This window comes from Urtica dioica, chromosome 4 (assembly GCF_054948205.1).
Source record: "Urtica dioica subsp. dioica isolate 48M chromosome 4, U.dioica_male_clone48M_v1_H2, whole genome shotgun sequence".
Taxonomy (NCBI): Eukaryota; Viridiplantae; Streptophyta; class Magnoliopsida; order Rosales; family Urticaceae; genus Urtica; species Urtica dioica.
The window spans coordinates 5,963,572-6,025,465 of NC_142759.1; the positions used below are offsets into that span (position 1 = coordinate 5,963,572).

General features: G+C 36.4%; 7 protein-coding genes and 1 long non-coding RNA gene across 10 annotated transcripts in view; all 8 read left to right on the forward strand.

The window, feature by feature from the left end:
• LOC149399701 (endonuclease/exonuclease/phosphatase family protein) overlaps nt 1-577 on the forward strand; it is a 3,449-nt gene extending 2,872 nt beyond the window's left edge. For both annotated transcript variants that reach the window (XM_089613913.1, XM_089613914.1), the window contains exons 8-9: nt 1-29; nt 204-577. The exon at nt 1-29 is cut by the window's left edge and continues 591 nt beyond it. In XM_089613913.1, the coding sequence (XP_089470039.1) occupies nt 1-29; nt 204-275 (101 nt within the window). In that variant the 3' untranslated portion in view covers nt 276-577. The remainder of the gene's footprint in view (nt 30-203) is intronic.
• A 10,165-nt stretch (nt 578-10,742) lies between these two features.
• J11 (Chaperone DnaJ-domain superfamily protein) lies at nt 10,743-11,798 on the forward strand. The gene has a single exon (XM_089610577.1). It carries the CDS (start codon nt 10,813-10,815, stop codon nt 11,314-11,316), a length of 504 nt encoding a protein of 167 aa, XP_089466703.1. The 5' UTR covers nt 10,743-10,812; the 3' UTR covers nt 11,317-11,798.
• An 18,214-nt stretch (nt 11,799-30,012) lies between these two features.
• On the forward strand, nt 30,013-30,510 carry LOC149399703 (uncharacterized). Its single transcript, XR_016296397.1, has 2 exons — nt 30,013-30,152; nt 30,277-30,510. It is a non-coding gene; the product is annotated as an uncharacterized LOC149399703 (long non-coding RNA).
• A 6,908-nt stretch (nt 30,511-37,418) lies between these two features.
• Nucleotides 37,419-39,952, forward strand: LOC149399704 (uncharacterized). Its single transcript, XM_089612811.1, has one exon. It carries the CDS (start codon nt 37,960-37,962, stop codon nt 39,754-39,756), a length of 1,797 nt encoding a protein of 598 aa, XP_089468937.1. The 5' UTR covers nt 37,419-37,959; the 3' UTR covers nt 39,757-39,952.
• A 5,212-nt stretch (nt 39,953-45,164) lies between these two features.
• SEC22 (Synaptobrevin family protein) lies at nt 45,165-47,750 on the forward strand. The gene is made up of 6 exons (XM_089613575.1): nt 45,165-45,304; nt 45,787-46,004; nt 46,536-46,696; nt 46,779-46,925; nt 47,110-47,186; nt 47,329-47,750. Exons 2-6 carry the CDS (start codon nt 45,817-45,819, stop codon nt 47,410-47,412), a joined length of 657 nt encoding a protein of 218 aa, XP_089469701.1. The 5' UTR covers nt 45,165-45,304; nt 45,787-45,816; the 3' UTR covers nt 47,413-47,750.
• A 2,898-nt stretch (nt 47,751-50,648) lies between these two features.
• FNR1 (ferredoxin-NADP[+]-oxidoreductase 1) lies at nt 50,649-53,180 on the forward strand. Its single transcript, XM_089612072.1, has 9 exons — nt 50,649-50,927; nt 51,010-51,238; nt 51,335-51,468; nt 51,560-51,638; nt 51,755-51,846; nt 51,944-52,021; nt 52,149-52,211; nt 52,310-52,544; nt 52,885-53,180. The coding sequence occupies exons 1-9, from the start codon at nt 50,820-50,822 to the stop codon at nt 52,950-52,952; spliced, it is 1,086 nt and encodes a 361-aa protein (XP_089468198.1). The 5' UTR covers nt 50,649-50,819; the 3' UTR covers nt 52,953-53,180.
• An 841-nt stretch (nt 53,181-54,021) lies between these two features.
• On the forward strand, nt 54,022-55,184 carry CSDP1 (cold shock domain protein 1). The gene has a single exon (XM_089612075.1). It carries the CDS (start codon nt 54,161-54,163, stop codon nt 54,902-54,904), a length of 744 nt encoding a protein of 247 aa, XP_089468201.1. The 5' UTR covers nt 54,022-54,160; the 3' UTR covers nt 54,905-55,184.
• A 3,468-nt stretch (nt 55,185-58,652) lies between these two features.
• Nucleotides 58,653-60,437, forward strand: LOC149399708 (Pathogenesis-related thaumatin superfamily protein). Of its 2 annotated transcripts, none has more exons than XM_089612074.1 (3): nt 58,653-58,707; nt 59,225-59,924; nt 60,140-60,437. In XM_089612074.1, the coding sequence occupies exons 1-3, from the start codon at nt 58,698-58,700 to the stop codon at nt 60,276-60,278; spliced, it is 849 nt and encodes a 282-aa protein (XP_089468200.1). In that variant the 5' UTR covers nt 58,653-58,697; the 3' UTR covers nt 60,279-60,437. The 2 variants fall into 2 exon arrangements, with proteins under 2 accessions (XP_089468200.1, XP_089468199.1); XM_089612073.1 differs by lacking the exon at nt 58,653-58,707 and adding an exon at nt 58,794-58,957.
• The last annotated feature ends 1,457 nt before the right edge of the window (nt 60,438-61,894 follow it).

Consider the following 61,894-nt stretch of genomic DNA (forward strand, 5'->3'; position numbering starts at 1 on the left):
GCCGTTTTTATGTCTGTGCACGAGCCGAGGTATATTCTTTTATGCTCGGCAGAAATGAATCCACTATGCGTGAATTTCCAAGCAACTTTAATTAAATGCTATACGTCTTGAAACTCGGGTCTTTTTTTGTGGGAACTTTAGAAGCTGAATCTGAAGCTGAAGCCAACGTAACTAAGAGATTGTTCTTTGTGTTTCTTGTCCAGGGACCTTCATCTAATCTAGAAGCAAACTGTGGTTATTTTAAATGGGCTGTTTCAAAATCACGAGGGACCTGATAATATCGATAATCGATACGATTTTTCCTTCGTTCTGACGATGTGTTATGAGATGACAAGACGGGTTTGTTCAGCAGTAAGCACTGAGACCTACTCCTAAAAGATTGTGGTAATACAACTCCTGTAAACCCTCTAATTATTAAATGCATATAAATACAAATATTTGATCTTAACCATTTAGTCTCGAAGTACTTCTTGAATTAGATTGTATGTCTTCTGTTTTTTCGCCCTTAGACGACACCATCGATTTCATTTCCAGTCAAGTCAAATGAAAAATATTTTGTTTCTGAACTTTTCTCAAACAAGCCTTAACATTTTTTTATACATATTTTCAATTCATGATGATGTTGTTTTTCTTCTGATTCGTTAGGGGATTAAATAACCCAACTACTACACTTAATTGGCTAGGCGCTTATATTACTCTCTAAATCCCATAACTCAACCCTAAACCACAGTTAAATCATTCAAATAATAAGATAAAATAACAAGACTAGTGGTTTTTCCTCCCAAAAGTGTACTTAATGGATATTTGACTGGTATACCATAACCTGAAGTTCCTTGGTTACGAAAAAAACAAATGAAGTTCTTTCTTTGAACTTTTACAGAAGTTTCTATTACCTTTTGCGTATGTGCTTGATTACAGATAAATCATAAACAATTCGGAAGTACATGCAATCTGAAAAAGGTCATATGCTTGTTTTAGTTTTAACTTGTAATAAGGAAAGCTTTGGTTCTTAATTTTTCTCCGAAGGCCCTTTGTGTGTAATTTGAGCCTTAAAATTCATTTGATTGAAAATTCGTGTGGAGTGATATATATAATACTATTTGTAGTGACTTCTATAAGCGTACAAGTATGTGTGTGACCGTGACATAATTTGGCAATTGTCTTCGCATAATTCCAAACTTGAAAAGGTATATGATCAAAATCACTTAAGCTCAATAAGTTATAGCAAGAAGAAAAAAAAAACTACTGGTGAGCTATTTTATAGTTTATTTGGTTACTGGCCAAGTTGTGAAGAAAGAAATCAAAAGATTGAAGCGTGTTTGATTCACTTGTTGAGTGGGGCCCAATATCGTTAGAAGACATTCTTCAGTGTTTTATGGCCTAAAACAGTGAATGAGAGAGAAGCTTTCATTTTCATGAATCATGATAGTTACTTGAATGAATGTATTATTATTTTAAATATGAAATGGGCTAAAATATTTAATGAATGAGACTATGAATGTCGGGGCAAACATAATCTTAATAAGGATATAAACCAAAAAATCAATAATACAATAATATGATTTTCCACTACTGAGATAAAAGTACCATTTCACCACTACGAATGGTCGCTCTTAGATTAGAGTTATTATATTTTATTTTAAAGGGTCACTAATCACTATACTTAATTTTATGAACGTTAAATGAAAGTCTTAAAAAACCCCACTCGTGAGATATAATTAATGTTTGTAAATTTCTAATTACTTCAAAATTTCGTGTTGCGCATCGTTTAGGCTACGAGTCTCAAGCGAAGAAGACTCTAGATAAATTTCCTTCTAAAGGATAAGGCAGAAACGAGTTGCGTATCGTCAAAGTAAATTAAACAAAAAAATAGAAGAAAAAGAAGGAAAAAAAACCCTCTCCATGAAGATTGAAGAGTGAGCAAGTTGAGGGTCAAAGTGAACAAGTTGAGAATTTCCCAATCGATATTCTCAATCTCTACATATCATGTTGAGTCATTACTTATGTCATGTCTTTTTTGGATTAGTGCAATACGCCAAGACTATTGCAAACAAAAAATATCGTTCATTATATTCAAAATCATACATTTCCAATCGTAATAGTTGTCTTTGTCAAACCATCATAGAAACCACTAGATTCTTATCCGAATCTCGCTCTACAATACCGGCCATTCATTTTGATACATAAATTTGATTTAGACACAATCATAGTTGAATTTTATAGATCCTAATTACATTATTGAAAAGTTACATAAGAATTTCCTTTCGAATAAATTTGCATTAAATACATTTTCTTTTCTCCTTCTTAGCTTCTATTTTTACTCCCAATCTCGTTATTCTCTCTTACTTTGTCTCTTTGTTATCTCCAAAAAATTTAAATTACATTAAAGCCTATTTTCAAAGTTTTCTTCAATTTTTGATAGATACCACAATCAACATGTAAATTTCTTTATCTAAGATTAAATCAGTTTTTCATCTACAATGTTTTTCGCTTTCCTATCTATTCTTTGAAAATTAGATTATTTGCGACAACAATGCAATATTTCTTCTGGGCGATTATTTGCGATGATGTCCAATATTTGTAAGATTTTATAATGTTTTTGCAAGTTTGAGAGACTAATAACAATGAAAAGAGATAAACATATTGAGGTCTATAAGATTTTTTTGTTTTGTTTCTTTTAGAATAGAAAGACGTGTATAATTTTCAAATTTAGTCCTGGGTGAGTATTAAAAAATGAATTTGAGACACGATGGCATACAATATCAAATTCCTCAGTATTTAGGTTTTAGATGATTTTTGATAAACATCAAGTAAATAATATTATTGCTATCAATTTCCCAATAACATAGAAAGACTGAATGGTGGCTATTCCATCTTCGTAAATATAAGCAAACAGTGCCACAAAAACGCCCGCATGTTATTTTAAAGTAAGACTCTCAACTTTATGTGCGTCTTTTAAGTAGATGGGAAGAATTTCGTCTAAAGAGATAATTATACTTATCTGGGCAAGTTATCTAACATAATTTTTAAAATCATGTCTGTATATAACTAGGAATATTACAGCTAGAGTATTATATTTGACAATGATATTTTTACTAACATATATATGCATGTGTGTGTATATATATATATATACTAACATATATATATATATATATATATCATAATCATACACACACATATACATATAACATATGCTTGTTTTGAACTTTTATTCTTATTTCTGTTTTATTTCCAATAGACCAGAAGTTTGGACATGTTCAATAGGGAATTCGACGTACATATTACTATTTTATATGATTTTTACACAGTAAAATAAAAAAATTTACAAAATTTGTCATAAAAATATAGATTTTATGATAAATTTGTCACAAAAAATGAGATTATCTGTGACAAATTTAGTACTAGATGTAGTAAAAAAAAAACAAAAATGGAACAATTCTCTATTCAAAATGATTATAATCAATAGTGTAACTAGCCAAATACAATTATGTGTATAGATCATAACTCTAACTTTGTTCTTATTCCTAATTAACTTAACATATATACATATATATATATATAATCTACAAAATATGCATAATATGCCGTAGCTATTTAGTCAATTTCAAACTTGATTTTAAAAAAATAGTCAACGTTTCGTTATTTTTTGTAAATGACCTTTATTTGATAAATTGGTCATTTACCAAAATTAACGTATGATTACCAAAATTAACGTATGAAAATGTTAAAGATAATCATGTAAAATTAATGAGGTCACGTCATAAAATATGACTAGATTTTAAACATGCTAAAAATATTTCCCTACCGTATAAAGTTTAAAATCTTTGAAATATTCTGAATCGTTCAGAAATATTACAGCAAAAATGATTAAAACAATAGATTACAAATCCAACATTTCAAGTAGTCTAATCAGTCGGATTTTTCACGAATCTAATTAGTGTCAAATTGACAGCCATTTTTCATCTTTTAACTGTCTTTTGCATAAACATTTGTGGAGTAAGATATGCATAATAAATAAATATATCTGTCTAGAATATATGTTCATAATATTTGTTTAAAATTTACATGATAGTTATATTATTTTATGATATGTGGGATGTGGCATCGTTTTGATCAATTTTGACAAAGATTTTAGTCACGTATTATTTCTTAAATTTTTGCATTTATTTTATTATTTAGGGCAAGAAAAGAGTTTGATTTCAACGGTACCGTGGCATACAAATGGTATTTAATAGTGCATTTAATTCTCATAAATAAAAGACTAAAGTTTTATTTTCAATTTTATTTATGTGGATTGGCTAAAGATACTGCCTCGATTTCTTCTAGAAACAATGCGCTGTACCATCAAATTCACAAAGAATAAAGGAGAAAAAAACAGAGAGAGTGGACTTAATTGCTCGAAGGAAAATTTGATTCGTGGATTTTGTTATTTGTTGACTTTTAGCGTACATAAACGTGATTGGTGTAATGCCACTGCACACAGTTGAATGTTTGTGTAGTATAATCTATTTTCTGAAGAAATAAAAATTGATCAATTATCGAAGCTCAAGAGAAGACGTGCATATGTCAATCTCAATATCATACAAACCCACGTCTTTTTTGGATGAGATTAAAATGAAACAGTGTGTGTGTTGTGTGTGTACTCTAAGCATCAGAGAGAGAGGAAACAATGATAATAATAAAGGCTACTTATATATATATATATATATATATATATATATATATATATATATATATATATATATATATTTTAATAATAGAATCTGTATTATAAAAAATGGGCCGGTCACAATAATAAAAGCTACTTTTAAATATATATAAGACAATACTTGCAAAAATAATTACCGAATTTCGGAGTCAACAATTTAATAATTTTTTTTAGTAAAAAGGACATATGTCATTTTTTAGCGTGACAATAAATTTAAAAACAATAATTTATTATATCAGTTCTTGATATCATGTAAGAAAAATTCACTACACACACATACTATGTAATTATGAATTGCACTCTGATAATTTTGCTTTAAAACAGTTCATTTTTATCTACATTTAACAGTTGAATTCGCTAAGAAAATTATCTACATAGATAGAACAATGACGATGAGGATATATTTGTCTCAACCCATTCTTTTTCAAGAAAATATATCTATAGGCAATCAAAGGAAAATAACGTCTTGCTTTTATGCGTGTCACTCCGATTAAAATATAAATATTCATAACACTACAGAGATATCATCCATGACCAATTTATTTCAATTTCCAAAAACGTTTCGTCTCTTTTCATGCCTTTAATAATTTGACAACTTTAAAAATCTTATGTTGTGTCTGTGTGTGTGTAACATGTTTATGATTGAAATAGAAATTGGCACTTGTAGAAAGATCAAAGCTCAATTTTATATGCTTTAGGCTTACAAAGTTTAGTAATGTAAAAAGGATCGAATCTAGATATCCAAAAAAAAGTTATGTATATAAAAGAAAGTTTAGCAAGGAACACAAAACTGACTTTCGTACCATGTATATTATATTACAATTGTAATCGTAACATTCTTCAGTGCAACATCATTGCTTATGTTCGCGGTGTATACACAAAATAAATTTATAAAATTAAAGAGCAATATAGCACGGGTAAAATAAATATAAAATTCAAAATTTTCGTAATTTTTTTCATGTTATATCTAATTATAGAAAATAACAAACTGATCGTAACATTTTATCCTTGAATAAAAGTCATAACATCATCGATGCATGAAGACGTGTGTTCGTTTTCAGCAAGGTATAACATGATATATATATATATATATATATATATATATATATATATATATATATGATATAGCTAGATAAAATTTCACGATCTGAAGTTCCGGAAAATACCGTAAATATGTTCAAACTATACGGTAAGATATTAATAAGCATGACCATTAAACTTGTGTGACCAACGACTATAATTTATACTAAATTAGACACATGAGTATAAAATTGGATTTGTTTTTATTTTTTTTAAGTAAAGATCACCAAAATGGGATCTTCTTCTATTTGAGATCAAATATGTTTGTATGTGTCGTTTATGTCTATTAAACGATAAGCACGATATGTTGTTTTTTTTTTTATTTCTTTCATTGTATTTTCATTTATTTCTTTAATATCTCATGGCTATATAAAGCTTTATTCTTGTACTTTTCTCATAAGATTGGAATAAACATTTTCACTCTCAATCATTCAAGATGAAAGCTAGTTTTTCCCCAATTCTCAAATCCAATTTCTATCTATCCTAACCTAGAAATGTAATATGGTATCAGAGCGAATTTCCGCATTCGATTTTCTAGGTTAGAGAAACACACTTCGTCATCCCCGATTCCTCGATGATCGGAATAGATCTCCGACGACAAGCTCGGTGGAAATTCACGATGATCGTCACATTATTGAGCGCCTCTTCTTCTCGATTTCAAGTTCTTCTCATCATCGCTTCATCGACGGAAAAGCTTCATTGACGGAGACGCATCGGACATTCGGAGCGATTTTTATCAAGATTCATCTTCGGTGATTTCAAGCCGTGTCATTCATCAAGAATCTTCTTCCGGCGAGTCCCGCCGTGTCGACATTCAAGAATTTCTCCGGCGAGTCCTGCCGTGTCAAGGCTTCAAGATCTTCTTCCGGCGATTTTCCGCCGCGTCAAGGCTTCAAGATCACTGCTGTGTAAAGCCGTCAACAGCCCCTCCGACCTCTCCGGCGAAGCCACGACAATCCGTCGCCAATATCAAGATGAGAGCTGCAACAGAGATTGGATCTTTGAAAGCGTTGCAACGTCCTCTTCTTCTTCGCGATACAAAAAAAAAATGAAGAACAAATGGCTATGGCTCGTTGATCTCGACAGTGGATCTCCGTACACATTCCCGGTGGAGCCCATCGCTTTCCACAGCATCGGAGGTCACATGTTTTCGCACATCGCTTCGTTCGTGGACAACTCTTTTCACCAAATCCGGCAAATCTCTTCTTCGCCGGGGAGTTTCGCCGTCGAAGGGACTTTCAGCCACATCGCGAAGCTCACCGGCGCTCTGGCGCTCCTCTTGTCCGGTCACATGGAGATCACGGGAAACGCAGACTGCTCGAAAATCAGAACGTCCACGCCTTTTCAATTCGTCGGCAAGAACTTCAAAAAATTTCGCCGAATAGGCTTCCAATTATCGGGCGAGTCCGGTGTTCCAGTGCTCTTTGGGAAGCTATCGAGTTTTTTTACGAGATTTGTGTGCACAGAGTCCGGAAATTTACGGCCACATTCTGTTCTTCTTAGCGCACTCAAAGTGTTCGACAAAATGCCTTTGAGAATTTTTTTTCTCAAAACGAGATCGGTTCTTCACAAAGTCGATTCATTTCTTCATTCATACGATCGAGGTCTTCACCGAGTTGTCTTCTCCGATATCAAGTTCAATCCAAGAAGAACTTTCGGGAAAGTTCATCTTGCGGGGGTGTATTAGAGATCAAATATGTTTGTATGTGTCGTTTATGTCTATTAAACGATAAGCACGATATGTTGTTTTTCTTTTATTTCTTTCATTGTATTTTCCTTTATTTCCTTAATGTCTCATGGCTATATAAAGCCTTATTCTTGTACTTTTCTCATAAGATTGGAATAAACATTTTCACTCTCAATCATTCAGGATGAGAGTTAGTTTTTCCCCAATTCTCAAATCCAATTTCTATCTATCCTAACCTAGAAATGTAATATCTTCTTTCACTGTTTACATCATATTTTATATGGTTGTGTCGTATGTATGTGTTTTTGTCCTTAGTATCAACATTTGGATCAGCATTTCTTCAATTTAACTCTTCCAAAGTTTAGGTAAGGATGTATAAAACTCAACCATGGTTAAGTTGCTTCATTTAAAAAAAAAATCATTAATACATTATATATTACACAATCAATCACATAATTAGCATTAAAACACAAGTTACCATAAATAATCTTCAAGCTTCCATATATAAGTTTATTTATGTTTTGTTCGGTTTAAACTCAGGCTGATCTCTCAAAAGACCTCACTTCACCGGGCTACCAAAAAAAAAAAAAGTCTAACCGAAATACTTCACTTGTTTATAATAAGAAAACCAAATTTCGGGTACTATCCTAAAAAGGCTTCAAATATTTTTAGATTAGCGTAATGGTGTTTATGTTTTTAATACTTGACAATTTATACTTCTCTTACACAATTGGTCAATGGATCTTGAAATAAAATAATTTTATGTGACTCTTATTGAATAGAGTCAAACCAAGTCGAGAGTGCTCAAGCTCGTTTTATTAAATAAACACAAAGTTTGAGCTCGAGGTTTTTTGAAGTAATGAAAATTGAAGTGAATCAATACTTAAGCTCGTCTGTTTAAAAATTCAAATTCGACTCGAGTGATCATTTTAAATATGTTTATCTATTAAAAGAATCTTTACACACGAATTTAACGAGAGCGCAATTCGGATCGTCGATCTTGTTGTTCAAAATTGGGACATACACATGGCACATTAAAAGCGGACAATTTTTTTTTTAAGATAAAACCTCAATATCTCACGATCCGTTGATTCACTCAAGCATATGATATTATAGTCATATCTTGTGAGCAAATATAGCTTATAGAGAAATAATGTAACTACGATGCTAAAATCTAGCATATTTACTCTAACTATTAAGATTTTCTTTATGATGTTTTTAAATTGATTATGAGGAACTCAAAACATGCGCCTCATTGATCTATGTTTGATTGAAAGATCTCCCAAGTTCAAAAAATTATACGATACATGTCTAAGTGATGTACATGCCTATCTCTAGTTAAAAACATTCAATCAATAGTTGATTTAGTCAATAATTGATAACTAACTTTATTTAACACACATTGGGAAGCCCATAATCTAATTAGAAGGGGATGGCGTAGGAACGTCTTCTTAACAAGGGAAAAAATTTCGATGGTGGGGGAAGTGTGGTTCCCGGACGTCAATGATCCTTACGTAGAGTCAAATCATCTTGCGTTGGCGCGACCGCGGGTCAGAAACCTCTTCAAACCAAGGGAGACAGTGTGGGATCATGAGGTGGTTTCAGACCCGTTTAAGCTGAGAGACCAGTGGTTGATTCTATCGCCCACTGCTAGAAAGCGTAAACTGTGATGATTGGTACCGGGGGCCAGAGATTAGTGGACGATACAGTGTGAAATGCGCCTACAAGCTGCTCCAATCGACGCAAGAGAGGTGGAAGGACGAAGGCCTCTCGTAGTTTTGGAATGGGCTGTGGTGATGTAAGGTGCCTCCAAAAGTACTAAACCTGGTGTGGAGAGCTGGAGTAGGATGTCTCCCGACGAGTTTGGCGCTGAGAGTGAAACAAGTCGACGTGGATCCACTGTGCCCAACCTGTGGCAATGAGATCGAGATGACACACCACATTCTGGTGAGCTTCGAGTTTGCTCAAGCTTGCTAGCGATGAACTGGGTGGGTAAACAGAGTTGTAACAATTAAAATTTCCTAACTTGGGCGGATGGGGTTTTTGCCGATGGAGATGAGGCGGGTCGGTCGGTGATGTTATGCTGAGCAATCTAGAAGAGGTGTAACGACCAGGTGTGGAATGGGAAAGCGTGGACGGTGGATGAGACTATTACGTTCGCGGCGAGCCAACTGGCGTTGTGGACCGAGATTTAGGAGCGGCGTAACTTGGGCCTTCTTGTAGTTCGTGGAGGCGAAGAGGTTCATAAGTGGCGTCGCCCGCCTGAGCACACGGTGAATGTTAATGTTGATGTCACCGTGTTTGTAGAGCACGGACGTGAACTGGTATGGTGGCCAGGAACGCGAGAGGTGAGGTTATGGGAATTCACCCAAAACAAGGGTTGAGAGCTACAGACCCATTAATTGCGATGGGTTTCTGGGAAGCCCTGAACTGGATCAAGGAGAAGGGGTGGCGATTGGTGGAGCTGGAAACTGATTGCCTTCAAGTGGTTAATGCTATGTGAAGCGAAGGTCTTATGGTTTCACCATTTGGCTTATTTATTGTTGAGCGTAGAGCGTTATTGTCGAGTCTGTGTTGTGTGTCTTTTGTTTTTGTGATATGATCAGCGAACCAAGCCGCACACATTTTTGCTCGTTATAGGCTCTCATCAAGCTGTATTTCCTTTGGTGATTTACCTATTGAGTTTGTTAGGCTAATTAATGCCGATGCTAATTGGGTAGTAAAGATTAGTCTTTTTCATTTAAAAAAAAACCTTTATTTAACACACACACTCCAAAAAAATTGTATATATTGAATAATAACTTTTGAACATCTGAAAAATTAGTTTGGATGGAACTATCTCATTTTGTGATTTATTATTATTATTATTATTATTTTTGCGAAAACATGAGTTCAATTTCTAATTTTATAGGAAATATATATTTTATTGATGTTTAATTTGTACTTAAATATTTAATGTGATTAATTATACATTATATTTTATCTTATATATGATGTAAGAATAAAATAATAAAAGAAATTACAGCTTTGAAAAACGAAAAGAAAAAAAATAATGTTTTAAGACTCAAGAGATACTGAGCCTAGCCTCATAAGTAACACATATCTTATAAAATAATTTGAAGTCACATTTCTTTTAATAATGGATAAAATCACATTAAAATACAAAACTACAAAACATTAATAAAAATAATAATAATAAATGGGAACAAAAATCAACGCCTAGAAATTATTTTATTTATTTGTTTTTGCATATAAAAGGCATAGAAGACCCTAGGAAACAAACACCACCACCACACCACACACATTTCCCAAAACTCCGTCCACATACAATATTATGACGCTCTCTGTTCCCTCTTCTTTCTTCAATTCTCAGACTCTCTCTCCGCCAAAACCCTCGCTCCGATCCACCACTTCTCTCCGATTCTCCGCTTCGACCGTCCGAGCCTCCGCCGCGGCCGGCACGACCTCTCGGACGACGACATCGTACCTCAACGACGGCGGATTTCGAATGGCCGCCGCATCGTCGTCGTTCTACGAGATCCTCGGAATTCCCGCCGCCGCCTCGGATAAGGATATCAAGGCGGCTTACAGGAAGCTCGCTAGGGTTTGCCACCCCGACGTGGCGGCGATCGATCGGAAAAGTTCCTCGGCCGACGAGTTCATGAGGATCAACAAAGCTTACTCGACTCTCTCGGATCCGGCGAAGCGCGCCGATTACGACCGGAGAGTCCTTCCTCCGCATCGCCGCCGTCCCTCGGTCGTCGTCGTCGGAGCGTCTGGATTCTACGGCTCCGGCGGATATAGTCGCCGCAGTTGGGAGACAGATCAGTGCTGGTGAAGACGATTGTCGGATTTCTCTGATTCCGATTCGATCATAACCGTATCTGAAGATTTTAAGGTTTGAATTAGGGTTGTCTTTTCTTTCCTTTCTCTCTGCCGGCCATAACCTTGTTCTGTAGTCCGTACATAGTTACGGTACTGTAGAATCGAGTCACTGAGCTGAGCCATTGGAATTAGATCATGAGCGAGAGGTCTTCCATCACCGCGACCAAGTCTGAGCCGTGATTCACGATGATGGACCGCATAATCGTTGATTAGAGAGGACTGTTTTGTAAACTAAAAAAAAAAAAGAAGAAAAATAATCGCGCCAAAAAAAATCGAAAAGAAAAAAATATATCGGCGATTATAACTATATTTTAGTTGGTTTTCAGTTGCATAACAACAGAAGAAAGCTTGTATAATTGTATTAGAAATTGGGGCTCAGTATTTTTATGGGTGTCAGTTATTGGTATATATAAAAAATCGAGTATAGTTTTTGTTTCTTGTTTCTATCATAATTGGTTTACTTTTGAACATTCGGTCTGTTTTAGACCTTTGAACATTACTTTTAGCTAGTCTTTCCTTGACACATGATCTCTACATGGTGAATAACAATCGAAAATTTTGCAATTTGTTTTTTATTTTTAAATAAGGAGCACCGTAAAAGAAATTATTTTCTAATATATATGTTTTTTTTTTCACCGATGGCCACTCAGATTACACTATTTTACACTAAATAAATTAATCGTCCATAACCTTTCTACATTTATTTATTTATTTTACAGAAAATTAGAAAAATAACTATATTGACATTGCTAAATAGCTAACATTTAATAAATCTTAAATAAATAGTCGTAAATAATGACGTGATATAATATATGTAGGTGACTATTTATAAAAAAAATTATGTTTATAAATACTTGAAAATGACTATTTACTTAAGATTCATTAAACGTTGGTTATTTTGCAATATCAAATGTTTAAATTAGCTATTTTCTTACTTATTTTAGTAATATCACTTACTATTTCACAAAATATTCTAACAAGTAATATAAAGGTTTGATTTCAATCAGATGTTGTATTAAGGTATAAAGATAGTACTAGAATATGCATAAAAAAAAAACTTGTAATATACTTTAGAGATGAAATAGTGGGATTTGTGCGTTTTAGTTTGTATGTTTGTGTTTCTTGTTTGCATCTCTAATGATAGAATAGTCATTTTACAGAGATCATTCACAGAGCTCCTTGTAGATATAGGTTTTATGTATGTTTGAGATCTTCTCTCGAAGTTTTTGTTGGTGGTTGATCGAGTTTACTAAGCTACGGAAGTCAATCACATGATGTTGTGCTCAATATTGTGCGCATTATTACTAGTTTTTGCACACGATTAAATTTTATGAACGATTTTATATGATTTTTATTGGCGGTCTGCAATGGTAATTGCACACTTTTATAAAAATGAAAGTTCTTTCATTATAAAAAGAACTAAATTAAAAATTATCCATTCTATTATAAATTTGATTTAAGTTCATCTACAATTCACTCTATTATAGATTGAGATACGACAAAATCGAGTTGAATCATTTACAATCTAATTAAACTTGAGTTAACAGACGAAAAAAATAATTTTTGTTTTGATCATCCATTTATGGGCTGATTATGATCAAAACAGAACCACAAAACAATTCAGTTAGTTTATTTTGCCCTTAAGTTCAGTTACTTTGGATTAACTATCATTTAATTTAGGAATAAACTTATAACAGAAATAAGAATCTTTACCAATTGTACTTGTGTCTTTTTTGGTAACGGTTACGGCGATAATAATGTGCTCCGAAAATCCCAAATAAGGCATATCGTACATGATAATCTGTTTCGGTTAAAAGATAATTAAATAATAACAAGTTCGGTGGATGTCCACATACTAAAAGGGCAACAAACACTATTTTTTCAATTCTTTACGATTATTGGGTCTTATAGTAAATAGAAATATCACACGATTCACACCTATACGTATTATTACGAATATACAAAATATAAATATATGGTAGTTGTAAACCTTATGATTGATAATATTTAGGCTCAGATCAAAATAACATGAACCGTCATCATTGCACCAACATTTTTTATGTCCATGTATAATAATAATAATACTAACAGAATTTAATAACATCATATCATTTGTAAATTAATGAAAAAAGAAAAAAAAAAAAAGTTAATCAACGACACGACAAACCAGCTGCGGACTCAGGAACTGAATTCATGCTGTAAGTGTCAAAAATAAATTTGTAAGAGATAAAAATGAAGAAATTTAATCTAAAAGTTGTGTTATTAAAAAATTAAAAGAAAAGCATTTTTTAATATGCTTCTTAATTATATAAATATTCAGGGGGATCAATTTATAAATTTAGCAGATAATATATATATATATATATATATATATATATATATATAAGTAAATAGATTAAGCGGTAATTTTTATTTTATTTTATTATATATAAAAAATGACTAAGAAAAAGAAAAATAGGGGGGCTAAACAGTAGTACGTGATGTAGCGTATCGTGGCCAAATGAAGCTGAAGAATAGCCACTAGATTTGAGAGAACTGTTTTGAGAATCTTCAAAAGTTCCAAAAAATCAAATAACTTATTAAATCTTCCCATAATAGAGTACTAAGCAAATGCCTTATTATTCAAAAAATGACAGCTTGACTTAAGGAACCTGGTCGTTTTGGTTTTTAATAAAACGACGAAGAAGAATAGATTTTGCGGCATAAATAGAATGATAAATTCGTTATTGAAAAAGGAGCAACTATTTGTAATTTGGAATCATTCGAAATTCCCAATGGAGATCTCACTTTCACGGACATGACCCAAGCTACTCGATTTATTTGGTTCACTTAAAAAACATTACTTTCGAGAATTCTTCTAACTACAATAATAGAGAGACGACAACAACAAAAAAAGAAGGATAAGGAGAAAAATAACATTTACACTGCTGTTTTCTTTAACTTTTGATTTGATAAGATTTGGTAATGAAATGAAAAATAGAAAGATATTTAATAGTCCTTCAAATAGAAAGAAAAAACAAATTAGCATAAATTTCAAACTCACAAATTTAAGACACTTTCAAATAAGTTTAAAATGATCATACTAACCCAGTTCATTTTTGTGCCTGTGAATTATTTAAGAATTATTCTAAAAGTATAACAAAATGAAGGTTTTTTTCTTCTCTTTTATCACAATACATGTCATGAAGAATCGTATTTCATGACAAATATGTCATGAAAAATGGCAATTATAGTCATAAAAGTGGAATACAACTTACTATTAGATAATTGAAAAAAAAAAACTTCTATTTAAGAGAATTGTAAAGAACTAAGCCTAATGAAACTTAGGTATTTCATTGTAGCCTATGTTTCCTTTTCTTTTGAAAACTAGCCATTGACTGACATGGCAACAATTAAAGTTAATTGAAATCTCTTTTTTATCCTTTCCATATTTGACGATTTTTTTATTTCAAAAATTATTTTGGTGCAGCATTTATTGTGACGCTAAAATACAGTAAATAGTTGATTTTGGTCTCTTATTAATTGTAGGAAATTATTATTGTTATATTATTTTACATGATTTTTTTTCCGTCCAATTCTTCATGAACTTGAATTCTTATTGAATTCCAATTGGGACGGTGAATTACATTAAATAATTGATTTTATTCCCTTAATTATAAAAAAATGGTTATTGTTATTATTTGACACAATATTTTACTTTCAATTCTTCATTACTTTTAATTATTATTTGCGTGTAATTTTTTTTTTTTTTTTTTTGGTATGGCTAGAATGTTTTTACATTCGAATTCCTTCTCTTTCAATGGTAGTCTCTATTATTTTCTTTTGCACTTCTTCTCTTTCCAGTTTCGAATCTGGAAATGTGTTTACCATTGATTATCATTAAATGAGTTAACAACATTATATTACCATTTATTATCTAGTACCATTTTATTATCCAATATATTTTGAGTGTATATAGAATATAGCTGCCGTCTATTATCATTACCATTTAGTATCATGCATCTTTTTAGATATTTTTTTTATAGTTTTCAGAGAGTGATTTTTTAACATAACTATATTACCATTTATTATTTGCGATTTTTTTTTGGGAAGAATGAGTTTACGTTTGTTTTTTTTTTTCATTTTTTAAATGTTGTAATCATTTGCGTTTCTGCTTAAGTTTTGCTTGGTTTATCGCGTCCTTAGCTATCGTCATTTATTTCGTTTTTATTTATTTATTTTCTCATATATCATTAGGCAGAAATACTTAAAGAGTAATATAGAATGGCTAATAAATAAAAATTATCCAAACTATGAGTAGATTGCAATTTCAAGTTTGTAAATGACTAGATATCTACTCTGCCTTTTAGTAAAATGGTTAGAATAATCCCAATTATTTATGGCCGAATTATTCATGTTGTAGTAATAATATAGCATTTGTAATTATTATTTACAATTAGTCAACCAAGCATACTCGTTACGTTAAGATCAAATAACATTATTGCTTATACTATATTAGAAGCGTGGCAGACAAGAACTCAAAGCTCATGGAAGAATCGAACAGAGGAATATGAAGATAACTTCGTTAGTTTGTAATCTTTAACAGAAAAATAAAATATTATGATTGGTCAATGGCTTGTTTTGTTTTCTTATTAGGCTTCTAGATATTTGGTAACAGACGAGGTATGTCATATGTGGTGGAGATAGTGGAGATCCTCATCTTCCGTTGCCATGGTCAAAACCTTCTATTGTATCACATGATATTATACTAATATATGTGTGAATTATTGTTATATATATAATGTCACTAGGGGTATCCGTGAAACTCGATTATTACCATGTCACACTCTTCTTATCATGTTCCGCAATTTTATTTTATTTTTTTATTATTTTTTTTTATCTGACACGCGTCTCGTTGAACTCCGTTGGTATAAGTTAACTGCATAATATTCATAGATGAAAGTATCATCTATACGAGGAATATTCTTCATTTTTTTTTCCCTTACCTTCTATTTTAAATCATCCAATAAAGTAACTATTTATTAGGATGGTGCAAAAAAAACTGATAAAATCGTAAATTGGATCGGATCATTAGTTTTTAGATTGTTCGTCCGATTCTAAACGGTTTAAATTTTCACTGATCCGATCCGATTTATATTTTTAAATGGTCCGATCCGGTCTAAAAATTTTAAACCGCTGTTTAAATCTGATCAGACCGGACCAGTTAGTATTTTAAAAAATATTAATAAAAAAATTGTGTAAAATGATCCGATCTAAAATGGTCTTAACGTAAACCGGACCGGTTACTATTTAATAGAAATATAAATAAAAATAAGCTAAAATAAAACGGTCTAAATTGGTACGAAACGGCTTAAATCGGATCGGACCGTTTTAACCAGTTTGATCTGTTCCGATTTTTGTTTTTCTTATTTGGTCCGGTTCAATCATTTAGACCGGTTCTGTTTTATTTTTTGACCGATTTTAGACCGACCGTACAAACCCTTCTATTTACAATTAAATTTTTATTATATATATATATATACACTATTTTTCCTTCTTACGTGACGTGTACATATAATTACATTAGACATTTTTTTTATAGTTACCTTGGATTTAAAGCCAGCACCTTAATTCAGAAGTGGTGTATAATTATCGTTAGGCTATAATTTTGGACACAACAAATACCTTTTTTTTATTCACACATCATTGAAAATGATTCTATTTTTTTTTTAATTTGATGAATTCTTCTCATTTCCCTATATTTTTGTTTTTGCACTATGCAGACTTACTTTCAATTTCACATGGCTTCTAGAAAATTTTATTAACTTAATTGAAGCATGGCTTCTAGAAGACTTATTATTAATTTATTATGTGACTTTTTCAGCCGATTGGGAAAGGGAAGACTTTTAGAACAGTGCTAAGAGTATACCTGACATAAATGGACATAATAATATTAAGAGTAATATTAAATTATTAATAGGTGCTCAACTTTATTGGGAGACCAAAGCACATGTTTGGAAAAAAGAGACCCTTATCGTCTAAAGTATGTTATAATTAGTATTAATATAAAATTTAGTGATAATTACGTTTTAAAGCTTCTGGAACAAAATTTCAATAAAGCATCAAAGAGTTCATATATCCAAATGATTCTGAATATTCCGCTATAAAAAAATTAAGAAGCGGCCTGATCTTTAATTTAAACAATAATAAAAGAACGATAACAATCAAGCCGGTGGCACTCGTTGTTCTTTTTATTTATTTTTTCTTTAAAAAAAAAAAAAGCAATTTATTTGTCATGAAGAGTAATTTATTTGTCGAGCAATTTATGCCCTCAAACTAAAACACGATATTTTCTTTATCACGGTATTAGTATTTTTATTTTAAGATATATAGACTAATACTTATACGTATTATTTTTAAAAATTAGTCGATCAATAAGATACAATCTCTATACAATTTTTTAATATAAAATTTTCATTAACATTTCAAAATTGGCTTTGGTCATACAAAAATTCTAGACAGATGGCGATACCTCATTCAAACTAATAAATGTCCCAAATTGAAAATGAGAAGCGAAAAAACAGACAAAACAAACAAATGAGGCAAGAGTTTATTTGGTCAAAATTATCAATACTTGTCAAGAACTTTCTCGAGTCCCTTCAATAGAGATCTTCTGCATATTTTCTGAATCTCGAGCGAGCTCGGTTCTTAAATCAATCTCGACTTCTCGAAGGACTCTAAACCTGGAGAAAGACTTTTTTTTTCTCTTTCAGAAAAACATAAGCAATATGACTAACTTATCTTGGAACTCAAAAACCAAAAACCATCCACATGGTGGACTTAATGACCTGGAAAACAAAAAAAAAACCATAAAAAAAAAAAAAAAAACAACCCATTTAACAGCTAAAACAACTAACCAACTACGCCAACCAACAACCAAACCTAAACATTAAACAACTAATCAAACAGAGCAGATTAACTACGCTGGAAAATAAAAACATGGAACGGAAAAGCAACATCACTCCCACCGCACCTTAACTCCGTCGACCAAGTCATTCCCATCCACCATCTGACACTACTACAAATTAACATATTGGGCGCGGAAGGGTATTAGGTGCGAATAGTCGCACCTAATAGTCGCACCTAAGCCCATATTAGGTGCGACATGTCGCACCGGATACTCATCCGGATGACTAAAAATTTCGCTAATGTTTAGTGTTATAAGGTGCGACAATGTCGCACCTAATATGAATTTGTCGCACCTAATACCTTTAGGTGCGACAAATGTCGCACCCAATGGGTTTCAAATTTAAACTTCCCCGCCGAATCCCTCCGAAATTTTTCGGATTTGGGATTTCATATTGGGTGCGACTAAGTCGCACCCAATATGATTATTAGGTGCGACAATGTCGCACCCAATAGTTTTAGGGGTTTTAACCCTGAGCCTCTTCTTCTCTTTCACTCATTCGCTCTATCTCTCTCAGCCAGCCCCGCCCCGCGCTCTCTCTCTCTCTCTCTCAGCCAGCTCTCCGCCCCGCGCCCCGTCGGCCGTGACCAGCCTCCCCCGCTCCGCCGCCTGGACCAGCCCGCCGCTCGCTCCGGTACGCCCCCCTCTCTCTCTCTCCGTCTCACCGTCTCTCAATCTCACTCACTCTCTCTCTCTCTCTCAGCCAGCCCCCCGCCCCGCGCCCCGCCGGCCGGGACCAGCCTCCCCCGCCTCACGCTCTCTCTCTCTCAGCCAGCCCCCCGCCCCGCGCTCCGCCGGCCGTGACTAGCCTCCCCCGCCCCGCCGCCTGGACCGGCCTGCCGCCCGCTCCGGTACGTCCCCCTCTCTCTCCGTCACACTGTCTCTCAATCTCACTCTCTTTCTCTCTCTCTCAGCCAGCCCAGCGCCCCGCGCCCCGCCGGCCGTGACCAGCCTCCCCCGCCCCGCCGCCTACATCAGTCCCCCGCCCCGCCGCCGCCTACATCTCACTCTCTCTCTCTCTCTCTCTCTCTCATTTTTTAATTAAAATAACCTATAAGGTGCGACAAAGTCGCACCTGATATGAAATGATCCGCTTGGGCATTAGGTGCGACATGTCGCACCTAAAAGTGTCGCACCTAAATGTATACATATTAGGTGCGACATGTCGCACCTAATACCTTTAGCGACGGACTTTTATGTGCGACTTTTGAGATATTTGGTGCGACAATCGTCGCACCGGATGACTATATTTGTCCTAGTGTGAATCATCACCACATATGCACCGAGCACTTCTTTGCACGATCACGTTGTAACTGAACACGTTGAAGACGACGTTGCTACTTTGCATCTTTCGTAATATTCTCGCGGCGTCGTCGGACATGACGAGTTCGCAAAAGGCTACCACCACGATTGAGCAGACCACGGCCTCCTGGATCATTCTTCTCACACGCATTTTTCCGAGCATCTTCAAGGTGTTCTAGATCAGATCTGAGTTATGCCTCGAGACATGGAAAGTAGGAGCAGATCGACGCTGTATTGGAGAAGATATGCGTTTCAGCACGTCAATGAGAAGATAAAAATCCGACTCCTCGCGAAGACGAAGCATGAGAAAGGCGGAAGAAAGCTCAGTGGAAGACAAGGGCTGTGAAACTAAGCATCCCCCTCTCGATTTTTACCTTGCCTCCGAAGAGTGAAGGCGGTGAGGGTGACCGAAGTCGCTTGGAGGATGGGGCGGCATACTGAGATAGGGTTGAAACCCTAGATATAGAGAAAAACTTTTAGAGAAAAACTTTGCTGAAAAATATAATGAATACTATCCAATCTCTATACATAGATTTCGAGATATAAAAAAGTACTTCACAACTATAGGCCGACATTGCTATCAGAGCAACTCCAACCAAACTTATGTTACAATAAAGTTGGAGGCTCAACTGTACCTTAAATTTTGGCCAAAAAGACGTTTGGGCGTATCATAGATGAATAGTACGCCCAAAATATTGTGTGATACTATTTATTCTATATTTATTTGGCTATGTTTATTAATATGATAATTTATTTTATGTCAATAAATCTTCAAACAAATTTTTAGATTTTTCAAACGAAGAAACGTCGGCGAGTGCACTTTTTATTTGGCCGAGACGGACAAAAAATTATAGGAGTGACAAATGAGAGAGAGGAAGTAAGTGAAATGAATGATAAAATGAGAGAACGAAAAGAAGAAGAGTCAAAGACGTAAATATACAAAATGAGTACTCGTATGTTTGGATTATAATAGACTTATTGAATTTGATAAAAAAAAAAATTATTAGGAATGTCATACATGTGGTATAGTCTCAACTAGTTATGAGATAATCCAAACAATAAGCCCACAAGTTTCTAGATATGGGCTTCAGTGATATTAGTTGCATAAATTACAAAATAGCATTTTCACGGCGTAACATTTTAAAAATGCAAACGATAAACCTTTTTTTTCCTTGAACAATAATAAAGTCCACAAAATAAGATGTAAACATAAAAAAAAATACTGTTTATACACTAAAGGTACTATTTTCACATTTTAAACGCACTATTTTTGCGATAAATACAAAAATAGCTACAAGAAATAACTACACTTATTATGGACATCTAAAAATGTGGAGATTACAGCGGGTATCTAGTTTTAAAAAAAAAACATGTCTTGTAATTCCTCATTTTTCATTCTTATTATGAAAATTATATTTCTTTGTTTGTATTTCTCATTATAACTTTACTTAAAATATGAGTCTTCTCCTAAAAAAAATAAGTTCCTAAATAAGTTCGTCGACGGCGATAGAAAAATATAATATTTGCATAAATAAAAGAGAGTTTATTTGTATCTAGTGAGTATTAAGTATATATATATATATATATATATATATATATATATATATATATATATATATATCTAAAATGCATTTTTGTTCAAATAATTAGCTAGTAAAATATTTACAGAATTTTGACACATTTTTTGGACAAAAATACGCATCCAAACCTAATAAATGCTTCTTACATACTTTCTATCTCGAAATTCATCGAAATTCATCTGAGGATATTTAAGGGTAAAACAATTCCCTTTACAGTCTTCTTTTTCACAAAATTTGAATTTTTAAAAGTTTGAATCCGATGAGTTGCGAAAGCATATGATGAATTATATGAATTACGACGAGTTCCGGTCAATTTCGAGAGATGAAAAAGATTTTTCCGATTTATCAATTTCGGAAAGGTATTCTAATCCAAAAACATGTAAAAAAAATAATATTATTGTAAGTCGACAACTATCAAACTTAATTAAAAATAATAATTTTTTTTAGTTACAAGGTAAAAATGGATTCCTTAAATATTTTCCCTGAAAATCCTATTTGGAACCACACGGAATCACTGAGAGAACATGCATTTAAAGCCCATACATTCACACGTTATATTTTGAACATGCATTAACATTGTAAGCCCATTACTGAGAAAATATTTTATTCATGTCATCTACGCTACTAAATTGCACTCCACACTAACAATTCATACGTGCAAAATAGTATGATCTTAATGTTCTCCATTTTTTTTTTGTTTATAATATAAAAAGTTGTAAAAACAATTGGGATGAAACTAGCATGGTTGGTCATTAAAAAAAAAAAAAGAAACTAGCATGGTTGGTCATTAAAAAAAAAAAAGAAACTAGCATGATTGGTCATAGACTATGAGTCATAGCCAATATGTTAAAAAAAAATTATACTAATACACATTTAAAACAACGAGAGGTATAAATTTCATATTCCTTAAATGAGTAATGTATTAAATCTTAATTTTTTTATATGAATGAAAATTTTTTATATGTATAAAATATATCTTCTTATATATGAATGATTTTTTTTTAAACAAATAGTTATTATTATTTTTTTTTTTTGTAATTTGTCTCTCTATTATTGTTATTAATAACAATTCTTGTATCTGACAAAATCACCAGACATAGCCCCATTTTCAACTAATATAATTTTTTACCTAATCAATAAGGGATCCCAATCAGTAAATAAAGGGGATCCCAATCAACAATTAGTAATATTTATATATACAGGGGAACAGTAAATTTTTTAAGGATACGGAACAAGGGTAAACTGATCGTGAAGTCATATAATCTTTCCAGCATGTCTACCTACACCTATACCCCTATGTAATAACAATTCATGATCAATTTAAAGAAAACAAAATAATTGCCAGGAATATAAAAAAAAAAAAAAAAATAGCATAAACAACAACATTGATCTAAAGAATAAATATTAAACCAGAATCTAGTTTTGTGTTAAGTTTATAGAGTATGACATGAGAGCTATGCAACCCCAAAACATTTGTCGCCATTCAACATATAAAAAAGAAAGGGCAAATCCATAAATTTATTTTAGAAGATGAACGAGAAATATTGAGTTTCACGTGAAGGAAGTAGCATAGAAGGAAAGAGTGAAATAAAAACTTTTGTAACTAAGTGTCGGATTGAAGGAACATTCCAGTCCATTAAGTGTCGGAATTTTAGTTTGACTTTGATCAGAATAAAATTCCCAGTTTGACCGAACCCCAGGGTTTAGTCACCATTAATACAAGGCCATAACCTCATTTTATATTATCCATTTTTTTTCAAAAAGGAGAGCTCTATTAAAAATTTAAAACATACATAAAAATCAAACACGAGATTGGGAATGTCAATATTTTTTCATCATTTACACATTTTAATACGTCAATCATTTCTTATACACACTTATATTTGAAAGTTAAAAATAATACACATAATTTTCTACTTAAAACAAATTATTTTATAATCCTCCACCTCAGAACCCTAAACGACTTCATCATTGAAAGTTATTAACTATTTCTTGCAATTTATATTTAAATACTTAATTTCATGAAATAGTTTTAAAAAATACTCCCCTCCTTTCATTTATTGATTTATATTTATTCCATTTTTTTTTTCTGATTTGATAGTCTCTTATTTAACTCACTATTGATGTTCCTCGTATTCTTGTGAAATTCCTTGCAGCATTCTCTATTTTTACAATGCATATTGTAATACTCATTGCATTCAATTCCATTTGATTTAATATTTTTTACCAACTAATTTAATCAAAATCCATATAAAAAATTTAAAGCAAGTTTTGTTATCGGTGAAGCTTGTGTTGAACACCATTGTAATCTCTGCTTTTTCGTCGAGAAAATTGCAAACAATAATATTTTTTGTTGACAAAATGCTACGATTCTGATGTCTTATGAAAAATGAACAGCTCGCAGAATGATTTTTTTATAACACAAAATACAAAATAAAATCTAAAAATTTATGTCTTAACTAGACTTCGAGGAAATAAAGAATATACGACAAATTTGACGACCACAAATACTGAGTTTGAAGTAAAGGTGAAAGTTGGTTAACTTGGCTTAATTTTTAAGCGCAAATATTTGCTTACCGTTTGACCAATTTTTAAGGCTATCTTAACCCATATTAAGCTTTTATTTTATTTTATTAGGTAGTTATGTAGTAAGTAGTAACAAACCTTCAAGAACTCAATCAATGATTGTTTTCTTGAGTTCCAAGTCTCAATTTAACCGAACGAGGCAATGAGAAACAAGTACGACAAAAAATAATTTACACTTGTTCGATCCTAAATTAATTAACATTCTTGCACTGTCCCTCACTTTTTCACTCTCACAAATCGTGAATATCAAAATTCAAAAGCAAAGACCTTTTACAAAACAAAACACTCTCAAACACCTGAACTGATTCCTCACAACAATTAAACCTCGGTTTCAAGTCTTTTCCGAGTTCTAATCCCATAAGCACCTTTTATTTATAACGCGCAAAAGTGATATGCTTGATTACAACATTAACCTGCCATTATCCAAAAGTCAAAACAGACTTGCAATCAGATTCAGACGAGAACATCAGTCAACGTCCACAGATTAGATTGTATAAAATCAATATGTTTAGCTTTAGCAAACCATTAAAATAATTATAAATTTAGCTTTAGTTAAACTTATTTCGGTATACTCTAATAAATATAATAAATCGTAACCAAATTTTAAACTAGTTAAATTAGTGTGATAATTGTTTATATTTTTTTATCAATAAAATCACAAATCTCGATTAACCTTAGCAATCTAGATTTTAACCTGTCAATTTTTGTGATAAAAATATCAAAATAATTTAGTTTAACTTAAAAGAAGATAGAGAAGAAGATAGGAATCACGGAATGAAATGAAGTATGAAACGTGAGAAAATGAAAAAAAAAAATGTTTAACAACGAGTGGAATTAGTATTTTATTTGCCATAAATATAGGCATAAATATGATGAGAAATATGCCAGTAACTGCAGTTTACTATTTTGAAGTTTAATATATATATATATATATATATATATATATATATATATATATATATTTTAAAATTAAGCAAATTAAGGAATGAGAGTTAATGATGATTACCTATTATAGTCATACTTCTGAGTTTGATTGAGTTTGATACGTAAAAGAAAGAACACTAAAATAGTCATAGAGACTGACTGACGGACCAATAGAATTTCTTCTCCTTCCCGCTTTTTCCATCTTTCTCTCAGTGTAGCTTTTTCCACTTCTCTGTCTATGCCAGAAAAAAAAACTCATTGTTTCCGGTAACATATCTTTTTTTTCTCGTACACGCATATCTTCTCTCCACAGTACTCTCTCTCTCTCCATCTGATAATAAAGTCTGTTCCTTTTTGTTCATCTGTTTTTCTTTTGTCCTCAGTGCCGTGCGTTTAGGGTTTCCTTGTTGTGATGATGGATTTCTCTCTGCCCGTGGCTCGCCGAACTCGCTCTCGCGAAGAGAAACACAAAGATCTTTATCCGAAGATGAAGAAGAAGCAAAGACACGGCTCTTCTTCTCCTCCTCCTTCGTGGTCTGCGGCGGAAGAACGCAGCGTCGAAATGCCACGTGGATCGCACCTGAACCCGCTGTGCTTGGACGACGACGACGAAGACGGCCAAGAAGATAGGAGAGAGAACGTGGTTTTTTCCGGTACGAGGAAAAGCAGTAAGAGAGAAAAGCTTTCTCTTTCTTCCATTGGCTCTTCTAGTCGCCGCGCCGGGATGAGAAAGTCGCCGTCTTTTTCGTCTGCTCGTCCTAGGTTTCACAGCTCCGACGACGAGTACGAGAACCACGAGAAGAAGAGTTCATGGAAAAGGCGACAGAGAGAGACAAAAAGGTATCATTCTTCTTCTTCTTCCTTTTCGTCATCTGATAACTCCGAGGAGGGAAGACGAAGCAAGCTCGTTAAGGAGAAGAGAGAGAGAAGAAAATCTCAATCCAACGGGTTTCGGATATCACGAGCCTTGTTGAAAAAGAGAATGGAAAAGAGGAAGCCTTTTACTTCTTCTTCTTCTTCTTCTTCTTCGTCCAACGAGGATATTGGTGGGTCCAATGGCCATGGAAATTACGTTGCAGACAAGGCCGAGATGAAAGAAGCTTCTCGCTCCGACGATAACGCGAAGAGAAATGAAGATAAGGTGTCTTTCAAGGGTACGATTTGGGAAAAGATGGTGAGAAGATGCTCGGACTACATTCCGTCCGCGGAGAGGCAGATTGGCGATAATAAGAGGAAGAGGACGGGGAAGAACTCTGGTGAAGAGGAAAAGATGAAGAAGAAGGAGAAGATTCAACCGAGTTTCGACGAGATCTATGATTTCGAAGAAGAAGAAGAAGACAAGGAAGAGAGGATGAAGAAGAAGAAGACCACTAAGGAACCGAGCAGCGTGGAAAAGAAGATGAAGAAGAATGAGAAGATTAAACCGAGTTTCAAAGAGATCTATAGTTCCGAAGAAGAAGAAGAAGACAAGAAAATGATGACGAAGAAGCAGAAGATCACTAAGCAACCTAGCAGCTTGCAAAAGAAGATGAAGAAGAACAAATCCAGTGCCGAGGTCCGGGCAGAGTCTTCGTTGGAATCCGAAGATCACGTCTCTGATTGTTATTTGTCAATTTCCGAGGACACCGACATCGAAAGCGATGGCGATGATGACTTTGACTTTGAGTTTGAGTCGCCGGAGAAAGAGACGTCCTCGACAAAGAAAGTTGGAGAAAAAGTGGAAGGAGAGAAAACGAAGGAGCCGAGGAAGGAGAAGAAATGTGATTCGAATCTCACTCCGGCAGAGAAGATGAAGGAGAAGGATAAGTACAAATCCAGCGACGATGTCGACGAAGAAGAAGATAGAGTACATAGAAAGAAGAGGAAGAATCGCAATAACAACAAACAAAGCCTCGATGTATCTGAGAGTTCGTTGGATTTAGACGACACCGACACTGATGAAAGCGACAGCGATTATGATAGTGATGACGATGATGAAGAGTTTGAGTTGTGCGAGAGAGAGACATCCACGTCCAGAAGAACCCGCTCCCAAACTAGCAATTCTACTCGCGCTACGAAAAGAGTTTTTGGAGAAGGAGAAGAAGTTGAAGAAGAGAAGAGAAAGGAGACGAGGAAGAAGGAAAACAAAAAAGTTGCCGTTGAAGAATCAAAAAGAGAAAAGGAGAGGAAAAAAGAGGTGATAAAGAAGGAGAATATAAAAGTTGCTGTCGAAGAAGAGGATAAGAGAAAGGAGATGAGGAAGACGGAAAAGGAAAAAGTTGTCGAAGAAGAAGAGAAGAAAAAGGAGGCGATGAAGAACGAAAATAAAAAAGTTGCTGTTGAAGATGAAGAAGAAGAAAAAGAGAAGAAAAAGGAGGCAATGAAGAAGGAAAAGAAAAAAGTTGTTGCTGAAGATGAAAAAGAAGAAGAAGAGAAGAAAAAGGAGGCGATGAAGAAGGAAAAGAAAAAAGTTGCTGTTGAAGACGAAGGAGAAGAAGAGAAGAAAAAGGAGGCGATAAAAAAGGAAAAAGAGAATGAGAGTAAACTAAGTGCATGCAAACTCTTGTTTATCAACATGATCAGCTCCGACGGTGGAAACTTGACTGAGGGCCTCGCTCGCGAGGCGGAGGAGAAGGAGAAGGAGAAGGAGAAAGAGCCCACGCTGCCCCAAAAGTTCAGATTCCGGGAGAGACCCGAACCTAATCCGGAGCCCCAGACAGAGGTGGACTATATCTGGCGCGAGTGCGCCGCTTACCTAGAATCAGAACACGTCGTTTCATCATCCGCCGCAAAGGTAACGTCCCGAGATCTAACATTTGCAAAGAAAATAAATATGCTTATTTGGCCAAGTCCGGTCCAAATTCTCAGGTCGACAACCTCGACGCCGATGCGCTCTGTAGGCTCGGAGAGCACCAAGAGCAAGAATTGGACGAAGAGAGAGGAATGGTGTGCTCAAACTGCGATCACGTCGTCGTACACATCAGAGACGTTTTCGCACCTTTTGTAAGTGTAAAGCTTCAACCTTTTTTTTTTTTTAAAAAGAAAAAAAATTATTAACGGTCATATGGCTTGAGGGTCAAGCAAAGTAACTTTCTTGATGGGATTGGAAACCAGGGTACAATGAGGTCTTCGCGGTCGGGGTACAGAGACGGCGGAGATCGCAAACGGTCCGCCGCTGCTTTCTCGGGGTTTGGGCCGGGGGAGCGGTCCAGCGAAGAGCTCGCGGAGCTCCGAGCCAGCGCGGAGACGGCGTGGGACCTCATCCCGGGGGTGCGGGCCACCATGTTCCCGCACCAGCGCGAGGGGTTCGAGTTCGTGTGGGGCCACATCGCGGGCGGGATCGGCCGCGAGTGCTTCGGCGCTGACGTGGACGGCGGCGGCGGCGGTTGCATCGTGTCCCACGCTCCGGGGACGGGAAAATCGCGGCTGGCGATCGCGGTGATCCAGGCGTTCCTGCGGCTGCGGCCGACCACGGCGCGCCCCGTCATCGTGGCCCCGCGGGGCGTGCTGCTGACGTGGGAGGAGGAGTTTCGCAAGTGGCGGTTCCATGCGCCGTTCCACAACCTCAACTCGGAGGCGCTGACGGGGCGCGAGGACAAGGACACGGTGGCCGTCTTCGCCGGCAGCGGCGGGGGTGGCGGGACGGGGCGGCGGTGCAGCCGCGAGGTGACTCAGATGGCGAAGCTGATGTCGTGGCGGAAGGGCGGCGGGGTCCTCGGGGTGAGCTACCAGATGCTGGAGAAGCTGGCCGGGGACTCGGCCGAGGAGCAGGACCGCGAGGAGTTCCGGCGAGTCCTCCTCGACTCCCCGGGCTTGGTGGTCCTTGACGAGGGACACATCCCCCGCAACGAGGGCAGCCAGATATGGCAGGTAAAAAGTGGACCCAAAATAATTAACCTTTTTATTTTTTTTATTTTGAATGATTAACGGTTTTTCATTAACCGTTCAAAACGGATAAAAATTTAATTGGTTAATCGTGTTTTTTAGAAGCTTCAATATTTTATTTTCTTGGTGGTTGATTAATCACAATTAATAATAAATTAACTTGGTAAAATGTATTAATCGACCGATTAATTTTACGAATAATTAGCTAACTAAGCTATCGAAAGTAGAGGAAGTGCTACTTAGGTAATGTTTCGTAAATTTGTGATAAATGACCACGAGCAATTATTTACACCGTTGAAAATACGTAAATACCCAGTAATTATTCATATTTGAGGTGAGAAGTTCCAGTGAAATACTTATTTTCAGCGATGTAAATAATTGTTATTGGCTATAACAATTTTCAATTGTTTCATGACTATTTATCCACTGGACCCTTAATTGTAACCGATCAAATTGTCCATCATTAATGGGCAGGTGCTCTCTCGGGTGCGAACCCGGCGCCGGGTCCTGCTCTCGGGGACCCCATTCCAGAACAACTTCGAGGAGCTGTACAACACGATGCATGTGGTGAGCCCCGGGTTGGTGCGGCGAGAAGACTGGCGCTCCCTCACCCGCCACTACAGCCACCGCCGCAGAGGCAGAGGAGCAGGAGCGTCCGCGGACCCCGCCCCCTCGGAGGACCTGGAGAAGATCAAGAGGATCATCAACCCCTTCGTCCACACCCACCGCGGGGGAGTCCTCGACCAAAGCCTCCCGGGGATCAACGAGGCCGTGCTCTTCCTCGTCCCGACCCCGCGCCAGCTGTCCCTCATCCGGAAGGTCCGCCCCAACAGCCGGGACCCGCTCCTCCAGGAGCGCGCCGAGTCCCTCATCTCCGTCCACCCGAGCCTCGCGCTGCGGCTCGGGGCGTCGTCGGGGTTCCCGGGCCCCGCGGACGCGGCCCTGCTGCGGTCGCTGCGGGCCCGGCACGAGGAGGGCGTGAAGACCCGGTTCGTGACGGAGCTCGTGCGGCTCTGCTCGGCCGCGGGGGAGCGGGTTCTGGTGTTCAGCCAGTACCTGGAGCCGCTGGCGCTCGTGGCGGCCCACCTGAGGGCGGAGTTCGGGTGGGCCGACGGGGCCCAGGTGCTGTGCATCGACGGGAAGCGCGGCGCGAGGGAGCGCCAGGTGGCGATCAACAAGTTCAACCGGGAGGGGGGGCCCGCGAGGGTGATGCTGGTGTCGACGCGGGCGGGCGGGGAGGGGATCAGCCTGGTGGGGGCGTCGAGGGTGGTGATGATCGACACGGTGTGGAATCCGGCGGTGGAGAGGCAGGCCACGAGGCGGGCCTACCGCCTCGGCCAGAGGCGGTTCGTGTACGTCTACCACCTCGTGGCCGCCGACACCGCCGAGGAGAGCAAGTACCGCCGCCAGCTCGGCAAGAGCAAGCTCTCCGACCTCGTCTTCTCTCCCTCCGACCACGCCGCTGCTAATGCCGGGCCCGCCCGAGAGGACGCCGTGCTTCTCCACATGCTCCGCCACCACAAGCTCAAGGACATTTTCAGGAGGATCGCAGGGAAAAAGGACTCCGAACCTGCCTTGTGAAACAAGGTACACACTCTTTTGAAACATATCTTCTTTGGTAATTTTTTATTAATTTTTTGTCATGTCATTAGTTGATTTTTTATGTGTGATTTGTTTGCTTTTTGTTTTTGTTTTTGTTTTTTTTTTTCAGGTTAGGGTGGATGGGAAGATGTTTCTATGGCATGAGTTTTAACTTTTTTTTTTTTTGGTCTGTAATGTTGTTTTCTGCACTTTGAAAATGAAATATATGTATATTTAGATAGATAGAGAGAGATGTGATGACTAAAAAGAAGGTAACAGAGTGAAAAAGGATTTAAAAAAAATTGTGCAACTATCTTTTTTATACTGTTTATGCATTCAGGACATAGTCTTTGGTTTTTGGTTCTCCTGAGTTGATGGCCTCTATAAATTAGTTTTCGCTTTCGGTTGATGTGCTATATTGTTTACATATTTTTACCTGGTCATGTTAACTGGGATGGGATTTGAGGCACCGAGTCCTCTTTCACCTACTCTTGGATTTGACCCCTCATTCTCTAGCTCCATATAATAATATTAATAACTGCTCTTCATATTGCACCTTGCTGTCCAAGTGCTTGATGATTTTTTCTACTCGGTGGACTAGTAATAATAATTAATGATAGGAATAAAAGTTAACATAGCATCAAAAAAAAAAAAAAAAAAGACAAAATTTGGAAGTGGAAAAGAAAACCTTAATTTGTGAAAAATATGGATATTTATATCTAGACATTCTGTATAACTCTATTCAAAGGATTTTGACCCTTAATTCAGATATTCAAGTCAGAGAAACTTTCTTCTCCAGTCTCTTCTCTCTCAATATATCGAAGGTCTTAAATATATTATTACTTGATACAGATAATTAATTTATCAGATTTTTCTTGACCATATCCCGTTGATTTACACATACAAAGAACATATGTTAATGTATGATTATGTTTTTGATTCGTATTCTATTTTGTTTTCGTTCATTGATATAAATCTTTATAAACATATGTTTTTAAATCGTGTTATTGATTTCGTATTCTTTCTATCTGTTTGTCTCTGTGTTAATTTTTGCGTTTGATATTAGCAGTAATAATCAACAATAAACTACTATATAAAGAGTTGAAATTAATGTGTGTTCTTGTTTTTTGTTTGACAAATTTATTGGTATTAACTTTTATAAACAACTATAAACATGAAAAGACTACGCGATAACAAGAAATTATCTTTGATTATCAGAATGTTTTTTTACTTTTTTTTTAATATATATTTTGTTTTCTTAATTTTTCTGGATTTTTTAATTTGAGAACTCAAGAAATTTAGCTAATGGACTACAAATGTCATACAAGAAAGATTATTCCAATATCATTCTATATATTCTAATATAGTATATATTGTTTCCAACTCGTATTATATTGATTTCATAATTTATCAACTAGCTTAATAACAGTGATTAAGTAAGAAAAAAGTTGAAAAATTAAAACTGATCGTAGTTATAAACTATGATGCGGAAAGAAATAGGAGAGTTAAATGAATCAACTAACTTATAAATAAAACAGAAAATTAAGAAAATAATCAACTTAAACATTTTAACATTATTAAATAGTCAACGTTTAATAAATCTTAGGTAAATAGTAGTACCAAACGTTGATTATTTAGTAATATCCACGTGTAAATTGGTTATTTTCCTAATAAACCTTACAAAATATTCCATATCTCAAATATGAGAATATAATTGTACTCAAATGAATTAGAAATATAGATTCCATATAAATATAAATATACAACCTTTAGGACTCATTTGCCATTGAGCGGGCTTCGTTGGTGGCGCCTTTAGTTCAACTTTATTGTGATATATTAGTTCGTGTACGGATGGTGAATTTCTACCCTTTAACACTGGTAACACCTCCTCTTTGCCGACGATAGCCTTATATTCTTCCGGGCTAGCATGGAGGAAAGCGACGAGGTGGCGCGGTGTCTCTCCACCTACTCTAGTGCCTCGGGTCAAGTTGTCAACTTCTCCAAATCCGACATTTTTTTCGGCCGCTCGGTACCGGAAGAAACCAAAAGTGTGGTGGCCGCTAGACTTGGAGTTGGGATCACGCTTTGCCATAAGCGCTATCTCGGGCTGCCTACTTTTACCGGTAAGAGAACGTGTGAGCTCTTTTCGTTTATCCGGGAAAGAGTGTGGGATAAGGTCAAATCGTGGAGAGGGATTTGGTTCTCCCATTCCGGTCGTGAAACCCTCATTAAAGCGATCCTTCAAGCTATCCCCGGTTATGTGGCGAGTTGCTTCCGTATCCCCAAAACGCTTGTCGACGACATCCACAAGATCATTGCTAAGTTTTGGTGGGGTAGTAGCGGCGAGGAAAAAAAGATTCATTGGTGTGCGTGGGATAGTTTGACGAGGCACAAGATGGAGGGTGGTCTAGGCTTCCGAAACCTTGAGTTTTTTAACCAAGCTCTTATAGCAAAGAATGTGTGGCGGCTTGCTAGATTTCCGGAAAGTCTTGTCGGCCGGGTGTTTAGAGCTAGTTACTTCCCGGACGGGGACCTTTTTGGCGCTAAAAGTAACTCGAGGAGCTCCTCTTTGTGGCGGGGCTTGATGTGGGGGAGGGAAATCATCGAAAAAGGCTCGAGATGGAGGATCGGGAATGGGGAGAAGGTTTATGTTATTTGTGACCGATGGGTCCCTCGGACGCGTAACTTCTTGCTCCATGACCCCCCACCTATTCCCGATAATATGACCGTCGCGGAGCTCAAACACAACGACGGCAAGTGGAATGAAGCCTTGATCCGTGCAATGTTTACTAGAGACGATGTCGACGCTATCCTTGCTATCCCGGAGAGCGACGAAGGGCTGCCCGACAAGCTTTGTTGGCACTTCTCCAAAGACGGTGAATTTTCGGTCAAGAGTGGATATCGTCTTGCTATGGCGGCGTCACCGACCGACCGTAACCGGGCCTCCTCGTCTAATACGGATACCACTTCGGCTTGGTGGAAGACCCTTTGGAAACTCTCGATCCCGCCCAAAGTTAAGCTTTTCATTTGGAGAGTGTGCAAAGGGTGGATACCGGCGAAGACGGTCCTGGCTCGTAGGGGAATCACCGCTGACACCCGCTGCCCGCTGTGCTTCGGTGGCCCGGAAACTATCATTCATGCGATTTGGGGGTGTAGGTGGACTCGAAAGGTTTGGGATCTCTCTAGCTTTGGCGACCTCGTTAACGGGTTTCGTGGGGAAGATGTCATCTCGTTCCTTGTCACCGCTATGGAGAACATCGAGGTTAGTAGATTGGATTTTCTTTTGGTTTTGATGTGGGAGATTTGGAACCATAGGAACACTGTCTCGGCCGGGAAGAACAAGTGGGATCCACGGGACCTCGTGGAGTGGGCTGGAGGTTTCCTTGACGAGTATCGTAAGGCCAACTTGCATCCTTCCCCGGCGCCCAAGGAAAGTCCGCGTGTGCCGATGAAGTGGCAGCCCCCGCCCCCCGGCACCGTCGATGTTTGTGTTGATGCGGCCGTGGGGGATGGGAGAGTTGGTACCGGGACCGTGTTAAGGGATAGCCGGGGATGGGTTATCGCTTCGGAGATTACGACTAAAGAAGCGGGATTTTCGCCTCCTATTGCGGAAGCCTTCGCCATTCGTGAAGGGATGCGTCTTGCCGAGGAGCTGGGTATCGTGAGTATTGAGGTGAAATCCGATTGTCTCGAGGTGGTGAATGCGATCACGAAGAACGAGGCCCCTTCGACGGAGTTGGGAACCATCTTGGAGAGCATTAAGGTTAGAAGATCTAATTTTCTAAATTTTAATATCTCCTTCCTTCCCCGTTCTTGCAATGTAGCGGCGCATAATATGGCGCGTTTTGCTCTTAATGTACTCTCGAGCTCGCGATGGTTGGGGTTTGTCCCGCCGTGCGCGATGGATGATGTTATTAAGGATCAAATTTGTTGATGTAACCACGGTTTTCCTCCGCCACTTTAAGTGAGGGTTTTTATGAAACTTTCCCGTGGTGCCGCCCACGTTTCAAAAAAAAAAAAAAAACACTGGTAACAAAGTAGGAAGTTTCCCATGGAATCACATCAATTGGATTTTTCACAATCTAGTACAACAGTTGATATGCATACATTACATGTGTAATTTTAGAACTCATTATGACTGTTGAAACCGTCAACTGAAATGTATCACTATCTTTTAAACCAAAGGTCTAAAGTTAAACAGTTTAAAATTTTACCATTCTGATCCGATCCAAAATTTTACCAGTCCGATCCGCTCTATTTGTACGACCCTCACTATACCAATTCCTTCATAGATCATCCATGTTTTTCGATCCAAGTCACTACTGAAACAAGTCCAATTGAAGATTAAAGCGGTTTCAAGTCACGTTTATCATATTGGATGTACCAAATAAACTACATCCCAATGAGAAACACAATTTTATTTTGTTATTTTTTTTCTGGTAAAATGGGCATTACACTAATATGTTCAAAATACGAATGCTATTTAGTATTTACGCTTAAAACGCTTTATTTGTATAAAGTTATAAAACACTAGAGGCCGAGAGTCTGCCAGCTGCATGTATATGCCTTCTTATTTATGCTAAAAATATATGTGCATAAAGATTCCTAATACACCTAAACAACATATAAAATATTTAAGTTGCCAGCTTTCATCTTCAAGCTTCTTATTTTAGATCTTTTATAGCAATAGAACGCAGGCAGAAATTTTGTTAGTTGACCTGAAAGTTAAGGAAATAACTAGCATGACATACCTTGGAACAAAAAAAAAAACAAAAAAAAAAAACCTAACATGACAGACACTTTGGTGATAAATGATAATAGACATGAAGTTCTTTAGCTATTACATTGTTATAAGAATTTATATTTTATTTTTATTTTTATTTTACTTTTTTTCTTTTAATGATCATTGAGGTCAACATCGTTTTTTTAAAGGGTCAACCAATTTCAGAACATAGATCATAGAAAGGAACGAGTGATATCTGACGTCCAATTTTGCCTAATCGCATGGTTTTGCCCCCATAATTATGACCAAATTCCAGCTTATAGAGTTCCGAATTGCACGATACTATAAGTTAAGAAAAATATATAAATGAAATGCATAAATTAATACAAAAAATTAGAAAAATAGCAAATTTAAACGTTTGATATTGCTAAATAGCCAATGTTTTATAAATATTAGATAAATAGCGATAAATGATGACGTGGCTTAATATGACATTGACTATTACTTAATATTTACGTTTGTAAATATATAAAATAGACTATTTACCTAATATTTACCAAACCTTGGCTATTTAGCAATTCTCAACGTTTAAATTGACTATTTTGCTAAATTACTCTAAATTAATTCAGTCATCCTATTGGGCTACGACGCTTACTCTCTCTCTCTCTCTCTCTCTCTCTCTCTCTCTCTCTCTCTCTCCAAAAGGGAAAAAAACCCTAGGATTATATCTATAGAGGCGCCGCCGTCGTCGATTCCCTCCTGGGACCAGGACGCCAGGCGCGGCTCCGACTTGGGGAGAGGAAAACGTTCTAAATCTTATCCACATATATAGTCAGTCTCTCTCAATTCTCTTGTCTCTCCTATCCTTTATGCTATGAACCATCTTCTTCGGCGATTTTTTCCGTCCGACTCATCCCATATCCGAGCTCTCTTACGGAGTCATCCTCTCCCGGCGTCGCCCTAATCTGGAGTTTGGATTTGTTTGCTGCGGTGGGTCGTCTGTTGATGGGTGCAGGTTGGAGCGCTTCGAGATCCCGGAAGGTCGTGTTCAGCGGGGGGGTGCAGCGCGTTGAATGTTTGGAAGGACGGGGTATCTTGCAAAAAAGGAGTTATTGTCCTCAACAGAGAATATCAGAGATCGGAGGCTAATTGTATATATCCAATTATCTTCTTTATTCTTATTGGACCCTGGTTGATTGGATATATCCAGTAATCATTTTGGGTATTTTGAAAAAGTCATTTAAGTGCTCGAGTTTGAATGTGTTATTCGCTATTCCCTCGATCGAAAGCAAGCACAAGATGCGCTATTATCTGTACTTAGTGTTAGATTCACTTCGTCTTGAGTCTTTGATACACAATGTAAGATGTTATTCGCATGTATCAGTGTTTTACCTATTATTAATGGAAGCACAATGCATTTCCTAAAAAAAAAAATAGCATAAATTAAATTCTTCAATTTGAATTATTTAAAAAAAAATATAAAAAAATTCACTTTTGAATCTCGATCAATATAACGTGAAGATGAAGTAAAGGCAAGGGATCCCAAAAACAAAAAGACTAATTGAGAACAGATTGAGTGAGTACCTACCTGTCCATTTCTTTGTCCTTATTTATTGTACAAGTCGTTTTTTCTTTTCTCGTTTCTAAATGCACTTTGGAACTAACAAGCCTTTAACACGATTGCATATGGACAGGAGAGGTCCCCAAAATGAGCAAGTAATAAAAAAAATTATAAAGGGTAAGTTCTTTTTTATATTTATTGCTGTTAATAACGTAAAAATAAATATATGACACATCGTTAAGGAGATATGATTATTTGTTCTCCTCCTGTTAATTTGTCATTAAGAGCATTTCCAACTCAATATTTTTTTTTTAATTTTTTGTTGACAAATTCAACACAATATTCCGATATATAATTTATCACTCTAAAATACCTTATTTATTAATTCAACAAAAAAATAAATAAATTGGATATCAAGTCCCAAAAGAAGAAACGACACACAAAAATTTTAAACACAAGTAATTTTTGAGGAATAGAAGAGAGAGTGTAAATAGTAAAATTCAAAATTACGGAATTGTGAGCCGATTTTATTTTTGTTTATGGTTTGTTCCAAAGCCTCACCTATCACCATAGGCACTGTAACATGTTCATGTATTCACTTCCTCTTCCTCGTCTTCGTAGACTAATGTTTTTTCTTTTCTTTTCTACATATTGCTAACTAAAAACTAACATCTAATTTATACTCCTTAAAAATAACAAAGGAAATCAAATAAAAACTAGCAAATCAAACTGAACTCAACATTAACGGAGCACATGTAAAGCTATTTTCCCGGCTGTGGGACCCAGTAGAGCCGGGTCGTCGTTACTCGTTAACCATGACAGCAATCCGTTCTTTCTTCTTTCTCTTTCTTTTATTTATTTGGTATTGCACTCTGTTTTTATAGTCAACTAGGTAAATAAAATAAAAAACGAAGTTCCCTAAAAAAATAAATAAAAAATAAAAAACGAAGTATTATATATAAATAGATGACGTGACCCAAATAAAAACCTCATTGGATGTTGGATTAAATAAATAAATACACTAAAGAAGAAGAACGCGTTTGACATTGTAAAACCTGTCCACCGGTGGTAAGTAAGACTCTTCCCAATTCCAAATTTCACACCTTTAACAGTTCGTCGTCTCTTTCGCCAAGAAACTCAGTCGCAATTAACGCTCGAGAATTCCAAAAAAAAAAAAACCAACATTTATATCTCGCCTTTTCAATTCTCTATCATTTTCGTCCTCGTCGTCTCTTCGTATATCCTTTTTCAATTCTCGATCATTTTCATCTCTACACTGGCTAATCAATTATCAATCAATTCCATTAATCCCCATTACTCATTTCCAGCTCATCCAATATCTCTCTCTCTCTCTCTCTCCTCCGTCTATCACGAGAGAGAAAAAAAAAGAGACCCAATTCCCAATTTCTGTCTCTCTCTCGATTACCCATTAAGCAGCGAGTGAGTCAAGAGTCAATAGACTCAAGTGTTGAGATTTATCAAGGGCAAGAGCGCCATTGTTATTGGCGTCGATTGTTCCTTGGTCGACTATGGCGGACATAGTGAAGCAGATCCTGGCGAAGCCGATCCAGCTGGCGGACCAGGTGATAAAGGCGGCGGAGGAAGCGAGCTCGTTCAAGCAAGAGTGCTCGGAGCTCAAATCCAAGACGGAGAAGCTCGCCGGCCTCCTCCGCCAAGCCGCACGCGCCAGCTCCGAGCTCTACGAGCGTCCCACGCGCCGCATCATCGACGACACCGAGCAGGTCCTCGACAAAGCCCTCTCCCTCGCCCAGAAGTGCCGCGCCAACGGGCTGATGAAGCGCGTGTTCACCATCATCCCCGCCGCCGCGTTCCGCAAGATGCTGATCCAGCTGGAGAGCTCCGTCGGCGACGTGTCCTGGCTCCTCCGCGTCTCCGCCCCCGCCGACTCCCGCGACGACGGCTACCTCGGCCTCCCCCCGATCGCCGCCAACGAGCCCATCCTCTGCTTCATCTGGGAGCAGATCGCCATCCTCTGCACCGGCTCGCTCGACAACCGCGCCGACGCCGCCGCCTCCCTCGTCTCCCTCGCCCGCGACAACGACCGCTACGGCAAGCTCATCATCGAAGAGGGCGGCGTGGGCCCCCTCCTCCGCCTCGTCAAGGAAGGCTCCGTCGAGGGCCAAGAGAGCGCCGCCCGCGCCGTCGGCCTCCTCGCCCGAGACCTCGAGAGCGTCGAGCACATGCTCCACGCCGGCGCCTGCTCCGTCTTCGCCAAAGTCCTCAAAGACGGCCCCATGAAATCCCAGTCCGTCGTCGCCTGGGCCGTCTCCGAGCTCGCCGCCACTCACCCCAAATCGCAGGACCTTTTCGCTCAGCACAACATCATTCGCTTGCTCGTCAGCCATCTCGCCTTCGAGACTGTCCAAGAGCACAGCAAGTACTCCGTCGCCGTCTCCAAAGCCACTTCCATCCACGCCGTCGTCAAAGCCGCCACCGACACCAACACCAATCAGATGTACAGCCTCGTCTCCCACGCCATCGCGGCTCCGCCGGCGGCGGCGGCGACGAAGCCTCTGATGACGAGCATCCGAGGGAGAGACTCCGAGGACGCCGGGACCAAGGCCACCATGAAAGCCATGGCCGCTCGGGCTCTGTGGCTGCTCGCCAGGGGAAACTCGGCCATCTGTCGGAGCATCACCGAGTCGAGGGCGCTTCTCTGCTTCGCGGTGCTGCTCGAAAAGGGGCCCGAGGACGTCAAGTTCAACTCGGCGATGGCGCTGATGGAGATCACGGCGATGGCGGAGAAGGACTCGGAGCTGAGGCGGTCGGCTTTCAAGCCGAGCTCGCCGGCTTGCAAGGCCGTCGTGGACCAGCTTCTGAGCATCATCGACAAAGAGGACTCGGAGCTTCTGATACCCTGCGTGAAGGCCGTGGGGAACCTCGCGAGGACGTTCAGGGCCACCGAGACGAGGATGATCGGGCCGCTCGTGAGGCTTCTCGACGAGAGGGAGTCCGAGGTGTCGAGAGAGGCCGCGATAGCGCTGTCGAAGTTCGCCTCCGCGGTCAACTATCTCCACCTCGACCACTCCAAGGCCATAATCGAGGCGGGCGGGGCTAAGCATTTGGTGCAGCTCGTGTATTTCGGGGAACAGATGGTTCAGACGCCGGCGCTGCTTCTCTTGTGCTACATTGCTTTCCACGTCCCCGACAGCGAAGACCTTGCTCAGGCTGAAGCGTTGACCGTGCTCGATTGGGCGACAAAGCAAGCCCACATGACCCACGACGAGACGCTCGAGTCCTTGTTGCTCGAGGCCAAGACTAGGTTGGAGCTTTATCAGTCTAGAGGCTCCAGAGGATTACATTGATTTTGTTGATTGGTGAATTTTACTTAAATTAGAAAATTTGTTATATACATTGGAGGATTTGTTTCACTTCATTATTTACTTCTTTTATTTTTATCTTCTTTTATTGTTTCTCGTGGAGTGTATATATCAATATATCATCACCTGCCCTTTGTAATTGTTCTAAAGGATTTCTAATTGATTGAATGAGGAACTCTTTTTTTTTTTTTTTTGGTTTTTTTTTTTTTGGTTCAAAGCTTCAAATACTGAAAATAGCTACAGCATATAGGTTTAGATTCTTGAAGAAGGCAGTTTGAAAAGCGGTCGGGTAGGGTAACCAAAAGAAAACTTTTCTACAACTCTCTTTACCTGGGAAAAGGATTATTATGAACAACTAAACGTGTTTTTATGTAAAATTCTCTTCTGGCTCCTCAGTCATCACTAAAGACTTTCATAATAGGTTTAAATTGTTAATGCAACTACTAAGAAGTAAAAATGAATCTGAATCTGATCTCCTTTTTTTTTTTATTATTATTATCTTGGAATAGTCTATGTGGTTCAAAACAAAAATGAAAACGAAAGAAAATCACTAAAAGACATCATGTTTTAACTTTTAAGACATGTGAAGCTTGTGCGTTTTAATCGGTAAGTAAGAACAATAACAGTTTTTTTTTTTTCCTGGAAAATAAACAAAAGAATCGTTATCAAACATTTGTGCACTAACTGGTCTTAAAGCAAAAAAAAAAAAAAAAAAAAAAAAAAAATCCCCCCTTTTTGGACACCTAATCCAATCATTGAACCGTTCAACTGTCAAAGAAGCCCCACAAACAAAAATCTTAGTTTTTGGCTTTGGGTGAATGCGAAAAGCAGGGACAGATAAAAAAAAGGCTCTGATGAATCAAAACCACCGCTTCTTGACGCAACTCAAGTTAGTTCTTTTAAAAAAAAAAAAAAAAAAGCCTATTGGCGCAAATAATAGGGTCAATTGTCAAGCTGCCCTATTAGAAAAAAAAAATTAGTATAAAATAATATATGATAATGTATGCCATCGGGCATCTAGAGGAAAGATATTTTAATCAGTTAAATTTATATATTTTAATTAGTCAAGAGGAATATTAAACAGCTAAAAAAAACTCATAATTCGATTTAAAATTCATTTAGGCTTACTTTTGCTTTCATGCATGTACATGATTGATACATGAAAATAGTATATACAAGAAAAGTCGAATCTGCAAAAGCAGATGATACAAGAACTCTGAAATCTTTAAAGTACTTATTTTTTAATCTCAGATATAATCTAAAGTAGAAAATAATTAATCCCGGTAGAAAGTAAGCGGTTTGCTAGTGAGATACTTGTTGAAGAGGTCACTGTAGAATAATAATGTAGAGAACAAGGAAGTTATTACTTGATTTCAGAGAAAAAACTTCAAGTTGTACAAGAAAACTAAACATGTAAAGCACAATAGCAGCAAATTGAATTAAGATGCTAATTATTGCCTTTTGAGTGGCAACCGACAAGGTTTGATTTCATATTGTTTTCATAAGATATTATATATATATTAGAATGGTATAGCAGCCAGAAATCACGCAACAACTCTATTATAAATATATATAGAGGTTTAAGTTTAACACATCTATCACAAGGACGGTTTTTCTTCATATGACGTGCACTAATGTAAACTTTCTGATCGGCCATCGCAAGAAGAGATCTATAGCCTGCCTATATGATAAGACAAATGTCATTCGTTGTACCATCAACTGAGACACGTATGGGACAAAAAAAAAATGATTCGAAGCCACGACAAGGCGACAGATTTTACATGTTTGCTTTCGGTGAAAACAACCCCACGACATGATAACGCGGTGTTCCCATTTCAAGTGCATTGTAAAAGTTTCAATTTTCATGGACCAATCACCAAACTGATTAAAAAGATACATAATGCACAAACTTTCTCAAATTCATACTCTTAACTGTTGATAGCCTTACTTATCGGCAAACTGTTTGTTCACAGACTTACCATGATCATAGGCGTTTGAGCCGGATACTGCCACGTGGCACTACCGCCTCACCTAACATAAGATATTATGATCAACATGAAAAAATCTGAAAGGGAAGAGTACAAGTCAACAAACGAAATACGAAAGATGGTGGTTCAATTTACAACCATGTAAGCCAATGTAATTAGTTTGGTAGCCAACTCATCAATCGTCGTCATTTCATTTTTTTTTTCATACTACAAAAATAAATAAATCAATAAACTGGGAAAGCATCTAAGCCTCTAGGAAACTATTGAGTAATTCAATTGGCACCGTAATTCACATTGATGAGGTGGACTAATATATGCTGACGGATTATGAAGATATAGATATAAACAAGTTGATCACAGCTTTCAATTGACAATCCTTAAATACTTTTTCGTGCGCATAAGAGGAGATCTGCAGTGAAAAAGTCAAAACTTCATTGACATCATTCTTCTTCTTCTTCTCACATTGATGAGGTGGACTTATACATGTAGAGGGATTATGAAGATATATATATATATACAAATTGATCACAGCTTTCAATTGACAATCTTAAAATGCTTTTCATATGCATAAGAGGAGATCTGCAGTGAAAAAGTCAAAACTTCATTGCATCGTCCTAGTTCTGGAGTTCTTCTCCGCCAAGCACGGATGTTTATGGATAATATTGTTGATTTATGGCCTGCCTACAAAACTCCGATTCGCTTTTGGCAAGTTCACAATGAATGTTACAACAATCCGACCGACAAGTCTTTTTAACTGCTGTTTCAAAAATACATAGCTGGTGTGACCTCAATTGAAGAATCTTTCTTTCAATTAAGGTTATGCTTGGAACCGGATGTTATGATGGAAAATGAAAATGTTAGAGAAATTTCGAAATTATCTAATGTGAAGTCAAATTGAAATTCTCTAATACTAGTTATACATTTTTCGTCAAATTTTATTTCCCTCGAATTTTCCTCAATCCGCACAACACTAATACAATGGATATGTTTTCCCTCAGATTTACTAGTTTCCAAAGATATCCAAATTGTTACTGTCATTTTGAGGACTAGTCATTTATCTACACATTTTGACTCATGTTTTTGTTTAGTACAGCTCATGAATATACACGGATGGATTCAAATTTCTCTTATTCGGATTCAAGATTAAACTGTAACTAATATCTAAAGCAATAAAACCCAAGTTACAATAGTTTTATGTTCTGCAGCTACCAAAAATATGAAAATGTGCAAAAGTATAGCTCAAATGCTTAATCTGCTAATCATACTAAGACAAAAACCAGATTAGCTTAGACGAATCAGCAACCACGGTAGTATCATAATACCGAAGATAAAAAATCACGAGGTTTAAAATTTAAATCCAACACAGCGTACAAGGAATAACCATACATCCAATCAAATAAAATGTAAACAAAAAAGGGAACAATTGAAAAAAGGAATTTCAGCTTGACACACATATACCATAAAACGTAGAGAATATAACTCAAAATTTCAGATGTTCGCAGATCCTTATAAGAGCTTCAAAGGTCAAATTAGGCTAAACTGTTTCTGATCTTAAACTTAAGGAATTACCAAGTACTACTGTGATCAGGTGGGAATAAAAACTGCAGTCAAATGGCAACACACGCACAAACTATGACAAAAAAAAAATATTGAATTAACTTGTGCAGTTATCGTGGAGTGATATGCCAACATGTAGATCTCCCCAATTTTCTCATCATTACATACACAATTCATAAGAAGAATAGGTAAACCACAAAATCGTTTTAAAATTCCTCTTCTTCACCAAAGGTTCACGTTTCCGATTCCAGTTCTGTGCCGTGAAGAAGATAAAAAAAAAATAAAAAAAAAATAAAAAATCGTAATCCTAAAATGGAAACGACTCAAGTGAGAACAGACATAACACAAAACCTGATGAAAGCCAAGCTCGGCCACTTGAGGAACAGAAGTTCAGAATGTAGATGTCTGTTGTTTTCCATGGAAGTCGCTTCTCTGCTGTGCCAACTCCATAGTTTTCCTCTATGAAGGAATGAGAATCTTTGATTGCTCGCTGTACCAACTGATAGAACTCGGTAGGTATTATGGGTGGTTTAGCACTGTCGCCAAGTCCCAATTTTTACCGAGGCACATCATATTCAACTGAAGTTTTACCTCCATCGTGGTAACCAGGTCGGTAGAAACCACCTGTACCTTTCCCCAAATCGCGGCATTGCTTCACTATTTTGATCTACGATCGATGACATCAAGTCCACAAGAAATCATAACTGCCTCTACAAAGATTCCATGATACTTCGAACAAATAATAATGGCTAATTGAGTATTTAGGAATCAAACTCCAAGTTATGATCACAAATTAAGTTTCTTGAGCCGAATTATTTTACTCGCATAATATTTTGATGTTCAATGTACGTTTGTGTCGGAGTGAGAGGGAGAAAAACAAAGGGAACCAGAAAAAAGAGACGAAAATTAGAATTCACACCTGGTCGCTTAGAGATAGATAACCTTTGAGAAGAATCATCCTTTCTCTTATTATATTAGTTTATTTATTTTAATATTTTTTATTTTATTTAATTTTTCTTGTTATTTGTCCGCCTTTGTCCGCCTATTATTAACAATATGATTAACATAATTTAAATTTTATTAAAAGAAATAATTCACCAAATTCACAATAAATTAATTAGCTAAATAATAAATTAAATTTATTGTTTTATTAATTAATTAAGGACTACTTGATAAATTATTATTCTTTTTAATTTAAAATTTTTCGCTAGATTCTTAAAAAGAGCTGCAACAAATTTCTATTCGTTTTTCTTATTAAATTTCGTTACATGTTATTTTTTAGTATCTCATTAGACAATTTCATTATATATATATATATATATATATATATATATATATATATATATTCCCTTTAAAAAATTATTAAAAGATAACAAAATTTATGAGGCAATAAATACTCCCGAAATTTTACACTGGACCTCAAAAAACAAACACTCATTTTTTTTTTTTTTACCAAAATTACATTATATTAAGACGACACGAGTTGTAATCGAGCAAGCCAGCAAATCCATCAAAGATTTTATTCGTCGACGGTGAGTTTATATACCCGCACTCATGACAAGCAAGCATGATAAAATATATTTTGACACTTCGTTACCTTCTCGTTGTAGGTGAATAAATTTCAAATATTTTGTTGCATTTAGATGGTGGATTAAATAATTTTAAAGCATAATTAAAATTTTTGAAATCATGTGTAATTAAGTAATTTGTTTGTGTGTTTGGAAGGCATGATTAATTTTTTTGAAAACTTGTTGCCTAATTTTGAAATTAATTTTAAGACTTTAAATGCCCATATCACTCGTTCTAAAAAATAAAATAATAATAAAAAGATGCCTATATCACAAAAAAAAATTACATATAAAAACAGTAAGTGATAGCTGTACAATTAGAAAGCCCAATTGCTCTCCGATCAAAAAAAAGAAAACCCAATTGCTCGCGATCTCGCCATCTCCCACCGTATCGCACCGTCTCATCGTCACGACCACCAGGTGATGTTTGAACTCTAACTTTCAGGTTTTTGTTTTATTTTGTTGACGTGTTGATTAGTATTGCTTGAATTCCCTATTTCATTATGAAAATATATAATTGATGTGTTTTTTACTCGAAGAGTGATTTTTGTTGTTTTTAGTTTATGTAATTTGAAATCGTCTAAAATTAAAATTCCGTTATCGGCAAAGTCTAATCATGATATACCAGGTAGAGCATTCCAGGGTCCCTGAATTTAGGGCTTAGATGATGGTTTTTGTTCGTGTATTTGGATTTTGGAGGATTTTGTCCTGGGTTTTGACTTAGAAGTTTAAGGGGGGAAAAAAAAAAGAAAAAGAATTTTTTTAGTATTTTTGCGTTTTTCTTAGTTGAAATTGAATAAAAGTAAACGAAAAAGAAGAAGCCTTTATAACAAGTCCTAATCTGCAAAGTGGTGTTCAAGCATGGTCATTTTTTTAAAAACCTTGGCGTTATGGTAATGCAGATTGTTCCATTGTATAGTTGCGAAGCGAAGATGGTGAAGCTAACAATGATTGCTCGAGTCACGGATGGCCTTCAATTGGCTGAGGGACTTGATGACGGGCGTGATGTTAAGGATTCGGAATTCTACAAGCAGCAAATCAAGTCGTTGTTCAAGAACCTGTCGAGAGGCCTAAACGAAGCTTCTAGGATGTCAGTTGAAACCGGGCCTTATATTTTTCAGTATCCTTGTGATTTTATTTCCATGCGTTTGTTTATTATTTTTATGCTAATGTTTCTTTATTTTAATTGTCGAAATTAAGGTAGATACAATAGCTGTAGAGTCCAGAAACGGTGATTATTGCATAGGACTGTCTAACTTAAGATACCAGCTGATACTTGAACGAATGAAACGGTCTTGGCTCATATGGTTACATCCATGATTGTTTTTTCAACTTCTTGTGGCTTAGTGAGGAAGCTTCTAGGTTAGATTCTTCGAGGCTAAGTGTCACGTTTTCTCAAAGGCTAGTGATTTCCGAGCTACAAATATAGTTTTGTATATGGTTACTATACAATATTGTTTGCATAATGAGTTTGACAACCAGGAAAGTACAATCCAGTCCTTCGTTAGTCTCACACTTTGATACTTGAGTAGTGATTACGATTCAACCTCGCGTATAATGAAATTGGATTCTGTTTCTATCTTCTGCAACGTCTTTTTGCAATATGTGGATCGAGGCAGATTCTGTTGTTTACCTTGACCTATGGCCGTAGTTATATAATAGAAGGACGGGTTTGTTATTTGACGATGTGTGACCGTTCCTACCCAAAGAAACTTGCATTTCAGTACCTTGAAGATCTCAAGAATGAATTTGAGCGTGTTAATGGAGCACAAATTGAAACTGCAGCTAGACCTTATGCCTTTATCAAGTTCGGTACGTTATTTCCCCCTTTTAAATTACCGAAGTTTTATCTTGCTTTTATATTGTTGTCTGATTATCTTCCTTGTATCTCTAGATACATTCATACAGAAAACGAAGAAATTGTACCAGGACACACGCACCCAGCGGAACATTGCAAAATTGAATGATGAGCTTTATGAAGTCCACCAGATAATGACCCGAAATGTGCAGGAAGTTCTTGGCGTTGGTGAAAAGTTGGACCGTAAGTCATATTTACTCATTGTTGTCTTTTACATTGAGGTCTTTGTTTGAATGGACTAAAAGTGTATGATACATGAAAATTCAATATTCCTAACAAACTTAAAGCGTATAAAAAAATTCATTCTATTCCCTGAAATTTAAAAAACATGACAATTTTTTTCTTTTTTTTTTAATTCCGAATTCAGAGGTCAGTGAAATGTCCAGTCGCTTGACATCAGAGTCTCGGGTCTATGCTGATAAGGCGAGAGATCTAAACCGGCAGGTTAGCTCTAGCAGATTATTAGCTGATAAACTATCCATGTCCAATGTGATTGTTTCTGTTAGATCTCATCTGAATGATCCCCGTGATTTCAACGTTGTGATATTGGTCTCACGCTATACCTCTCCTTCCCTTACATGTATAGGCCTTGATTCGTAAGTGGGCCCCGGTTGCAATTGTGCTCGGAGTTGTCTTCCTTCTCTTCTGGGTCAAGACCAAGCTGTGGTGACCGAACTGATGTATTTGCATCAAAATGTGTTTTTGGAAATCTCGCGATTTCGATGGGGACTACTTGTCATTGCTGAGGATGGCTTACTAATCAAGACTTTGAGCTCCGATTTTGGTGCCTTGAGAATTCGGAAAAGAAGAAACTATATTTTGCTGTTACTACAACTCTCATCATTGTTGATGGCTTAGTTTGAGAATTGAGATAACTTGCCGGAACGGGAAGAGACGAGTACCAAATTTAGTCGACTTACAAAGCGTCATACTATCCTATTGAAAAATTAAATAGAATTTTTCATTGATTTTTTTTTCCATTTATATATTCAGTCAGCTATTTAAGAAGGGTGCATTTGCATTTGGATAGACTAATGTTCAAAATACCAGTATCGATACCGAGGTTTTGATTTTATTGATATATTAACGGTCGACGGATAGGTCATAATAATTTTAATATCGCAACCGATTTATACCGATTCAAAATTATTGGTATACCGAATATAGACGAATAAAAACAAGGAATTTATATAAATATACTACTAATATTAAGATTAAAAAAAATTATATCAAGAAATAGAGAAGATTAAACAAAGAAAAACACCCAAAAAGAAATTAATCTCTAATATTTGTTTGCGTTATAAGACCGACTTTTTTTATAATGACTGAATAATATTGGAATTTAAGAAACTACTAACATTCTAATAAAAGTTAAGACTGCCTAATCTATCGTGGCAATCACGTTAAGAAGAGAGTACGGTGTGATCAACTATCATCGACCCATAAGCCCAGCAAGAAGCTCGTCCCTTGAGCTCGCCGAGGAGAGAGAATGCTTTACAAATATGCATACTTTGTTGAGAATGCTGGGTTTGGCGTGAAGTTCAATTGAGGCAAGTAATTTTGCTTTTTTTTTTTCTTGCTTAAAGCTGAAATGAGCAGTGAAGGTTTGGAACAGAAACGTTTTTGTAGATTTAAATTTTGACATGTTTTCATCAGGTGGCAATGTGATTCATAATTCATGAGTAAACTTATTCTCAACTATATAAAAGAAATTTTACATTTGCAATGGTTGCGTTGTAAGCTGGACTGAGCATTACTAGGTCTATCGATGGGCTTATAAGACTGTAAATGCTTAAAATCAAGAGAAAATATCAGGAGTATCTCTCGTGTTTAATCGAAATGCGACATTCATTACTTCGATTTTTAGAAATATCAGATATATCCCTTCAGTTTAATATAAATGACATAAACTTCCCCTAAAAAATATTATATTACAAATATCATCTTTTTCGTTATTTTTTACAAGAATATAATTTGAACTCCCCAAAATATCCTTAATAGATTAAATATTTATTTACTATTTTATTAAAAAAAAATCAAAATATCTCTTTATAAAAAAAATCCTCAACTTTTTATAAAGAAATTTTTTAATTTAATTTTTTGTATATAAAATAAAAAATAAAAAAATTTCATTAAGGGTATTTTGGGAGTTCAAATTATTTTTTAGTAAAAAATAAACGAAAATGGTGATATTTGTAATATAACATTTTTTTAGGAGAGGTATATGTCATTTATATTAAACTGAAGGGATAGGTATGATATTTCTAGAAATTGAAGGGATAAATCTCGCATTTTGATTAAACACGAGAGATACTCTTGATAAAATATTTTCCCATACTACGATATAAATTGTAATGTTATTTATTTTAGGAAAAATTGTACAAAATAGCCATTTGAAACTTATTGATTAACAACATAGCCAAAGTTTCAACTTTTCAGCAAAGTAGTCAAGTTTACGTTTTCAACATTTTTATGACAGCCAGGATTAAAATTATTGATTATTATTATAAGCAATTTATCACTTTCAAAAAAATTAATCTTAGGGTCAAAATTTTTTCTGAAACCAAATTGCTGCACATTTGGCTATTTCACTCATTTAAGACAAACTTTGACTATTTTGCAAATTCATAACTTTAAATTGGCTATTTAGCTACATCATCCTTTATTTGATAAAAGGTTGAGATAAATACTGAAGTTAATATTTTATGCTTGTTAATTCTGAAAATAATTTTTTAGTTGTAACAAGAGTTTTGTTTTCCTTCTTAATCTGATTAATCATTTTATTTTATTTCGAGATAACAAAATTTTATTAAAAGAAAATTATTAAATATTGGTCGTTGACGTGAGAATCTTCGGTGGTGGGTTCCATCTCTACTGACAGTAAATGCCCTTAAAAAAACAGTTATGGACTTGTGGATATGGAAACAAAGTGAAATAATAAGATTTGAAACAATAAATAACAAGAACTCATGATAAGATTTGAAACAATGTGGATATGAAATAATAAATAACAAGAACTAATGAGCAATATATAAAATCAAACAGTCGAGTATTAGTTTATTGATAAGAATTGAGAATTTGGATAAATACATAAAGAGTTGCTTTTACACTAGAAAGAAAGAAATTGGATAAAGGGGTTTGGACGCCATTAGGTGTAAATAAGTGACTGATTTTATATTACTTTTCTTCAAATTAGACAGATCAAAGTGTTTAGTTACGAATATGTAACTAATATTGATAAAATTGACACCTTTAATTACTTGTTTGTAACTAAACATTTATAGATCTATCTAATTTGAAAAAAAGTAGTAATGTGAAATAACCAACTTATTTACTCTTATCTGTGTATAATTTTATATCATTTATGATAAAAACATATGATTGAAGGGGCTCTAGAACAGCTCAATGCATGCCTAGAGTTAGGCTGAGTTCGTTGGGCTTGCTGTCCATGTTAAAATGGACCGGACAAAATTTCACAAATTTATCAAAAGATATTACAGAAACATCGGATTTTGGTTGCTATTTTACATGGATTTTTTAAAATTTTACGAAAATGACGGATTTTACTTTTTTAACACAAAAATATCTTTGTTCAATATGCTCAGTATACAATGACACAAATGAAGGGAAGCTATATATAATTTGAAGAAAAAAAAGAGGCCAATATTAAAGGCCAAAGTCCACTCTAATTTCTGACTTCCAGGATTTCATTTGGCCCATTTGTTAGAATAAAAAAGATCAAGTTGAGAGGCAGCGGTTAGAGAGACATATATAGACACACACACATTCACAAATTGCACTACATACACACATTATATACAAAGACTTATCTTCAACTATCTACCACATGCATTATAGCCATGCAATCTCCTCCACCCAATCTCATAATCCCACATCCAAAACACAAGAAGAAGAAAAGAAAAGGAAAAAAAAAAAAATCACATCTATACACTACTTCACTCCACTTTGCTTAAAAAAAAAAATACATATCACCTCTCATCCTATTATTATTAATTATTTCCTTTCTCCTTCTCCTCTCCCTCTTCATCATAATTCATAATTCATAATTAAGCAGCCATGGCAGCTGCAGTAACTGCTGCTGTTTCATTCCCTTCAACAAAATCAAGCTCGCTGATCCCCAACAGAACCTCAACCATCCTCACTGACCGAATCTCCTTGAAAAAGGTACAATCAAATTATCAGTAGTAACATATACATATATTATCAATGGCTAATGAATATTATGCGTACGTACGTACAAAAGCAGGGTCATCATGTGTACGGCGGAGGAAGAGCGGTGTCAGTGTCAGTGAGAGCCCAAGTGGTGACAGACGCGCCGAAGAAAGTCGAGAAAGTTTCGAAAAAGAACGAAGAAGGTGTCATCGTGAACACGTTCAAGCCCAAGAACCCTTACGTTGGAAGGTGTCTCCTCAACACCAAGATCACCGGCGACGACGCCCCCGGAGAGACTTGGCACATGGTTTTCACCACTGAAGGTAATTCATTTCTGTACTAAGATCTGATGTATTCCATTTTATAAGATAGAGTGTGGTTGGTTTAATAGTGGATTTGATTTGGTATGATTTGATTAGGAGAGGTGGCTTACAGAGAAGGGCAGTCAATTGGAGTGATTGCTGATGGAGAGGACAAGAATGGGAAGCCTCACAAGTTGAGGCTCTACTCTATTGCCAGCAGTGCTATTGGGGATTTTGGAGACTCCAAGACTGTGAGTTATTTACATATATATGTATAAGACTATAATAACATGTAATGGAAATATGGATATAAGATAGCTCTTGATTTTGTGATAATATCAGGTGTCACTCTGTGTTAAAAGGCTGGTGTATACCAATGACCAAGGAGAGGTTGTCAAAGGAGTTTGCTCCAACTTTTTGTGTGAGAATGAATTTCCCAATATTTATATATTTTTAACACTCCTTTCTTTCTGAAGATGTGCCCCAGCTAGCTAATGGGACTTTTGAATTATTATTATTTTTTTAATTGTTTTTTAGGTGACTTGAAGCCTGGTTCTGAAGTTAAAATCACTGGACCTGTTGGAAAGGAAATGCTTATGCCAAAAGACCCAAATGCAAACATCATCATGGTAAGACCAATTGCCTCGTTCTTTTCTACAATTTTTTTAGGGATAATTAAACTTTACCAAAAGTTATGATGTGATCTTCCTTTTTGTTTTGTCGTAGCTTGCTACCGGAACTGGAATTGCGCCGTTCAGATCGTTCTTGTGGAAGATGTTCTTCGAGAAGCACGAGGACTACAAGGTAACTTGGAACAATATCAATTCAATTTATCACAATTCACTTCTGATTTGTTGTTTCTTCAAATAATTCAACTCCATGGTTATTGTTCACATTAACAAAATTGTGCATCTTTAATTTATTGTTGCAGTACAATGGTTTAGCTTGGCTATTCTTGGGTGTCCCCACTAGTAGCTCACTCCTATACAAGGAGGTTAGTGACAAATAAAAAAGGGGGGGAACAAAATCTCATTTGATAATTGCTAAACTTGTGTACACGTGTCACAATCATAAAAACGGTCGTCTCTACAGGAATTCGACAAGATGAAAGAGAAGGCCCCAGAGAACTTTAGGGTTGACTATGCGGTGAGCAGAGAGCAAACAAACGCGAAAGGCGAGAAAATGTACATTCAAACCAGAATGGCCGAGTACGCAGAGGAGCTATGGGAAATGCTGAAGAAGGACAACACTTTTGTGTACATGTGTGGTCTCAAGGGAATGGAAAAGGGAATTGATGACATTATGTTCGGTTTGGCCGAAAAAGACGGTAAGCGAAAAATAAATTTAATTTTTTTTTTTTTTTTTTATATCTTCAATCTAAAACTTGGACATGGTTTTGATCAATCATTCCCTTAAGAGATTTGAACCAACTATTGTTTTCAATTCTTGCAAGCCTATACATATTAGTTCTATCTCATAACCAGTTGAACATAGTTTTCTAGATTATGATACAGCAATGTTAAGTGATATGTTGTTTCATGATCTTATAAACATTTTCAATTAAGCCTCTTTATCAGTATGATTTTTTTTTTGTGAGATTTTCAACGATTGTAAATACAAATTCTTACGTAATGGTTCATTTTTGTGTTTGAAATATTTTTGTGCAGGCATTGATTGGTTTGACTACAAGAAGCAGCTTAAGAAGTCTGAGCAATGGAATGTGGAAGTCTATTAGTTTTGTTATACATTTGTACAAATATGCCTCTTTCTCTTTTGGAAGTTTTCCACTACATTGATGTATGTAGATAGGTAATGTCATTTTAATTTGTCCTTCCTATTACTTTTTTTTTCTTTCTTTCTAAAAAGTCCGATGAAGCATATTGCATAATTATGGACTCTATATGAATATCGTTTACGAGGAACCGCGAGAAAGTGCATTATATATGAAAATCTGTTTCGACTTCGCTCTTTGTATTTTTTTAGGATACTTGCGATCAAATGATAAAATATCGTGTTTAATGACATATTGTAAGACACAGCGCCAAACTGATAACTTGTAAATAGTTTTATTTATATTTTTTTAAAACTGACAACTAAAGTGCTTAAAATGTTTATACTAATACCACAATTGGAAGTTTGAAATTTAAGAGAAAAACACATGAAATGTTTTTCTTTGTGAAGTAACAAAAAGTGTTATCTCAAAATTATATGTATAAATTATGAATTTATAAAATTTATTACAACTCCCTTTATTACTGTTTTTTTTTATTATTATTACTGTTTACATGTTTAAGGTTTTTTTTTCAAAAAATTAGCCACCCGAAAATCTAAGAATTGCTAGATAGCCAACATTTTGTAAATTTTTTGTAAATAGCCACCTCAGCTTATTTAAGGCACTCAAAAAGACACAAATACCCAAAAACATTCCCGCTTATTTTGGGTTTTTTTTTTGTCTTTTTTAAGTGTCGTAAATAAGTTGATGTAGTTATTTACAGAAAATTAACAAAAAGTTGGCTATTATACAAAACGCTATAAGTCAAATGGCTATATAGCTAAAAGACCTTTTTTTTTTCTTAATTGTTTATGTTTTCGTTAAAATAACGATAAAAGTATCTGAAAATAAAAAATGAAGTATTTATGAAATATTTGAAAAACGTGAATTTTCAAAGAATAACCATCTTCGGTAATATTTGTAGAATATCCCCTTCTTAATAACCGCATGCCAGGATTAAAGCCCAGAATACAAAGCCCGACTATACTAGGGTTTTCTATTTTATTTTCTTTTTTATTTATATTTTGCTATATAAACAAGCGTTACTCCCATCTCTACACATTCTCGTAAAGAAGAAAAAAATTAAGAGCGAAAGCGACAGCCACAATAGTCGGTGGTCGCTTCTCTCGTTCTCTCTCTTAGGTATCATCGAAGGAAACAAGCTCTCAGCCATGGCGGAAGAGAGATCGACAGGCAAGGTCAGGTGGTTCAACGACTCCAAGGGATTCGGCTTCATCACCCCCGACGACGGCGGCGAAGACCTCTTCGTCCACCAATCCTCGATCAAGTCCGACGGATTCCGCTCCCTCGCCGAAGGCGATCCCGTCGAATTCTCCATCGTCGCCGACGACAACAACGGCAAAACCAAGGCCGTCGACGTCACCGCTCCCGGCGGCGCTTCTCTCCAAGGATCCAGTAACTTCAACCGGAGACGCTCCGGTCCTGGCGGTGGCTCCGGCAGAGGATGCTACAACTGCGGCGGCGAAGGTCATCTCGCCAGGGACTGCGATTCCGGCGCCAGTAACGGCGGATCCTACAGCGGAGGCGGCGGAGGCGGCGGAGGCTGCTTCAGCTGCGGTGAGAACGGGCACTTGGCTCGGAATTGTCCGAAGGGCGGCTCCGGCGGAGGAGGCGGCGGATCCGGTGGCGGAGGATGTTACAAGTGCGGTGAATTTGGGCATATGGCTAGGGATTGCAGCTCCGGTGGAGACGGTAATTTCGGCGGCGGCGGCGGAGGCGGCGGTGGCGGTGGTGCGTGCTACAATTGCGGCGAGGTTGGTCACTTTTCTAGGGATTGTGGAAAGGCTAGCTCCGGCGGCGGCGGAGGAGGCAGAGGCGGCGGCGGTGGTGGCCGAGGGTGTTTCAACTGTGGGCTGGAAGGGCACTTTGCAAGGGAGTGTCCTAAAGCCGCTTGAAAAAGCTTTTCAAGCGCTGGATGGTAATCGAATACCTACTAAAGAGAGTAATAGTAAATATTCTCTTTACTTTTGGCATTATTAGCAGTATTAATAAGTAGTAGTCGTGGTAGTATATGCTGTTTGGTTATAAGGAAGTTTCAAGGAACTTAGTGGCTTGTTTTGGTTTTATTTTTGACAATGTGGTCGTTTATACACAGGGATTGATATGATGATATTTTGAATGGGTTTTCTTTTTTGGCACACAGATATGAATGTGATGGTGTTATTTTCGGCTTAATGTGGTTTTTGTTTTTTCTGATTATTATATGCGTCGGTTGGTTATATGGTGTTATTTTCAGTCTTGTATGATCTTGTTCCATGGCTATTAGCAATAGTAAATATTATCTTTACTTTGGGCATTAGTATAGATAAGTATGGTGTTACTATTAGTTTTAGTATTATGGAGTTTGGCTAAAAGTATGTTTCAAGAAACTCGGTCGGTTGTTTTGGTTGGTTTATTCTTGACAGTGGTAATATCACAGGGATTGATATCATGATATTTCGGGTAGTTTTTTAGTTCTTGTTTGACACAGGGATTGATATCATGATAGTTCTTGGTTGGTTTATGGGATGTGATGGTGTTATATTTGCCTTGTTGTGTTTGTGTATTTTTCTGGTTTATGTATGTCGGGTGTGTATATGGTGTTTTCAAGGGTTGGGGATGTTTGGTCCTGCGTATTGTCGTTGCATGGTTGTGAGGTCAGGTTTAATAGAACATAATAAAGATCTTAAAGAGTAACCTAAAAAAGAAACCTCAAATATTTATTTGTGATCAATTCTAGTGTTTGAGGTTGACCTTCGCGTTTATGAGGAATTCAAACCAATCCCATAAACCATATAGAAAAATAGATAGTATCACAGTTTCTGGATTTCTGAGCATTATTATAATCAGATAAGCCTTGTTACTTTCTCGACTCGGATTTAATGAACAAGAGTGATTATGAAATGGAAGTTTAGGGCTCAGTTAATACATCTACCACATAAAAGCATTACATTGGTAACCAATCAAGGTGTGGTCTGGCTGAATGATATGTTATTATCATCTAAGCACTTGATTTAAGTTAATTACAATTGTAAGTACCCTAAACACGTCTTTGTTAGTGGTTGTGTTTGTTACAGCTGCAAATTTATTTTTTCCTTATCTTCTTGTAGGTGCTTCATATTTAGTCTTGATTTCTGAGCTTTGTATCTCATCTATGATTTCTTCTACTAGTTGGTACTAGTAGAAAGTTCAGTTAAAATCATGAATGTTTTGTCTCTTATAGTGTACCAAAGCTTCGATTATACATGAGTACTCAGCTTGTGGTCCACTGGTCACAGGATGTCCAATATAGTTTTCGTGTGATTAAATTATTCTAGAAAGTAGTGATGTGCCTTTGACCATCGTAGAAATTTAGATCGTGTAATAATTCTTCTAGTGAATTATATTATAGTTTATGTTCTTCGCATGATGTTCTGAGATCAGACTGTGATTATATATGTTGGGTTTGATTTAGTTATAAAGGATTGACTTTTCTCCGAAATATATTAATATGGGATCCCTATTTAAGAGTCGCATGATGGTTCAATATAGCTTAGATCGTATAATCATTCTTATATTGGATTATAATATTGTTTATGTAGGGTTCGATTATTTAATAAAGGATTGACTGTTCTCAGGAATATATTAATATGAGAACCTTATTTAAATCTTAATCGTGACAGACTGGAAATAGTGCATTATTTTTTCTCACTAGCGAAGCTTACCCAGCCTATTTATGGCCCCATTTCATAATTTACGACTAGGAGCAGAAAAATAGGCCATGAAATGTCAAGGCTTACACAATACTAGTTGTATGAAGTCAAATAAAAAAAATAAAGTTAAACAAACAACCGGTCACACGATGGTTTTATAATGTATATAGTTTTCTTAGAATTAAGTATTCCAAATATAGTATTATCTGTCTTTAGGCAGGCAAAAGAGTTGATCTAGAAGCAAGGAGTATACAAACATTGAATCATTGATTCAAATTTTAATTTTTTAGATATATTGAACCACGTTCTGTTTTTTTCTATAAAAATGTAGAGTCAATGATACGTGTATACCTAGGGGAATTTATATTGACAACCATGAATTCTGTATTGCTTATGTTTTCCCATGAAGTTCTGAGTTTCAAATGACATTTTTGATAAAATATGTTTTGTTCGATTGTTTAAGAAAGGATTGAGATTCTCCTGAATATATCTTGTAGTTTTATGGTTTCTCGTGATACAAATATATCTTATTGTTTAATGATTTCTAGCGAAACTAAGCTGAGAAACCGAGCATTGTAAACACCTGTTCATTTCAGCGCTCTGTTGTTCGGTGGAAAGAAATCAATGCGATGAAAACAAAGTTATAGAAAATTTAGAGAGAATGAACAGGTGGAAAGAAATCAGTGCGATGAGAACAAAGTTATAGAAAATGTTATGAACACCATTTTTTACACCTTGGGCATAAACTCTTATGGCGCAATTATGGTGTCGTTTTGTCTGCAATTAGAGAGTCGTTTAGTCTTTTTTTTAGGGTCGTTTATATGTGTGTTCTAGAATGGGTTGTTTAGGTCCTTTCCTTACCTGGATTGTACCGTCATTTGTCGAGTTGTGAATATTGGGTCTCAGTAAAAAGATTTAATCAAATCTCGTGTTCTTCTTCATTTTTGCTCTGCAATTTCTTAAATTCACTAATTGGTATTTGATTAGTATTAACGATAGTAGAATCCTTGACAATATTATTATTTTTCTTTGTCATTAACAATATGCATGGGCTTGGGCTTTGTCTCTCGGCAAAATCGAGATATTAACGGCTGACAGATGAAAAATGGGCTTTGTTGACCTTACCTATTGCATAGTCAAACAGAAAATAGAGGTTTTTTTTTTTTTTTTTTTTTTTTTTTTGGGAACACGACAAGTTGAATAGAGTAATAGAAAACATTAAGCCTATATATGTTATTATACATTGTAATCGTCCCTTTCTTAATCGATTACAGTTTTGTTAATTTGATAGCGAAGTGTCAACTACTAGTCGTTTTATAGAAAAAATAAATCCCATGCGTAGTAAAGGCAACCCTTTGACCCCAAACCTTTCATGTCTTCAAGGGGACACATTTCTGTCGTTTCGCCTCGTAATTTTTTTCCCTCGTGCAGATTTGCAAGTTTCACTTTCTCGTACGATTACAAATAGTGTGGACTCTAGATGATTGTGATTTGTGACGTATATCTTTTTGAAACAGATTGTGTTTGAATTGGCCGTTACGTTATCGTTTTGGGATATAATTCTCGCTTGTTGTATGAAAAGACCAAAAATCTGTTAATATTCTGAAATTGTCTCGAGCCAATTCCAGTTGTTTATCTCATGCTCATGTACGTCAGTCACAAGTTTATAACGGGGTTTTTGATAATAAAAAATCAAGCTAAACAATATCGGAACGACTCGTTTTGATCCGCCGACTTATGAGGCGGAACTAAATACCAAAAATCTGATACCTTGTAGACCAAGAAAAAAGAAAGAACTTGCACTGATATCCAAGAACTATGTCGGTTTTGTGACAGGGTCGCATGTGAATTGGGAATTGAATTCCAAGCTTCCGGAATGGCACAGTAGATATATTATATAGTATAAAACTATGAATCATATGATAACATTTTTATCCAATCATGAATTGTATTATAATATAATGAGGCAAGTAGTGATAGAGGACAGAGATCCGTCAGACAAGTTGGGTGACCGGTGATGAAACAGAGTACGTCACAGAGTAGCCGACTCTTTTATGCTCTCTATCTATATCATCAGCTATAAATACAATGGCAATCCCTTCTTCAAATTCAAAATCACCATTACAAACCTTCTTTCTTTCTCTCTTAAAAAACCACCCCTGCTCTTCTTATCATACTACGAAACCAAACCTATCTCCGCCAAAACCCAAAAAATGGGCTCCTTTCAAAACGCTCTCTTTGTCCTACCTCTCTTTTTGATCCAATTATTCTTCACAGGTTTACAAACATAGCTTCAATTTTCAATTTTTTTTTTCTTTTCAATGTCACACACAACAAGTTTAAAATAAAACATTATAATTAATAAAGAAATAGTAAAGGCCTCGAGTTTTTTATATAAAATGAGCAAGTTTTATAATACTCTTTTAAGATAAAATAGACGTTTGCCTTTGATTTTAACTATAATATCGTTTAATTAGTTTTTCATTATACCACACTATACAAATCATGTAACAGAACTAAATGTTTGACCTTAAACGTGGATAGGTTCGGATTCAGCGACATTCACGATCACGAACGAGTGCAGTTACACAGTGTGGCCAGGAATACTCTCCGGCGCCGGAACTGCACCGTTAACCACCACCGGCTTCGAACTTCCGCCCGGAAAATCATCGGCCCTCACCGTCCCCGCCGCCTGGTCAGGCCGCCTCTGGGGCAGAACCTTCTGCTCCGCCGACCCCGCCACCGGAAAATTCTCCTGCCTCACCGGAGACTGCGGCTCCTCCGCCGTCGAATGCTCCGGCTCCGGCGCAATCCCTCCGGCCACTCTCGCCGAGTTCACACTCAACGGCGCCGGAGGGCTCGACTTCTACGACGTCAGCCTCGTCGACGGCTACAACCTGGCCATGGCCGTCTTCCCCCAGTCCGCCGCCGGAAACTGTACGGCCACGGGCTGCGCGGCGGAGCTGAACCTTTCGTGCCCGGAGGAGCTGAAGGTGATGGCGGCTGATAATCAGGAGCGCGTGGCGTGCAGGAGCGCGTGCGAGGCGTTTGGCGACGCGCGGTACTGCTGCAGTGGCGCCTACGCGACGCCGGACGCGTGCGGGCCAAGCGCGTACTCGGAGTTCTTCAAGAGCGCGTGTCCGAGGGCGTATAGCTACGCTTACGACGATGGCACCAGTACCTTTACCTGCGCTTCTGCTGATTACGTCATCACTTTCTGTCCCTCCTCTTCTTCTTCGCCCAGGTAATATTAATTATAATTTTATTAAGTGTTATTAGATTTCGTCTAAGGTCGGTGGAGGTTTTATTATGCACAGACTTATAATTTCTAGGGTTTCCAGTTTCGACGATGGCGTGGAAGTGCTTGCTTGTCGCATTTATTTAATAACATATAATTTTGGGGTTTATTTATTACTTTGTGGATGTGTATTGAGATTAACTGTAATAATTTATGTGCAGCGTGAAATCGTCAAACGGGAAGCAACAGTACCCTAAGGCGGTTGAAGTCTCCGCCGGCCGCCGGGAAAGTACGCCTTGCTTCGCCGCCGTAGTTTTGGCGGCAATTTCCCTACAGATTTTAGTGGGCCTGATATGGTGAATTTAGAGGTAGTTGGGCCCAAAGTTTAGATGGGCCCAGGGATTTGAGAGCCCAATGATGGCCCAAAGTTTTTGCCTATCTTTTTCTTCGTTGATTCGATTATTTAATCCCTATTCACATGTACTCCAATTGGTGATTTGAATTTTTATCTAGTTAGTTCTTTGAGATCCCTAGTTCTTTTGAGCAATTTTTTGTAAACAGTTTAGAAGATGTTCAATTAGATTAGGGTTAGCGGTTGATCTATTAAATCTCATTTGATTGTGCCGATTTCGAGCTAAATATCGATGGATTCAATATCTTATATATGTGTGTATATTTAGTGTGTTGTAATGTGAATACATATATACTTAGTTATTTTAATATTTGATTACTTAATCTCTTCAGGTGAGACTGAGAGTTCATGCGCTTTTAGGTTATGCTTAATCATGCACTGACATACATGTATATGAAGACTAAAAAAAACTGGAAACAATTATTTTTGTATTCGAAAAAATATTCTATACTACTATCAAATTTTCTTGTGTATAAAAAAATGAATTGGGTTTGTAAAGTACCAAGTGATATTGTGATGTTTGACGCCTATAAACATTTACAATACAAGGATTTATATTTCGCTGATTAAGTTTAACAATTGATAAATTATCATTTAATTGTAGTCTATATACTTGTCGTTTCTCAAAGGTACACATCTTATTAACGTATTTTATATTATTGACCCTTCACCATATGCTTTTTATATTTCAAGTTGTCTTTGGTAATGATGCAAGCTTCACGCCTATATACGCGGCTTACAAACAAAATTATGTGTCACATTCCCATACAATTATAGATAGCATATATGATATAAGTTATCGTATAATATTATTAGTGCTTCACTGCATACGGACTTATAAAGTAAAATAAATGGTTTTAATATTATAGATATATCTACGCAAGTTATCTTTTCGCGCTGATTTGATGCGGTGGGAAATTAAAGTTCACCAAATGATCCATAATAAATATGTGTATACTATATATATATATATATATATATGCATTAGTTATTATCATCATTAATTATAATATTTCATTCAAAATCACCAATTGCAAAATAAGTTTTATAAAACTGAGTCACTAAAAACTAATATTTTATTGAAAAATTCTATTACAAAACTATCGAAGTTTCACGTTGTATAAGTGTAAAACTGATACATATTGTGTGATGATCGTTATAAATATGGGATAAAATAATATTTTCGGGTATATAAATAATTTTTGAAGATAAATAGGTATTTCAAAAAGTAACAAAATAGGACCTTGGCAAATACCATGGAAGAGAAATTACAAGCTGATAAATAAAATAAGAGACTGATAAATAAAATAAGGGTATATTAGGTATGTAGTCATATTTACACTTTCACATTGCTATATAATCAATCTTTCGTAAATATTAAGTAAATACTCACGCGTCCATGTATTTATACGCGTAATTTGACGTAAATACCTTACTCTTTTATTTCAATGAAAAAGCAAACCAAGAATACCACGTTATGTTTATGATAATTTATCTAATAATTACGAAAGAATGGTTATATAGCAATGTAAAAGTGTAAATATGACAAGTTACGTGGTTGTCT

Excerpts from the sequence above, each read along its gene's own strand:
- J11 (XM_089610577.1), top strand. The coding sequence starts at position 10,813 with ATGACGCTCTCTGTTCCCTCTTCTTTCTTCAATTCTCAGACTCTCTCT.
- LOC149399704 (XM_089612811.1), top strand. The coding sequence starts at position 37,960 with ATGGCGGACATAGTGAAGCAGATCCTGGCGAAGCCGATCCAGCTGGCG.
- SEC22 (XM_089613575.1), top strand. The coding sequence starts at position 45,817 with ATGGTGAAGCTAACAATGATTGCTCGAGTCACGGATGGCCTTCAATTG. Across the intron at positions 46,005-46,535 it reads ACCGGGCCTTATATTTTTCA|TTATATAATAGAAGGACGGG; the intron begins GTATCCTTGTGA and ends CTATGGCCGTAG. Across the intron at positions 46,697-46,778 it reads TTATGCCTTTATCAAGTTCG|ATACATTCATACAGAAAACG; the intron begins GTACGTTATTTC and ends TTGTATCTCTAG.
- FNR1 (XM_089612072.1), top strand. The coding sequence starts at position 50,820 with ATGGCAGCTGCAGTAACTGCTGCTGTTTCATTCCCTTCAACAAAATCA. Across the intron at positions 51,469-51,559 it reads ATTTTGGAGACTCCAAGACT|GTGTCACTCTGTGTTAAAAG; the intron begins GTGAGTTATTTA and ends TGATAATATCAG. Across the intron at positions 51,639-51,754 it reads AGTTTGCTCCAACTTTTTGT|GTGACTTGAAGCCTGGTTCT; the intron begins GTGAGAATGAAT and ends ATTGTTTTTTAG.
- CSDP1 (XM_089612075.1), top strand. The coding sequence starts at position 54,161 with ATGGCGGAAGAGAGATCGACAGGCAAGGTCAGGTGGTTCAACGACTCC.
- LOC149399708 (XM_089612073.1), top strand. The coding sequence starts at position 58,894 with ATGGGCTCCTTTCAAAACGCTCTCTTTGTCCTACCTCTCTTTTTGATC. Across the intron at positions 58,958-59,224 it reads GATCCAATTATTCTTCACAG|GTTCGGATTCAGCGACATTC; the intron begins GTTTACAAACAT and ends AAACGTGGATAG. Across the intron at positions 59,925-60,139 it reads TCCTCTTCTTCTTCGCCCAG|CGTGAAATCGTCAAACGGGA; the intron begins GTAATATTAATT and ends ATTTATGTGCAG.